General features: G+C 41.8%; 1 protein-coding gene across 1 annotated transcript; it reads left to right on the top strand.

Annotated features, from left to right (window-relative positions):
* Window positions 1-24,713: 24,713 nt before the first annotated feature.
* On the top strand, window positions 24,714-65,731 carry SMS (spermine synthase). Its single transcript, XM_064483324.1, has 11 exons — window positions 24,714-24,876; window positions 43,956-44,076; window positions 46,904-46,994; window positions 47,538-47,602; window positions 51,436-51,611; window positions 52,522-52,678; window positions 53,114-53,201; window positions 57,128-57,242; window positions 58,087-58,166; window positions 63,676-63,791; window positions 65,229-65,731. Exons 1-11 carry the CDS (start codon window positions 24,828-24,830, stop codon window positions 65,266-65,268), a joined length of 1,098 nt encoding a protein of 365 aa, XP_064339394.1. The 5' UTR covers window positions 24,714-24,827; the 3' UTR covers window positions 65,269-65,731.
* The last annotated feature ends 6,358 nt before the right edge of the window (window positions 65,732-72,089 follow it).

Here is a 72,089-nt window from a genome sequence, read left to right as displayed (position 1 = left end):
GCAGAGAGACCAGGCAGATGGTGGTGCCACTGGTGGCAAGAGGGGAGCAGATGAAATGGCTTCAGCTACTTCATATGATGCTTATAATTCTGTATCTCCAGGTGTTACCTTTCCCAAGAATTCCATGCCCCTATTTCCAAAGGCTGGTCAGAGTTTCTCTCTGGAAGTCAGTCTCCACTAACTTAACATTTCAAAGCTTAGCTTTCTTCCCCAGAGAACTTTTTCCTCCTCTTGTAGCCCCTGTTCTGGTTAAGAACTGCACCTTTGAATATCACCCTTCACCCAGTTGTCCTCACTAGAAACTAGGGTTGCCCTTGATTTCTCCTTCATCTCCACACACAGTTTCTCATAAAGATCTCCTACTTCCATTCTTGTGTGTTCGTTTCTCTATGCCCATGGCCAGTGCCTTGATTCGGTTCTCCACGACCTCTTAACTCAAATGTGGCAGTGTCCTGCTTTCAAATTGATCTCTCTGATTTCAGTTTCCCCCATGCTTCACATTCCTCTCAGGGCTGTTCTTCCAAAACAGAAACCTGAACATGACACTTCACCTGTTTGTACACTTCCCTCCCATTTCTTATAAGCCAAGGAGCCCAGAATCAGTACACAACTGATCTCCCTTGAAACCCAGCCAAGCCCCTCAGTGTGCTGTGGGCCCTGAGCACACTGGGCATTGGCAGTGTCCTCTCTGCCTGGAATGTCCTCATCCTCTCTTCACTTAACAGACTCCTACTCAGCCTTCATATCCCAGCTTAAATATGACTCATAGGAATATTTTCCCAGAATTCTCTAGCTTAGTTCCTGAGTTATTCTCACCTCAATACTTGATCAATTAATTAATTAAAGACAAAATTCTAAGAACCAAATCCCAAAGAACACACCCAGCAGAAAAGCAGAAAAATTCAGAAGTCTAGAATTGTACTATATTCTGTACATACAGTAAAAGGAATTTATAGATTTAAAAAAATCATCTAAATGTGTTTATAGATGAGGTTCAAAGAAGTTAAGTGACTTTCCCAGGATCAGAGAGCAAAACTGGGAGTAAGACATGGGTTTTCTGGTTCAGTTTCTGGTGCTGCTTTCCTATATTTTACTATGAAAGTACTAGAGGATAATTTTAATAGAAGGGTTTGTCTGGAAGGTTGAGTTTAAAAGTTTCATACTGTGGATGTTTCAGTCTGAAGTTGTATTTCAAGTCATATATGGAATGATCAAAATGTTGCTGTAACCTTGTCACAGAGATGATTATCTAAGTTGTGAGTCATTTTCCAAGAGGGACTGATAGAGATCTTGTGTGTGTACCTATGTGCACTTTGAAAACCAGAAAGCATCCAGTCCAGAGGCTTTACATGTATTTTGACCCAGGAGCCCTTTCAATCTGGCTTCTCAGAATACTGTTTTTGAATGCGTAAAATGTCATACATAGGAATACAAAGGAAACCAATTAGTTTGAAAATGTGATTATCAAAATATTAAAAATTATAAATGTGTGATGTACTTTTTTATTTGTAAAACTTTTCATTGAAGTATAATTGATTTATGATGTGTTAGTCAAAGTACAGATTTTGAAGTGACAGTGAGTGTAAATGATATTTCAAGATATCTGCAGCAACTGTCATGTGATATGAAAATATTTGTGATTTCTATAGGTGACAAGTCACAGGTCCTTCTAAATACAACTATACTTTGATACTTACATTCACAGTTGAAGGAAGCACTTAGCTTTTGTTAGAGATCAGTGAAAGTAAAGAGGAAATGTTTTTCTCTCAAGTTCACTGGTCTGCTAAACTCCAGGTTGAAGATGCCTGGATTAGTACAGTGTCTTCACTTTAAAGGTGAGGAATCTTTTATATGAAATATGTAAAACGAGTTCAAATAAAATCAATTCAAAGAGAACCATCGATGGAGTCTGTGCAATTGGCATCTCTCTACTCAGCATATCTCCTTCAAGGAGCTAGGGTTTAAAAACAGACTTGGAAAAGGGAGGTTGCTTTTAAACCACTTCTGCTTTCTGCTCCATGTTCCTGGTCCCTAAAGCCTGCTTGGTGCAAAGGCTCTTGGGGAGGGGAGATGTAAGAACCAAATTCATATTAGTACCTCAGTAAATGATCCTGCCACTGTGCTAAGAACCAGAAGAAAAATGAGACAAGTTTTGAATAAATTCCAACAATAAGAAATATCCAAGCAATATATACAAATATGGAATCATTATATTGTACACCTGAAATGAATATAATATTAAGATGTCAATCATACCTCAATACTAGAAAGAAAAAAAAAGAAGAATGTGACTATTGTTTGGGATACAAATCAATCTGAATTGTCTACTGGTTGTTTTTAATTTGGCTTTTTAAAAAATATACATTTTACAGGATGTGGAATAAGGCTCTAAAATATTTAATATTAATATTTAAACCAAATAATTGACTAAATATGGCAAAAATTCACTGAATTCCTGTCTCTACTATTGATGCCTCCTTTATCATGTATTAGATTATTAAATGTACTAGTATCTGATTCTTGAGTATATAATTCCTTTTTTGCTTTTTTTTGCCTTTTTATGTTATTTTTTTCATTTTTCAGTTTTATTAGATAGAATTGTTACAATTTGACTGCACATATGTAATGTATTGCATATAAATCCATATACACAATATACTTCACATATTTTTAAAAATTTACATACATGTACTGTTCATTGTTTCTAAGAACATTTAGAGCTTTAGCTTTTTAAACTTACATAGTTATCAAAGGAATAAAGCCAACTACAAAATAACAATTCAAAAAGATACATACATGCTGCTATTAACAGCAACATTATTTATAATTGCCAAGATATGGAAACATCATAAGTGCACATCAGTAGATGAATGGACAAAGAAGATACAGCATAAAAAATGGAATACAACTCACCCATAAGAAAGAAGGATATTTTGCCATTTGCAGCCCTTCATTCACTTTTTTTTCCACTTCAAAAACCAGAATTTTATAACCAGCATAAACATTTCCATTGCATCAAAAAGAACAAAATACCTAGAAATAAACTTAACCAAGGAGATTACCTATACTCTGAAAACTGTAAAACGTTGACGTAGGAAATTGAAGATGATACAAAGAAATGGAAAGATATCTTGTGCTCTTAGATTGAAAGAATCAACATTACCAAAATGGCCATACTACTCAAAGCAATCCACAGATCCAGTGCAACCTTTACCAAAGCAATCCACAGATCCAGTGCAACCTCTATCAAAATTGAGTATATAATTCTTTAATTCTTGTGCCACTCCACTCATGTGCTACACTGAGTCACTTAATTACATCTCTGAAATTTTGGGCATTTGAACAATAATAATAATAAGAAAATCATCATCATCATCCAAAAAAGAAGTATTTTAAAATGCCCTGTTAAAGAACAGAATGCCCAGCCTTGAACTGAACTGATATTGTCTAGAGGTCTTGAGCAGCTGAATCTTTCAAACCTTTTTGAGCACAACTCAGGGTAAGAAATAGATTTTTTTTTCCCATTGGAATTCATCACAAGCATGCATGCGTACACATATATGCAATTCAAGCAAAAGTTTCCCCAAACTTCTCTTAAGTGATGGGGCCCACTGGTATTTCTTGTCCTATGCCATTCCATTCCTTTCAAAGAAATGCTGGCCAGTGACCTGGTATTTATGACCAAGGTTTGAGTCACAACCCATAGTTTGACAAACACTGAACCAGATGAACTCCGAGGACTGTCAAATTTTGAGATTCTGTGATGTATATGTGGATCATAGAAATAAGTACAGTGTTAGAGAGGGCAAATGTTTTCAAAAAAATGCTCTTGTGTTTATCTCCAACTCTTTATTTTGGAAAATTTCAAAACTACTGAAAAGTTGAGAGAAAAGCACAATAAATGCCCTATACCATTCACCAAGATTGGCAATGATTTTACCACATTTGCATCTCTCTTTCTCTCTCTCTCTAAACACACACACATACATTAAAATTTATTCTTTTTTATTGAATTATAGTTGATTTATGATATTGTGTTAGTTTAAGGTACACAGCATAGTGGTTTGGTTTGGTTTTGGGGGGGGGTTGGGGGCAGATTATATCCCATTATAGGTTATTACAAGATATTGGGTACAATTCTTTGTGCTATGTAGTAAATCCTTGTTGCTTACCTATTTTATATGTAGCAGTTTGTATCTGTTAATCTTGTACTCCTAATTTGTCCCTCCCCCAACTAAGTTTACTTTTGTTACTTTTGCTGAACCATTTGAAAAAAGTTGCAGACATTCTGATACAATGTCCAGAAATACAGTACTTTATCCTGTATCTCTTGAGAATAGGGATATTCTTCTTCAAAGTTACAATATTACCATATCCAACAAATTTAACATTAATGCAACAATATTGTCTCGTGTACAGACCACATTCACATTTCCCCAACTGTCCCCCAGATGTCACTTACAGCTATTTTTCTCCCAACCCAGGATCCAGTCAAGGACCATGCAGTGACTCTTCCATATGAGACCTTAAGAAAGAACTCCTCAACAGAGCCCAGTCAACTTACAAAACAAGAAGTAATAATGTATTTTAAAACATTTTATTGACATAATTTCAGACTTATAGAAAAATTGCCCAAATAGTGCAATGAATTTCCAGCTGTCAAGTCCCCAAGTGCTTTACTATCTGTGGTCTATTCCTCTCTCAATTTCCATCATCTATCTCTATCTGTATTTCTCTCTCTAGCTTTTTTCTGAACTATGTAAGAGTAAGTGGTAGTACGATGCTCCTTTACCCTTAAATATTTCAGTTTGTATTTCCTAAAAATAAATTCTCTGTGTAATTACATAGAATTATAAAAAACAGTTAACTAACACTGATACAATACTATAGCCTGGTCTATATACCTGATTACGATGTCACCAGTTGTCTCAGTGATGTCTTTTATAGCAAAAAACCAGAAAACCAGAAAATTCCAAGATACATGTTGCCTTCAGTCATCATGTCTGTTTACTCTCCTTTAATCTGGAAGACTTTCTAAGTCTTTCTCTGTATTTCATAAAACTGACATTTTTTAATAAGCGCAGATCAATTATTTTGTAGATTGTCCTTCAGTTGCAGGTCGTCTGCTGTTCCTCGTAATTAGATTCAGATCATGTATTTAGGGCATGAATCCCTAGGAGTGATGTTGAGTTCTTCTCACTGTGTCCTACCAGTAGGCACATCCTGTCGAGTAGACCTGTTACTGAGGATGTTAATTTTGGAGATACTTAAAAAAAAATTTTAGAACATTTATTTTATTTTTAGTACAATTTATTTTTATTTTATTTATGTATTTGGGGAGAGGGAATTAGGTTTGTTATTTATTTTTAACGGAGGTACTGGGGATTGAACCCAAAACCTCATAGCATACTAAGCACATGCTGTATCACTGAGCTATACCCTTCAAGAATGTTAATTTTGATCGTTTGGTGAAGCTGACATCTGCAAGTAACTATAAAGTTACTGCTTTCCTCTTTATAATAAATAAATTTCTTCTGGAGAGATGCTTTGAGACTCTGTAACTATCCTGCTACTACCTCAACTTTCACCTACTTGTTTTAACACACATTGATAATTCTTGTCTGAAACACCTATTATTATGATAGCAGCCAAATGCTGATTTTTATATTTCCATTATTCCTTCTTTATTTATTATTTGGTTTTCTACTGTACAAAAGATCTTTCTCATCTTATTTATTTACTTGTTTGTTTGTTCGCTCATTTAAGTGCGGACTCATGGAGTCTTATTTTATTCAATAGATTATAACCCTTAATGTTATTATTTACTTTTATGCTCAAATTGTAGCCAGTGGGAGTTCTTCAAGCTGGCTTCTGTGAACTTTTAACATGCCCCCATCATTGTTTGAGCTTTCCCTTACTTTCTAGCACAAGATGATCCAGGGTCAGCTTTCATTTCTCCAAGAATCCCTGGTTCCTTTTAGTGGAGAATGTTAATTTAGAAACTATAATTTGCATTGTTACTGGAGTGTCGTTCTTTCTAGACCCTCTCAGCAGACAGAGCTGGGAAATAGTGGGAAATAGATACATATTAAATACACATACACAGCACACATATCTATATCCATGTCTCCCTCTCTCCCTCTCTCTTTCTCTCTCTCTCTCTCTATATTATATATATATATGTATATGTATACATATATATATATAATATATATAAATAAACTGATACCTCTAGTTCCAATCCAACACAGTAGTGTTTGATCTGTTCCTCCTTCTTTCCATAAGTGTGATTACCTTCTCCAAAACAGAAAAACCTGGATCCCATTACGCACAATATATTTACTTATTTGCTTAATCCTAGAATGCATAGAAAGTAGTTTTAAAATTGTGAATCCTTGCCTATCCAAAAGAAGCTTTCCTACTAGAGAGTTCAATATTTGTTTAGAGTTCTTTTTCTCTTTAGCCTGAGGGCATGTGGTACAAATTCTGTGTATCAGAGTGACTTGGATCAATACTCCCTCCCCAATGTTACTATGTTATTTATTTGAAAAATGCTTTAGTTCATTTGTTTCTGTTTGTATTCAACTTTAAGATCCCCTCAATTATTATTTTAAGCCACTAATTTCTGAGTTGCTTTATCTGGCAGCAATGGATAACCCAGACACCATGGCATCGTATCACAAGGCACATGATGTTAGTTTGTCCCATTATCAGTGATGAAAAGTTGTGTCATTTGGTTAAAGGCTTGTTTACCAGATTACTTCATTATAATTAACAAGTAATCTGAGCAGTGTCTACTTTCTTTAATAACGTTTGCTACACAGATTTAAGAGCACCATAACAACAACAATCAAAGGACTCTACTTCAGAGTTGTCTTTTTTTTTTTTAACATTTTTTATTGATTTATAATCATTTTACAATGTTGTGTCAAATTCCAGTGTTCAGCACAATTTTTCAGTTATTCATGGACATATACACACTCATTGTCACATTTTTTTCTCTGTGAGTTATCATAATATTTTGTGTATATTTCCCTGTGCTATACAGTGTAGTCTATTCTACAATTTTGAAATCCCAGTCTATCCCTTCCCACCCTCCACCCCCCTGGTAACCACCAGTCTGTATTCTCTGTCTGTGAGTCTATTTCTGTCCTTTATTTACGCTTTGTTTTTGTTTGTTTGTTTGTTTTTGTTTTTGTTTTTTAGATTCCACATATGAGCGATCTCATATGGTATTTTTCTTTCTCTTTCTGGCTTACTTCACTTAGAACGACATTCTCCAGGGGCATCCATGTTGCTGCAAATGGCGTTATGTTGTCGGTTTTTATGGCTGAGTAGTATTCCATTGTATAAATATACCACCTCTTCTTTATCCAGTCACCTGTTGATGGACATTTAGGCTGTTTCCATGTTTTGGCTATTGTAAATAGTGCTGCTATGAACATTGGGGTGCAGGTGTCATCCTGAAGTAGATTTCCTTCTGGATACAAGCCCAGGAGTGGGATTCCTGGGTCATAGGGTAAGTCTATTCCTAGTCTTTTGAGGAATCTCCACACTGTTTTCCATAGTGGCTGCACCAAACTGCATTCCCACCAGCAGTGTAGGAGGGTTCCCCTTTCTCCACAGCCTCTCCAGCATTTGTCATTTGTGAATTTTTGAATGACGGCCATTCTGACTGGTGTGAGGTGATACCTCATTGTAGTTTTGATTTGCGTTTCTCTGATAATTAGTGATATTGAGCATTTTTTCATGTGCTTTTTGATCATTTGTATGTCTTCCTTGGAGAATTGCTTGTTTAGGTCTTCTGCCCATTTTTGGATTGGGTTGTTTATTTTTTTCTTATTGAGTCGTATGAGCTGCTTATATATTCTGGAGATCAAGCCTTTGTCGGTTTCACTTGCAAAAATTTTCTCCCATTCCATAGGTTTTCTTCTTGTTTTACTTCTGGTTTCCTTTGCTGTGCAGAAGCTTGTAAGTTTCATTAGGTCCCATTTGTTTATTCTTGCTTTTATTTCTTCTAGGAGAAAATTTTTGAAATGTATGTCAGATAATGTTTTGCCTATGTTTTCCTCTAGGAGGTTTATTGTATCTTGTCTTATGTTTAAGTCTTTAATCCATTTTGAGTTGATTTTTGTATATAGTGTAAGGGAGTGTTCTAGCTTCATTGTTTTACATGCTGCTGTCCAGTTTTCCCAACACCATTTGCTGAAGAGACTGTCTTTATTCCAATGTATATTCTTGCCTCCTTTGTCAAAGATGAGTTGACCAAAAGTTTGTGGGTTCATTTCTGGGCTCTCTATTCTGTTCCATTGGTCTATATGTCTGTTTTGGTACCAATACCATGCTGTCTTGATGACTGTAGCTCTATAGTATTGTCTGAAGTCTGGGAGAGTTATTCCTCCAGCCTCTTTCTTTCTCTTCAGTAATGCTTTGGCAATTCTAGGTCTTTGATGGTTCCATATGAATTTTATTATGATTTTTTCTAGTTCTGTGAAATATGTCCTGGGTAATTGGATAGGGATTGCATTAAATCTGTAGATTGCCTTGGGCAGTGTGACCATTTTAACAATATTGATTCTTCCAATCCAAGAGCATGGAATATCTTTCCATTTTTTAAAGTCTTCTTTAATTTCCTTCATCAATGGTTTATAGTTTTCTGTGTATAATTCTTTCACCTCCTTGGTTAGATTTATTCCCAGATATTTTATTACTTTGGGTGCTATTTTAAAGGGGATTGTTTCTTTACTTTCTTCTTCTGTTGATTTATCATTAGTGTAAAGAAATGCAACTGATTTTTGAACGTTAATTTTGTAACCTGCTACCTTGCTGAATTCTTCAATCAGCTCTAGTAGCTTTTGTGTGGACCTTTTAGGGTTTTCTATATATAGTAACATGTCATCAGCATATAATGACACTTTTACCTCTTCTTTTCCAATTTGGATCCCTTTTATTTCTTTCTCTTGCCTGACTGCTGTGGCTAGGACTTCCAGGACTATGTTGAATAGGAGTGGTGATAGTGGGCATCCTTGTCTTGTCCCAGATTTTAGTGGGAAGATTTTGAGTTTTTCACCGTTGAGTACTATGCTGGCTGTAGGTTTGTCATATATAGCTTTTATTATGTTGAGATATGTTCCCTCTATACCCACTTTGGCAAGAGTTTTTATCATAAATGGGTGTCAGAGTTAAGTCTTTCTCTGTGGAAATACCTGCCTTAATGCCATGGGAACACAGACAGAAGGTGAGCACCACTGACAGATTATCCAGCTAGCGGACTCCAGAGCTGGTGTAAAAAGGTGGACATCCAGCTGTGATGAAAATATTTGATTCTATTTGTAGTTCAACAGAGTCTGTACTTAAAACAGAATGAAACAGAATGCTACAAACTCTGTGTAGTTTGCCAACTTGAAATTCTGATCCCAAATCATGAGACTTGGAGAAAGGAAAGGAGCAAAGAGCCATCTTTTTATTTTAAGCTTTTCCTGTGGAGTTAGGAGCACATGCCTGCTGAGAAAGAAGTCTATTAAGGACACTGCTTCTCTCTTTCACAGCAATGCAATTGTTTCCTGGTTAGGAGGAATATCCCACTGTATAAAGCTACTCAGGCTTATGTTGCCTGCTTGGTTTCATGTCTTTTAACTTCTGCTTTTAAGTATATGATTTGATCATATTCAAGTATGCTCCTCTTATATTCCAGACTTATAAATGTTCATGGCTATATCCCTCATGCCAAGGATGGCACATAGTAGGGGCAGAGTGTGTACACGCACGGATAAATGAATACATGGGGATTCCCTTTTTTTCATTCATTACTCACAGATTTACAGCATGCCCACTCTCCTGTTACATGCCCTAAGTTTTCCTAGGCACTGAGCCACAAGGTTAATAAAACGCAGCCCCTGCTTCAAAGGCTCACAGGCTAGAGAGGAAGAGAGACACATAAACAATGGATCCTAAACCTTCAGTCCAGGCACCGATATAAGTATGCACTGGGTTTGTTGTTGTATTTATAAGGCATTGTCAATTAATTCACAATTTAGGCACATCAAAATATTGTTCACAAGGAAGGGCAAAAAAAGCACAGTATCTCAGTAAGCAGGCAAAAGAACCTAGCATAGTTATAGAAAAGACACGTAGAGAACCCCACGGTCTCAATGTCATCACCATCATTTTTTAAAAGTACAATTTGAATTAGCTGTCAAGTAGCTAGGATTACCAGTCTTGCTAAACTAGGGTGAGAAAAGGTCTTCTGCAGTTAACCTGAGTTAAAATTATAAAATACTTTAATGAGATTTCTCTTAGTGTCAACTGTAGTTTTAAGAATGAAGACAGTCAAAAAGAGAAAAATATTTTAGTATCATGTATAAGTCCACCCATAGGTGATGGTAAGCATCTTTGTTTATACCCTATTTTTCTAGAACATACATACTTTAAAACATATGAAAGTAGACTGATCTATATTTTCTTTTGTGACCTATTTTTTCTCACTTAATACATTCTGAATATCTTTCTACACCATCAGATATTCTCCTAGGATATAAAATGTAAGGGTAGCACAATATGAAAAGAGAGAATGTTGGAATAAAATTGTTGACTAAGCTACAAAGTTAGATACAAATGCAACTGTTAGTGTTATCATTTTTACCAGGCAGAAATCATTTGCAATTCTACTGGACTAAATATATATATATAAAACATTCACAACCTTATCGGTCTTTTCTACCAGTTAACATGTAAGTATGTGACTTCATAGAGTCTGGACCCTTATCAATAGTAATTAGTAAGTTTAAGTTACCCTTCTCTAGAGCCACACTATCCAATATGGTAGCCACTAGCCATAAGTGACCACTGAGCACTTGAAAGGCTAGTATGACTTAGGAACTGAAATTTTGGTTTTATTTAATTTTACTCAATTTTAACTTAAAACTGAGCAGCGTAAAATATTTTTCCATTAAATTCAACTTTATTGTTTTGTTAGGACTACATTTCACTTTAACTGTTGTATCTTGTGGATGTTGCTATAGTATAATTTGTGAGTTGTCTCCAATATTACATGTAAACTCATCATCTGTCTAGTTAGTGTCAACCAGTTGAATCAATTCAAATTTTTTTTTCTATGCATTAATTTAACACTGAAAAGTGTTTATTTGAACACTTTATACAGACAGCACCATTTACAGTGATACCTATGTGCATTGTAATTGGTAACTAAATTGAAATACTTCTTATGCTTTAAATTATAATTAAACTATTTTTAAATAAATAAGTATGGACTAACTTTTAAATTTAAAATGAAAGCATACTACTGAGGCAGAATTGAGTGGAGATGTGGATACTAGCACTATACCAGAAGAGGAAAAAACAGAGATTGGAAGGACATATGTTGTACTTTCATGTAATCTGCTGCAGCAGACCAAAATTTAAAAAGCTGTTTGTTGTGTAAAAATTGTTTAAAGATAATAAAGTTGATAACAGTAAGGAACATTTTCAGCAAGCATGGAGTGAATTTGATGAGAACAGTCAAAAAAGAATCAATAAAATTAGTTGCCTACATTCAAAATGAAATGTCCAATGAAAATTGTTTTAAAAAATGGTAACAGGCTCTGAACTTGTAACTTTGGCCAACTTTATAATGGCTTGGATTCTTGCACATAAAAAAACATGTTTTAGATGGTGATAGTAAAAGAAATTATTTCAGTTATGGAAATGCTATTTAAAAAATGTGAAGAAAAGGCTAAAAATGATATTTTACCAAAAAAAAAGAAAGATCTTCAATTAAACCATAAAATACTTGCCTGTAGAATACAAGACCTTTCTAACAGTATCCAAGATTAATTGATTCAAAAATTGGAAAAAGTGCAAGTACTTTTCTATAGCTTTAGGTGATTCATGTAATACAAGACACTGCCTAGTTGATATTTTGGGTAAGTTTTGTCTCAAAGGACTGCCATATTTGCAAAAAGTACCAATTCATAGCCTAAAAAACTGTGACATAGATATTCTTAAATCTTTTACATCTGTCAAAGAAGAAATTCAGTTAGATATGAAAAAAATATATCACAACGGATGGTGCTTCAGCTGTTAGGTCAAAATTCTGGATCTGTTGGAATTTTAAAAACAAGAGACTGATGTTTTTCTGGTGACTTCATATCTCTGTATGATACACACTGAAAATATTTGTGCTCAGTCCTCTGAAACAGACCCTATGAAAAGCATCATGGATACAGTTGTTAAAACTGTTCAGCATATACGTGCAAATGCTGTGACTCATCACCAATTTATGGAAATGCTGAAAGAAGCAATAAATTTAAAGATCTTGTATTCGTTGCCAACACTTGTTGGTTGAGCCACAAAGAGTTTTACAAAGATTTACTGTGCTGTTAACTCCAATTCAAGATTTCCTTGAAACAAAAGTAATGCTTGCCAAATGTGCATTAACCAAAAAAAAGGCAAGGTGATGTGCATGTTTTCTCACAGATTTCACATGGCATATGAACCAGATAAATTTTGAAACTCCAGGGAGAGAAAAGCTTGTAACTGAGCTAGACAGGTCTAAGAATTTATGTTAAAATTGAAATTTTTCACGATTTAAGTCAATATTTATGACTTTTTTAAATTATGATTTTATACATTTTTCTAACATGAATCAATATATAGAAGATTTTAATTATAATAGCATTAGGTAAATTAGCTATAAATACTGGCAGAAAATTTTGAAGAATGTTGATAAATTTAGAATTGCTTCTCAAATAGCACAATACCCCTTTGGATTTAATGTTAAGAATGCTGAGTTAGTCTATTTACTTAACTCGGATAGACATGGTTTTGAAACTATCATGCTTTAACTACAAGTCAAATCAATTCTTCTTAAAAAATAAACTAGTTTCATCAATGTGGAGGCAAATACTAAAGGAAACTGATTTTTGGTACTTTTTTAAACATATCGAAAGGATAATATTTTGGATATATTAGATAAAATGATATGCATTACTAATATCAATTTCTCCAGTTTCTTTTTACTTCCTTTTTTGTATGGTAGTTAGAAAATGTTAAATTGCATATGTGGCTCCATTGGACAGCACTGCTGTGCATCAGGTGACATAGTGGTCCTTATTTGACAATTCTCTAGTACAACATTGACAGAGCACAGAATAGTCTTTTTATTATTTGATAAGTAATCTTATTCCCAAATTTTGGATAATTTTTCTTAACATTATTGGCTCATGAAAGACCATGATTTGTGTGAGGCTCGCAGTAACTTAACAGGTTTAGAGCCTGTGTCTTTGGAAGAGTAAGTGCTGTTAAGTCAGAAAAGGAAGTCCAAGGCCAGATTGTGAAAAGTCTTTAAGCATTTGATCTTTATTCTGTAGGCAACTGGCAGCCATTGAAGAGTTTTAGCCAGGGGGGATTTGCATCATTAGATTTGGGTTCTGGAAAGGTAAATATTGAAGTCTGAGAGGCATGAATTGCAGGAAGCCAGTTATTACTATGCAGGCTAGAAAGAATAAAGGCCCAAATTTAGGTAATGGGAAATAGGGGGTGAGGGAAATAATAAGATGGATTTAAGAAAGATTTGGGGATTGGTGGAGTGTGGGTAGTGAAGAGAAAGAGTCAAGAATGAGTCTGAAGTTTCTGATGTGGTCACCTCAATGAATGATGGTGGGACACAATCTGTTTCTGTTCACTGTTCACTAACATGAAAATATCTCAAGTGTGAGATTACTTGAGAAAGATCAAGTTAAGGAGGAAGGTAAAGACCTTCAGTTTGTTCATTTGACTTTGACTCTGCAGAGAGTGAACCTAACCAATAGATAGGTCCAAAAGCTCAAGGCAGGAAGTGGGAGCTAGGGATGAAGATTTAGGAATCTTCTACATACAGGTAGCTAGAATTGTAGGAGTAAATGGGATCAGCTGGAGGAAGAACTTCACCTTGGCTGCACCTTCCAATCACTTGGAGGGATTGAAAAACCCCAATGCCCTCCAGGCCGTACCACCAACCAATCAAATCAGGGATGGGAACCAGGCATGCTAATTTTTAAAATTTCCCAGGTGATTCTAATATGCAGCCAGATTTCAGAACCACTGGTTCAGGGTAAGGAAAGAAGACACACCAAGGATGGAAACCTGCAGCAGCTCAACATTTGGAGAGACAACAGAGAGTGGAATCGATGAAGTTTGTGAAGCTGTCAAGGCAAAGAAGCAGCGGGAACCCAAAGACAGTCATGGAGGGCACGGGAAAAGGAGGTTTCAACAACTTAAAGTAAGTCGAAGTGATAAAAGAATCGAGAAAAGGTGAACAAAGATTGCCAAATAAGATGAAAGCCCAGTCATGCTGGGGAGTGGGACACACACACACACGCTCACACGTGCACACACATACCAGTCAGCACCAACGTGAGGTTTTTCCCATTATTCTGAGCAACAAGTGGGAAGCACAGGAAGAGGCAAATGGCTGGATTGATCCAGGGTTGGGAGTTTGCAGGGACAAAGGACAAGGGCTTAAATGGTTGATAACTAACCGTGGGGAGGCAACGGAAAAGAGGTAACTGAAAGCAAAGGGGAAATAGGGTAGTCCGGGGACTGAAGGTCTTGATATGATCAAAGAACAAGCACAGCACACGTACTCTGAGCAGCCCGGGGCCTCTACATGAAGCTGCCTCCTCTTCCCACCGCCCAACCCATCCCAAATATCCAGAACTACTGGAGTTGAGGAGATTAAGAAACTGAGACAGGGCGCTGGCTGAATCTTCTACCCAGAAGCCGAAACTCCACCCACGATGAGGCAGGCATTGAATTGAGGTCACGCAGGTGTCAAAGTTGTCGGTGAAGGTGAGCTGTGACCTGGAGGCCCGGTAGAGAGTGACTGGGCTGGATGAGGCATGTACCTCCTGTGGTTTTTTTTAATTAAGTCTGTGAACAATGGGCTGAAAGTATCAAAAAGGCCACCTTCCTGTTTTCCTCAATCCTGCACTTTAAAAGTCAGGGTGTTTTCCCTTAAGTCAAGCTTGCCTGTTAGCAAGAGATTTAGACCTGTCTTAGACGCCGTACACAGTTCAGGAGCATTGCTTTTCTGTTTTCCCTTCTTATATGCTTATATTTTCTGTATGTTCACTGTTTTGGATAATTTTACATTTTGACATAATTTTAAATACATGCACAGAAAAGCTGTAAAAGGAGCACAAGGAACTCTTTTATACCTTTGATCCAGATTCAAACATTGTTGATATTTTGCTTCGTCAGTCTCTCTGTCTCTGTCTCTTTCTCTTTCTCTTTATTCTTACATGCATATTTTTTTCCCCAAACCACTAGTTAGTTGGAGATGTTATACCCCTTTACCCAAAATGCTTCAGGCTGTAATTCCTAAGAACAAGGACTTTCTCTTATGCAACCACACAGTACACTGATCAAAGTCAGGAAATTTAACATTGCTACAAAGCTATTCTTCAATCCATAGTCCATGTTCCACTTTTGTCAATTGTCCCAATAATGTCTCCTATGGCTATTTTTCTTTCCCAGTCCAGGATCCAATCCAGACTCACACACTGTGATTTAGTTGTTCTGTCTTCTTAGTTTCTTTTCATGTGGAACTGTTCCTCAACTTTACTTTGTATTTCTTGACCTTGACTTTTTTTTGAAGAATACAGGCCATTCATTTTGTGGAAAGTCCCTTAGTTTGAGTTTGTCTGATGTTTCTTCATGATTAGATTCAAGTCGTGCATTTTTGGCAAAAAGACCACAGAAGGGATGTTGAGTCCTTCTCAGTACATCCCAGCAGGAGGCACATGATGTCAGTTTGGCCTAATTGAAGATCTTGCCATTGCTTTATAACAGCAATGGAATGTTCTCTGAGCTTTATTTTTCCCATTTGGCAGGCATCTCACGTTGCAGTATGTTTTTCTTTTTTGCACTAGCATGATAATGTGAAGTTTCTAAATCAGTTTTGATTAATTGCAAATAACTGAAGTACAATAACCTGGTGTTTTTCTAAGGAAGCAAGTATAAAATAATATCTATTCATTTTTACTTGTGGAGTTGTAATGTCAACAGGTATACTTAGATTGAAACAAGATCTACTATTTCAAACAAAAATGAGAAAACTATATACTTGTAAATAATTTAGAAAAAAGGATAAACTTCCTGATGGAACGAACCTACTTTTTCAATATTAATATTAATGTATCCTTAAAGTACAAGACCTTTATGATTAACATGGTGATATGCCAGGAAATATACTATAAAACCAGAAGAAACCTGTGGCTGAGTGGAGAGAAGTGAATTATTTTTGCAGCGTGGATCTTAATAGTAACTGCTGCATAATGATTTTAGGCAGATTCTCAGAGGGGAGTCATGCATCTGGTTGTGCCAAGGGGAAGAAGCTGAAAACTGAGCCAAAGAAGATTTTAAAATAAGAGCTGTGTCAACATGCATAAATTCACTTGCTTTGAAGAAGCTGCAATGGGATCCAGGAACAGGAAAAAAGAATATTTATTGTTTTGCCTTTGCATGCCAAAATCTAATCTCTCTTTTTCTTCTACCCTTTCCTTAAAACAGCAATTGTCTGCATGTAAAATGAGTGTGTTCTAAATGAACCATTCAGCGCTTTTTTTCTGCTCTCATTTCCAGCCCTGAGCGGCAACCTGATAGACTAGAAATTCTCCTGACTTTGGAGTCAGACTGACCCACACTGAAAGCCTCGCTCTGTCCCATACTGGCATGTGGCCTTAAGCAGGTCACTTGGCCTCAGTGTCTATGTCTTTAAATAAGGAATAAATCTTGCTGGGTTGGGAGGATTAGAAATGACATGTTTAAAGAACTCACAGTGCTTTACAAATACTGTGGCCCATGGTGGACATTTGGTAATGGAAGCTGGACATAAGGACAACGTAGGTTAAAGAAAAGAGCCCTGGCCTGAGAACTGGGGCACCCGGGTCCTGTTACCTGAAAAACTGGGTTTGCCCCTTGGTGGCTGTCGAGCCAAAAGACACAACCAGGCCAAAGATCAGAAGAAGGGAGGAGTCGTTACTGGCAGCAAGTAAGGAGAACACTGGGGATCGTTCCCAAAGCAGTGTCTCCGCAGCAGCAAAACGGGAAATTTGAAGGTAAGGGCATGTGAATGTTCATGAAGGGGCTTGAGCAGAGGAAAGTTCAGCATAGAACTTGGGCAAAGGTTGAGAAAGTCCAAGTTTTAGTGGATTGGAGTCATGAGGGTCAGAAAAGGTCAACATCCTCCTTCCATCCTCCACCTGGGTGGGGGCCTTAGTTCCTCCAGAACTGAAAGTGTCAGGTTGTTACGTAAAATCCCTTGAGGAGGAACTTGGACTCTGTTTTATTGCTGAACTTGTTTCTTGACTGCTTTTCCTTTGTTCCTGCATTCCCTCACTTCCCTTAAGATCAGGAATTGCTGAGGTCTGTTCAAGTACAGCATCGTGGCCAGGCTTAGATCACAAAATGACTCAGGCCAAAATGGTTTCTCTTATGTCAAGAAAGCCACGCCTGGTTCTCTTTCTCCAGGGACCCCTTACCCTTTCTGCTTACAGTCGTGATCCCTGAGACTTCATTTTACTAACAAGCATCTAACCTTGGGCTGGTCCCTCACACTTTCTGGATTTTTGTCCCATGAGGGAAGGACAGTTGGCTGGAGAGAAGCACAGGTCTAGTTGGACGAGCACTAGCATGCTACCACTAATGCAAGGTGGAAGGTTCTTCACTGGAGTGCTGGCCACTGTGCTGTGGGAGCACGGATGAGCAAGCAAACAAGCAATCAGCTCTGCCTGGATTAGGAGTGACACCTGAGCTGGGCCTTGAACGCTCACATGTGGGCTTTCCCACTGGGGAAAGAAGGTGTTTCAGGTGAGGATAAAACCCGTGTAGGGCAGGAGAAAGGGCACGGTGCTGCAGAATGGCGGCTCATACCCAACTCACTGCAATCAGCTTCTGGGACTACCTCTGACTGTTGTATGAAATACATTTAAGATAAGAGGACTCTGTGGGCTTTGGAAATCTTTTAGCTCTACTCTAGGAAATGTTAACTGAAACACGGGAAGCCCTGTAAACCCCAGGGTACTCACCATTTGGGCTGGGGAAAAGGAAACTACCAGCTAAACAGCAGTCTTAACTCATTAATAATAACTAATCATTCTATGTTCTATGTGCCAGGCACTTTTCTAAGTGCAGTACTTCTATTAATTTATTTAATCCTCATTTATTTAATCCTAATATATTTAATTCTCATTTATTTTATCCTCTGTGAAAGAGATGCTGTTGTGATACCTCCTTCATAGCTGAAGAAACTTAGAAAGATTAGATCATTTGTCAAAGATCACCTGCAAGCAAGTGGAGGAATCAAGATTACGATCCAGGCTGGCTGACAAAGGCCCTGATCCTAACCATTCTGCAAACTGCCTCTAGAGACCGAGGAAGTAAGGACTCCATCTTACAGAAAAGTATGTATTTAATAGCACTAACAGTTGAAAATTTAGTCATATCTTTGAGTATAGCTGTGGTAAATGCTTCAGTCAGATAAGAGGTCAGAACATTACATTTTGGATCAAAACATGCTCTGTTATTTGCTTTGGTAATAATTTTGATTGTGTCATTATTTGAGCATAGGCACTTAGGTAGTGCATTACAGCCATTCAGTCTCCCCTCCCCGTACCGCACCATTCTTTGCTGGAAATGAGAGGAGAGGAGGAAGTGGGGTGGGTGGGTTAGACAGTATTTCACTTGGAAAAAGGAGGGCAGGCGTGGACACATCTCAGGGCACTTAGAGTCTGCAGGGGTGAGGAAAGTGGCTGTGGGGTAATAGCAGGAACCAACTTCTCATCCTTTTGTGACAAGGGTCAGCGGGGACACGAATGAGGATTATGACTGGCACTCGGGGTACTGGCTCAAAATGTCTTGAGGAAAACCTATTTTGTCATTTACTTTTCTTAAAGAATCATCCAGAGAGTTCCACCAGTGAACTCTTAAGGGGCTTCTGAATGAGCCGTGGACTGACTGGCACCCTGAGGGTCAGGAATACAGTTGTCCCACAGCATCTGTAGGGGATCAGTTCTAAGACCCCCCTAAGATACCAAAATCTGAGGAGGCTCAAGTTATATCAAATAGCATAGTGTTTGCATTTAACCAACCTAAGCACATCCTCTAGTATCTTACAACAATCTCTAGGTTACCTGTAATACCTAATACAATATAAATTCTATGTAAATAGTTATAAATTTAATGTAAATGCTATGTAGATAGTTGCCAGTACATGGGCAAGTTCAAGTTTCACTTTTGGGGACTTTCTGGAATTTGTTTTTTGAACACTTTCAACTTGAGGTTGGTTGAATCTGCAGACGCGGACTCTGCAGACGCGGACCTCACGGATACAGAGGGCAGACTGCATGAGTCGAATGATGGGGAAGAAAGTGGGGAAGTCCAGAGTGGGGAACAGAGTTCGCTGGCTGTCACTTTGCTTCCCCGACCCAGAGAATGTGGTCTCTGCTTGGGGTCCACTGGGGTATTAAGCACGATGCTCTAGTCCTCAGTTCATTTCAGAGGACAGATATTGAGGGCCTACTGTGTGCCAGGCACAGTGATAAGCACTGGGAACCCAAGGATGAAAAGTCAGGAGTCCTGAAGGAGCTTATTGCCTAGAGTAGGGTGTGCCTTAGTAATAATATCAGCATCCTCGTCCCCGTAGCCATTTATTGAATACTTGTCATGTGTCAGATACTGCCCTCTGTGCTTGTCATATATTTATTCATTTCATCCTCACAACAGCTCTATGATGTGGGTACTGTTATTAGCTCCATTTTTTCAGAGGGGAGGAAGGAGGCACAGAGAGGTTGATGAACCTGTCCACTGTCACACAGCTAGTAAGAGGTCGAGTAGGAATTCACCCCAGAAATTGTTTGGTGGAGATAGGCAATCGCTCCAGAGAGGAGGGAAGCCAGACACCCTCTCCAGTCACACTCTCTGTTGGGGAGCGGGCACCTGCTTGTGGGAGGGAGGCTGACTCGCACCTTGGCTTTGAGGATTTGTAAGAAAAGGGGGGCACTTTGACACAACAGGCAGGACAATCAGGCAGCACCATGAACGGGTGAATAGCCAGACTCTGGAGCCACCTGCTTGGGTTTGAGTACTGGCTCTGCCACTTTCTAACTACCGAACCTCTTTGTGCCTCAGTTAATCCATTTATAAAATGGGGATCATTGCTCCTACCTCTTAGGGCTGTGGTAAGGTTTAAATAAGTTAGCATTTGAAGCTGGAGAATGCTTTTCTGTGGGAAAACTACAGCCAGGAAGCTGGTTTCTGCACCTTTTTGCAAATGCCTAACTTCAATGCCACCCCATCAGGCATTTACTTGAAATTTGCTTCAGGTGATGAGGTTCACTTCATTAAAAATTTCTATACAGTTCTACCTGTTTTGCCTTACCAACTTGGTTTGGCTACAGGTCTTTTTTCTTTTTTTAATTGAGGTACAATGTATATAACATAGAATTAGCCATTTCACGGTGAAAAATGCACTGCCATTTAGTACATTTACAGTTTGGTGCAACTACCACTTGTATCTAATTCCAAGGCATTTTCATCCCCTAAAAGGAAATCCCATACCATTAAGCAGTCATTTCACCTTTCTCCTCCCCTCAGCCCCTGTCATGTACTAACCCAACTTTTGTCTCCAAGATTTACCTATTCTGGACATTTCAAGTGGAATCATACAGTATTTGTCCTTTTGTGACTGGCTTCTTCCATTTGGCATAGTGTTTTCAAGGTTCACCTCTGCTGTGCCATGTGTCAGGACTTACTCCTTTTAATGGCTGAATAATCGTTTGTTTAGCCATTCATCTGTTGATGGAAATTTGGGCCATTGTAAATAGTGCTGCTATAACCATTTGTGTACCAGTTTTTGTTTGCACACCTGTTTTCCTTCCTTTCGGGTACATACCCAAGAATGGAATTGCTGGGTCTCATGGTAACTGTATGTTGAATGTTTTAGGGAACCGCCAAACTGTTTTCCACAGCGGCTGCACCATTTTACATTCCCACCAGCAATTCCTCTGCATCCTCGCCAACACTTGTTATTTTTTGGCTTTCAAAATGTATGTATTTACTTGTGTCAGAGCCATCCTCGTGGGTGTATCAATTGGGGTTCACGCTGCACTTTGCATTGGAATCTCCTGGGTTTTTACTTATTTATTTTAACAACCTGTTATCTGGGCTGTACCTGGGTCAGGGCCCAGGCAGCAGCAGTAGTTTTTAAAGCTCCCTAGGTGATTCCAATGTGCAGCCAAAGCTGAGAATCACAGTATCAAAAGATTGTAGGCCCCTCTCAGTTATACATTTGTTTTAATCAGAAATTTAAATTGTGTTTGACCAGCTGGGTGAGGCCCACATTCATCTGAAAAATGGCAAGGGAGTGATCCAGATTTCTGTCAGCCATTGCAACCCTAATAGCTAAAGCCAGTTTTTGTTGTTGTTGTTGTTGTTGTTGTTGTTGTTGTTGTTGTTGTTGTTGTTGTTGTTGTTGTTTTAGAGGAAGTGATTTCACCACAGCTGCACACACAGGGCAGGGAGGCAGAATGTCTCCCAGGGTCCCAAGTGAACTGGTACAAAAGCAAAACAACCAAACAATAAAACAACAGGCTACTGGGTAGTGTCCCCCACCCTTCCTTCACAAGGAAGGTTTGGGCCACCAGCCCAATAGGTGGCCTGTGGGTTCTTGCAACCTGGGGCGGTTTCCAGTTAGCACCCCCATTTCCCTGCCACCACCACTGCCTTCTTTTTTAACAGAGAGTTCTTTTCTGTTGTTGATTTTCTTCTTCCCAGGAGGCAGTGACTGTTGCTAACTATGCAGGATAGTGTGGCTCTTCCTCAGAGTTTTTAAAAACTGTTGCAGACATTGCAGATGTGCAAGTTGGCCAGACTGCCAATAAGCAGACAGCCCCGTGTGAACGTCAGTTTTGGATAAGAGTAATATCTAACGCTAAGTAGCATTTTGCTGAGAGGGTCACCTACAGTTTTTCTATTCTAAGTATTGACTTCATCTTATTGTCACTGCCCTCCAGCCACTCCTCCGCCACCCCGCCCCTCCCAGGAACACCTGCAGTGGAACAGCCATACTCCATGGGGAACTGTGGGGCATCCCAGCAACAGGCTGTCAGGAAGGACCACACTAGGAGTGGGGCAGGGGACTGTGTCAGGTGCTTCGGGGAGCATTTAAGGAAGCCGGGCACTGCCCTGGGTTGGATGCTGTCAGGAAGCAGGGGTGATTCCATGATCAGGTTCTTAGTAATCTTCCCGAGAAGCGGGAAGAGCAGACAACCAGGCTGGGGTTAGTGAAGAAGCTGCAGTCTCTCAGATGAGTCAGAAGCCAGGGCCGTTGGGTGACTTTTGTGGTTTGGACAAGTTCCTGCTTTGTCCGGGTTCTAACATGATTCCGGAGCGGTCTTGTTTTTGTTCTGGCCCATCCTGCTCACAGAGTGGCCTGGTCTGATGTTGGGGTTCTGGAGAATTGTTTATGCTCAACAGGAGAGCACCCGGCCAACTCCTGACGGATGCCAGGGGCTGCTTTTCTCTGCTTCAGGCCTCCTTTTGGCCCAGGGCACACAAAGGCAGGCAAGAGGACATTAATCCATGATAAGCCACATTTTCATCATTGCCAAGATTTTGTTGATTAGGAGGCTGTTTTGAGAATGCAGGCTGGAGTTGGGTAAGTCTCTCCTTTTTTGTTGCAGGATATGTTGCTGAATTCTCTGATGTGACAAAAATCGCACAGGATATACTGGTCAACTGTAACACAAACGATTCTCACAACAAAGTGATTACTTGTCCTCTAACAGGCCTTGAAGCCAGGGGGCTAGACTATAAAACTCAGGCAATGAGGACACATTCCAGAATCCGAATACGTACTCACAGCTCAGTGGGAGGTATTTAAAAAGGCCTCAAGCCCTTGATTCCTGTCCATGTCCCACCTTTAACAATCTTGCCAAGACTGTGTCACTGGTAGGCGGTACATGCACTATGGTAGGTGATACATCCTTACAGTAACTCCTAAAATCACCCCAACAATGTTGCCTCCTTTTCAAGGCCCCTTTATCTCTGATGCTATACTAACTTGATGAAGTGTTTTTGTTAAACTCCACTTTGGTTGTGGCTGTCTGATTAGTTAATGGCAGAGCATCTCAAGGACTTTCATTTCCACCTATTTCGCACCTGCAGAAGCGAGGCGGGGCACTAGCACTGGCTGCTGGCTGCTGCCACCTGTCCTGCAGGACACAAGCTGCTGAGCAGGACTGGCTACATAATTTGCAGGCCCAGCACAAAATGAAAACACAGGGCCCTCGTTCACAAATTATTAACAATTTCAAGACAGCAAGAGCGGAGAGTTAAAGCAAGTGCAGAGCCCTTCGGAGTATGAGGCCCTGTGTCACTGCACAGGTTCCATGCTGCGGATAAGAGAGGCACACTGGAGACCTGGGCCCCTGCAACGTGGCAGAGGACAACAACTGCTTTCCCAGGGACCTGACTCCGGAGGAATGGCATGAACTGGAGAACAGCCCAGGAAGCAAGCAGGAGCTGCAGTCTGATGAACAGAGACTCAAGGCTGAGATAGTGGAACAGCTATGGAAATAGAAAACCCTGGGATCCAAAGAAAAGAAAAGAGGCAGGGCAACAAACAGGTGGCCTGGGCAGGAGAAAATTAATGTAGGGGACATAAAAGGGAATGCAGTTCTTAACAGGATGATCTGTTGAAGAACAGTTGTGAAGACATTGCGCAGTCCTTGTAGAAAGGACTGGGGCAAAAAGGCCACTAGGGAGTGTTTACGGGAGAGATGAGTTTAATATCTAGGTTCCTCCTGCGCTTGTGGAAATACAAGAGTTCAGTGATGTCAATTCTTTCCAGCCATTACAGCAGTTCGTACGGAGCTTCTGAACGCCGAGGCACTGAGGACTGATGGGATGATGGAGGCATTTGCCCAGTGATACTGTCAGTATAATAAAGGAGGGCTTTAGTGCAGACACTGATGTTCTCTCCTTTGTCACATCTTGTGGAACACCGGGCATAACCCTGAAGTCAGACGAGCCCACGGCCGAGGTTCAGTGCCACCAATGGAGACATCAGTGATGGAGAAGCAACTTCAGAAGCTGTCATTTCCCAAATCAACGTTTACACCGTTTTCCTCTCACTTGCTTCTTCCCCATTCCCAATTTCGCGAAAAAGTAGGTAACAAACTTGAAAATCCACGAGCTTTCTCTTCGGTGCTGAAATGCAAAGCCGGCCCTGGCTCCTGATAATGGACATGACAATTCTAATGGATTAAACTGCAGCCTTAGAAGAGTTAAGAAAAAGGCGGCAGTACTTTTAGGCTCTAGGGTGGATCCCAGCATTTTATTTTCTGGGCTTGGCCAGGAAATCAGAGGGGCCTGGGCTCGGGGGCCAGTCTGGGGAAGTGCAGGGGTGGGCCCCCCGGAAGTCATGCGGCGCGGTTTAAAGCTAAGGTGACCTAACGGATGGCGGGAGCGCCCGCCCGATCCTCGGCGCAGGGCGCGGCCATTGGTGACGCACGCCAGGGAGCACAGCGCCCACGTTTCCACCATTGCCTTAGCGCGGCCTCACACCCGGCGCTCGGAGTTCGGGGCGGCGGGCGTCCTCGCGTCCTCCCTCCCGGAGGCGGGCCCGACCCCGCCCCCGCGCCCCGGGTGGCTCCCGGCGGTCCCTCCCACCTCCTACCCTCGGCCTCCCCGGCGCGGCGCACTCCCCGCTGGCCGCAGCCTGACACGCCTCGCGGCCCCCTGTCTCCCCGGCCGCCTGCCCTAGGCATGGCACAGGGCCTCGCCTCACTATGGCAGCAGCACGGCACAGCACCCTCGACTTCATGCTCGGCGCCAAAGGTGAGGGTGCGCGCTCGCCACCTGCCCTGCTAGGGCCGGCGCCGGCGGGGCCGGGCGGGGCGCGCGCCGCGGGCCGAACAATGCGGACGGCCGCGCGGCCCCGGCTCCGGCGCGGGCGTCTCCGGGGCTGCCGCGTGCACCGGCGCCCGCGCGGAGGCCGCGCTCCTGCTCGCACTGCGCTCCGTCCCGCCGGCGGCGGCGGCGCGGGGCCTGGAGGGGCCCGCCAGGTCCCTCCCCGACCCCGACCGAGCCGCCCTTTGGGGCCCGGGTCGCCCACCCGCGACCCCCGCGGGCTTGGCTGCCCCCCGCGCTGGAAGAAGACTCCCGGGGTCCGCGGCCCCCCCCCCCGGGGCAGGGGCACAGGGGCGGGGGGCATGCAGGGCCGCCCGCGGGACCTTTTCCCGTTCCTCGAGGCGGGTAATTCCCCCCCGGGGGCGGGGGCTCCCCTCGTGGGAGCCGAGGCTGGGGCAGGACCGCGCGGTGCTCGCAGAATTCTTAGCTGACTGCGTAGGAGACAGATTCCCCGGAAAGGGACGGGGCACGGGAAAAGGAAACGATGATCATATTATTATTGGGGGGGTTGGTGAGGTCGGAGCGCGGGAACTGTAAACTCCCCGAGTCAGGGAGGCTCGGAAGAGCTGATAGGCGACCAGAACAGAGGGCTGGGAAAGTTGGGACTGACGGTAGGAATTGTGGCGAGGAAGGGTATTTTGCACGCTTTTTTGTGGGTGCGTCTAACACGGTGGGGGGGGGAGGGGTAGGACTTTCTGGTGGCTTTTAAACCTGTGACTGCCGCAGACTTGAATCTGCTTCCCGTACCTCCCACTTGGAGCGTTGCGTCCAGGTTTTGCTTTTTCAATTGGCTGGAGCCACCTTTTCTGTTAGCATTGAAAACATTACTGTCACACTTTCTCTTTTTTTTTTTTTTAACTTCTGAGTACTCACTTTGCGTTTTTCTCCCCCAAACTGAAAGGATTTCCGAAGGCATAAAATGAGAAAAAGGAAAAAGGCTTTGAGGATTTGGAGAAAGACGTAGGTTTGCGTCCTGTCTTGATGGGGTCTGCTTGGGACTTCGGCTTTATTTCTCAACCTTTCTGAGCCTCATTTTCTCTGTGGTAAAAAAGGGAAGGGTGCTGCACACTTCATAGGGCTTTTAATATTAAGGGAGTTGCTGTAAAACACCACGGGTTGTTAAGTAATATCTGCGTATTTGGGTGGGGGGAGGTGACGAGGAGAAGACAAAGCATTTCTTAGTTTCCTCCTTTCTTAGGTGCGGCTGCAGGGGAGGAAAGCGACTGGGGAGAATCAGGAGATAAAATGGTGATTGGAGCTAGCTAAAAGCTTTTGTTGACTAGTTATCCTGCCAGCTTTAGGGCTTAGTGAAGGTGCTAGCATACTGAATGTAGAGGTGAGGAGGGTGAGGCTTGAGGAAGAAACCGTGGTTCAGGGTCACCCAGGTGCTAAGAGTTGACTCTAGGAAGTCTCTCTGGTGGCAAACACGTGTGAGCACTCACCTCTGCTTGTTGAGCGTGGGTTTTCTAGGCTCTGAAGAAGGTAATCTCAGGATGAGGCCAGAAGCTTCTGGCACTTCCCTCAGTCTGAGTGTCCTTGCCTGAAGCCTTAAACAGTTTTTAGCTTAATTCAGGTGTTGTCTGTTGAAATGGTTGCCCACACTGGGCTTTTGTGCTTTGCTGTAAAAGCGGGAAAAACCTTCACTTAACTGTATGAAGAAAAAACGAGAGAACGTGAACATTTTGGGCGGACACTGGCTAGAGAGGGAGAAAGAACCACGCATGGACTGTTTGGAAGGGAGCAGGGGAAACTGGCAGGTTCTAGTGGGCAAAGTGTGGAAGTGGCATCTAAATAATTTAGTTGTGCCAAGGGAAAGTTAAAATAAGAGAGAGAATTCCCTGCTAGTTTTTCTTAATTCCCAGATTAATTTTAAAGATGGCAAGATGAAAAACATTCTAGAAAGAAACCATATTAAGGGGGACGTGTAGGTATGCATCTGTGTGAGAGCTTGAGTCCCTACAAAACTGGGAAGTAACAAAGCTGATTCTTACTGCATTTCCCCCAATCACTTGGTTTTGCTGTCCATAGGTATCTACAGTTGTAAAGGGGTCTGGCTAAACGAGAATCTAAGGCTTTGGTTTTCATTAAGGGACGCTTGGTGAGAAATCTACCACCTGTGAGGTCTCCCAAAACATTTATTTTAATTGATGATAATGAGTCAAAAGGCATTACTCTTGGCATGTGAGTATTGGATGTGACTCAAGGGTGAGTCAAATGCCCGTGGAGCCTGGAATCATGTTCTTTTTCCCATTTGTCAGTAATCCTTCCTAATGCTCCAGTTCCATGATGTGATTTTAGAGGAATTAAACTTGAACCACTTTGTTACGTTATTATGTTGCGATTCTGTATAACTTAGTTACCAGTGCAAGCCAGCTAGTATCCAGCAGCCACTGGGCCACTGAGGGCAATTATAGGTTGAGCTGGCGGTACCTGTTTGGTTTAGGCTGATGAGGTAACTCAGTGAATCTTAATTTCTGCTGAAAAAAAATCTCATCTTTGATCATGTAAGTGAAGTATTGGACTCGAGGACTCTCGAGCCCAGAAAACATTTTGTGGTTTCTCAGCCTGAGGCAAACAAGAATAAACACGTCCTACATTTGTAGAGTTGAAGCATCTCTGGGCTGGTGGAGGATACATGGTTTGTTTATGCGCAGCAGTGAGCGAGCATGCTGCATGGACGGCGGTGAGTGAGGTATGCCCGGCCTCTGCCTGCCCTGGAAAGGTAGCAGTCCTCCTTTCCATGTCCACTTTTGGGCTGGGAGTGTCCTTGAAGGCATACCTTCAGGGTCTATCCTAAACACAGTTCTGATACATCAGAGATGTTTGAGAAGTCCTGGTTAAATGAACCCGGTGGGTGCTATGGTAAAGGTGGAAAGCTAGTTCAAGTCCACTAGGTGAAAACAAAGCACACATTTATTTACCTTTAGAATTAAGAAGATCGTGAGTGGGGGAAACCTGGCTGATGCTGAGGGTCTTTTGGATCACTGATCTATAGTTTAGGGAAATAAAGTGACTTGTACCGTTCAAATCAACAAATTAGTTTTATAACAATAATCGTGTTTAAAACATTAAGAACGGAAGGCTGCTTGGGAATTACAGGCTTAGCTGAAAAAGGTTTAGCATAGGGGTTCTTAAGTTGTGTGCCTTTGACCCTCATTGGGGAAGTCTGTGGAGCACTTCTCAGGAAGAATTTTAAATGCATAAAATAACTCAATTATTTAAATTAAAATTTTCAAAATAAGCCCCAAATAGGTGACATAGTAAATAATAATAGGTGCTTCTTTAGTAAGACATTAAAATGCGGTCTAGCTGCAGGCCTTCATGACTTTCATAATTTTGCAGTAGTGCTGAGAAAGTCAGTATTTCAGCTGTTGTGTGATCATTGGTGACAATGGCCAGATATAGTTGATGTGTGGTTTTACAAGCATAACTGAAGAAAATGTTAAATTTCAGTTAGTGAAAATGAAGATGTATGTTTTCCCATCCAAGTTCGCAGACCCCCTGAATTGTGTCCACTGGCCCCTTCGGAGCCCTTGGACCTCAGGTTCAGACCACCCCCCACCAGGAGCTGGAGAGATAACTGGGACTATCATTTCTGTTTATTGTTCCTTTTGGGAGTCGGTTTCCATTCAGGCCAAAGCTATAAGCAAATACCCCTTGTTTCTCTTCAGAACATCTTTTTGAAAACAAAAAAGGCCAATATTTACTAAGTGCCTCCTGGGCTAGCCATTGCCCTAAGCGCATAACACATTTTATATAATCCTCATAACATCCCTATGGTAAGTCCTGTTATTTCCATTTTGAAATTGAATAAATAGGCCTGTTGAAGCTTTTCACCTTTTAAGTGGGATATCTGATTCAAAGCCATGTCTATTTTATTTCAAGGCCTTTGGTAATTACACTACTGCAAAGCCTTTCAGTAAAGGCAGAGAGTCTCTATGCCCCTGTTTCCCTCTTCCGTCCCGTCCCCCCCCCCCATTTGATACTATCTGGAGGCATTTTTGGTAGTCTCAGCTTGGGGACTAACATCTAGTAGGCCAGGGATGCTGCTGAACATCCAGCAGTGCACAGCATTGACAGCTCAAAAGAGCACTGGAGGATCCCCAGTGTAAGTTCTAACCAGTTTGGAGTGATCTGGATGACAAATCATCAGCAAAATTTCTCTGGTTCTTTTCGAAGTCTGCGCTGCGGGTAGGGAGGATGGGCCAGACCTTCCTCCGAGGTTTGCGCTGGAGTTGGTTAGCACTTCCTACCCAGCCGAGGCCTGTGGCTTCAGGTGACCCTTCCTCCCTGAATTCCTGTACGTCTCCACCAAGCTCCCTCTCCCCCACGTACTTATTGAGCTGCTTTCTGGTGGAAGCATATCGTCTTTGTGTATTTAAAAATAGCTGTAACTTTAAGCATAAAACCTAAAACAATCCAGGTTTGATTGCATCTAGCTTTTTTGTTCTTTTGTTTAAGAATAGAAAAAAACTTTCTCCCTACCCTCTTATCACTGTCCCTTGTCCCACCACACTTTACCCATCATTTTGATAGACAGCAGCCGCCTTAACAGGGAAACCTTGGGCAGCTGGTGACTGGGAGTGGGAAAATGGATGCGTGGGCCACACTCTAGACTGGCTTGAATAACAGTGTTTGAGGGGAGAGTAGTACCTGGAGTTTGCATTTTTAACCAGCTTCCTCCCAGTAATTCTGATGCTGATTAAATATGAGAACCACTGCAATTGGATCTTCATTAAAAACAAAAAACCCCTTGTATCAGAAACCTTTGAGGCACCCATTCATGTCATTAAGTCCTGTGGGTTCTACCTGCTACCCTCTCAAATTCCTTGCTCCCTCGGCTACAGTTCTTAGCCATAATCTCCCTCTTTGTCTCCATTTTTGGGAAGGGCTCAATCAACAGGAGCTCAACAGATGCCTGTCCCTTTCTCCATTTAAAAACCCTCCCGTGGGTTGAAACTCATTAACAGCATTCACAAGGTCCATGATGGTCCAATTCTCCCTCTTCACCCAACACACTTGAGTCTCATACTTCTTTTGCTTCCAAGTAGTCAGGAGGCACCTGCACTCAGAATTTCCTAACAGCTTTGGAGAATGTGTTTTTTGTCCATTATGTAGCTACCTTTATTGTCTTTGACGATGTTTTCTGGACTGCTTGGGGGAGGTCGCTTGTTGGAGTTCACCTTTGTTTGACATGTTCTTTTGCTTTGTTGGGATTTAAAAAACCCTCCCTTTCCCCCAACTCTGCAAAAGATTCTTAATTGCGCTGATCGTGCACTATTTGACTACAGGCTGAATAATTGCACATTGCTGGGAATTCATTTTGTGAGATTGCCATTAAAAAATTGTGTAAACCTTAATGGGTTTTTAGAGTATAGTTCCAAAGTCATAGCCATGTCTTTAAACCTGTAGAGGTAGTGTATGGTAAAATTATTTTGTGCTTTATATCAAAAAGCTACCTCTAGTTTTCACTTAGTAATTTTCTATTGGTTTAAAATGCTTTGGAAGGGATAACAGCTGTTTAAGAAATTGATTTCATAATCCAGGCACTAGGAACAATCCCCACCCCAACAAGAGAGAGGTATTTTTTTCAAGTAATCCAAAGCTCTGCATGTGGTTTTTCTTAAAAAAGAGCATTTTTCAGTTTAATAATGAACTGGTAGATGATTTGTCTTGTGATTTTTGTTCTGTGGAGGAAAGCTGGTTTTGTTTGGCAGTGGAGGAGTTACCAATTTGGAATCTTCTTTGTAGCCTCTTACTTGTATATAATGAAATTGGCCGTATTTGAATCAGCACTTGCAGGCCTTTGCCTCCTTCTTGGGAGATAGACTGAAGTCCTGTGGTCTCCCATAGCTGTGAAAAGCTAGAGCTTTTGGTGTTGGACTTGGGACCCTGGTAAGATTTGGAATTACGGGCTTTATAGTTTGAATTGAGACCACTGTGGTTATACTAACCCTTGGCAGGTAAGGATTAGTTAGAAAGTGACTGAGTTGTGGTTGGGCGTCTGTTTAAAACCATGTTCAGTAAAGCTATTATTGAGTTTAGTTTTTGGAGTCACACACATTCTGGGCATTTTAATCCACCATTTCACTGCAGTTGTAACCCAAGCTTGCTGGTGTGCGCTGCGGCTCCAACCACCATTTCATGGTAGTTTAATTACAGGCTCAGTTCTTTTGAAAAGTTGGGAAACCTCCTCAATTGAATTCTGCAAACCAAGTATGTAAACCATTGCACAAATGCTCTTTGAAACCCTTATAACTAGGCACTTTTCCAGACCCCATGAAAAAGAATTCTGGAGCCCTGAGTTGTGGTCCGCCTGCATTTTGGTAAACAGATAATGTCACCTGTGTCATGGAAAGAGCTGCTGAGCTAGTGGCCATGCTTATGATCAAAGGCATTTATATGCTAAGTCACAAAGTCAAAAGGAGCTGGTAAGAGCCAGTAGAGCATTCTAGGTTCCTGAGCTGAGTTGACCCTCTGGGTAGTTTCCCATGCACCTTAATTTCACCCTTTGCTTGAAGGTGCTAATGATACCAAAATCCCACACACTGTGTTGTTGGGTGGGATGTCCAATAAAATGTTTGGAAGAGTGTCAAATGATACATAAAACACTTAACACCAATTGCAATACTTAGCGCTGAGTACTTTGAAATGGTGCCAGTGGATAAAGATGCTCAGCTATAAAGAGGTGTAAATTTAACTTACTGAAAGATAAGGAAAGTTCTTCTGGCAAAAGAAGACGCAGAATATAATGGGTTGGCATGTGATTTGAAGGTTGATCTACTTTATTTAAAAGACCTCACTAAGTTATTAAAGCAGAATTTTAAAAAGATGCTGATTTTTAAGATAGCACTTCCATGGGTTTGTGTTGCACGACTCCATTTTCCCTGGAATGGATATTTCTCCAATGAGACTCCTGAGCAATTTCTAGGATATTGTTAATAACCAAATTGTTTCTTCTGAAGGACTAGGTCATAGTGGTCAAGCAAAACTGATAGGCTAACGGGCATTCTGAGTTTCTAGACGTGAATATTAGGAGATGTCTCAAATTGGGTTCAACATGGGGCCCTTCTTTTTAATTGAGGTTATTGACACGTAACATTGCATTAGTTGCAGGTGTACAACATCACAATTCAATAGTTGTATACATTGCAAAATGATCACAAGTTAACATCCATCACCATATGTAGTTTCAAAATTATTTTTTTATGATGAGAACTTTTAACATCTATTTAGCAATTTTCAAATACACAATACAGTATTATTAGCTATAGTCACCGTGCTGTACATTACATCCCATGACTTATTTATGGGACCCTTTTTCTTAGAACTGGAGCCGTGGGTCACGCTTTGGGAAACAGTAATGGTGTAGGTTTTATAAATGGTTTAACACTGAATCTTTGAACTGTTGAGTGCTGCAACTAAGTGGCCCAGTCGGTTCTGGGGTTTTGAGGAAGAGGGTCATGGGCGTGTCTGTCCAAGCGTTTGATGTTCCTAAGTGGAATTTGTCTAGGTTGGAGAGAAAAAGTGCTTACCACCAACTTGGTCCCTTTGGAATAGGATAGGTCTTAAAAATTTTTTTTTGGTGAATGTTAAATTATTAATAGAGCCCCTGTGTGTGCTTTTTTATCCCCTTTGAACAAAGGATATGGCTTTACTTGAAGAAACTGCAGAAGCTGTTCAAGTAATGGTTTATGCATTTGTCTTTCTACATTCTTGTTGCTGTTGTCGTTTAGGTCATGTGCTGCTTTTAGACGAGTACAGGGTGTAGAGAAATAGAAAGGGGGAAAGCCAGATCTCTAATCTTAGCACACGTAGATAACCACTGTTGATGTTTTGTGTATGGGACAAGTGGCTTATTCTTGTCCCATCTATAACTAAGGGAAGCAACACAATGTCATGGTTAAAAGCACTGGATTTTGGAGCCCGGCTGCTTTGAGTTTGGACCTAGCTCTACCACCTACTGGCTGTGTAACCTTGGACACGTCTTGGCCTCTTGGCCTTATTGAGCTGACTACACTTTCGTTACTTGGTTGAGTAGCAGCAGTGAGAGCGGACGTCCTTGCCTTATTCCTGATAGCACTCAGTCTATTGTCATTGAGGACGGTGCTGGCTGTCAGTTTTTTGTAGATGCTCCCTATCAAGTTGTGGACATGCCCCTCTGTTCCTATTTTCTGTGTGCTTTTATTTTGAATGGGTGTTGAATTTTGTCAAATACTTTTTCTGCATTGACCAATACCACGTGATTTTTTCTTCTTTAGCCTATTAATATGGTGGACCACATTGCTTTTTAAAAAAACTGAACCAGCCTTGCATACCTGGAATAAATCCCACTTGGTCATGTTATATAATTATTTTCATATCGATAAATTCTTATTAAGGATTTTAAGGATTTGTTAATGAGTTTTGTTTCTGTTCATGAGGGATGTTGGTCTGGTCTGTAGGTTTCTCTTTTTGGATTTTCTGTGGTTTTGGTGTTAGGATAAATGGCTTTATAAAACAAAATGAATTTGGAGGTATTCCCTCCTTTTTTATTTTATGAAAGAGATTATATAGAATTGGTGTTAATTCTTTAAATGCTTGGTAGAATTCTCCAGTGAAACCATCTGGGCCTCAAGGTTGTTTTTGTTTGTTTGTTTGTTTGTTTTTTGGCGGTGTTGTAAAATTACACATTTAATTACCTTAGTGTGGTTATAGGGCTGTTGAAATTACCTTTCATATTGGTGAGTTGTGGTAGTTTGTTTTTTGAGAAATTTGCTCATTTCCTTAAATTATCAAATTTCTGTCTAGAGTTGTTTGTAGGATTCCTTTATTATCCTTTTGGTGTCTGCAGCATCTGTAATGATATCTCTAATTTGATTCCTAATACTGGCAATCTATATTTTGTCTTTTTTTTTTCTTTGTCATTCTTGCTCTGGTTTTTCAATTTATTGACCTTTTCAGAGTAATAGCTTTTAGTTTCATTGATTTCTCTATAGTTTTTTGTTTTGTTTTTCAATTTCATTGATTTCTGCTGTTATCCTTATTCCCTTCCTCTGCTTGCTTTGGGTTAATTTTTTTTCTAAGTTCTTGAAGTGGGAGCATAGATGAGTGATTTGAGACTTACATGGAGGCTGGTACTCCTACACATTCTTGTTCTCTGGCGTGAGGGAGTTCCCATTAGCTGCTAGTGTTAGTTCTCTGTAGTTCTTAAGACACAGAGGTCCTGGTTACATAGCTTATTAGCTGTAATTTTTCCCACATTTACTAAGTTGCTCAGTTAAATGTAGGAAATGTTCTCAGATTATTCTCGTCTGAAATTCTAGAATGTCACTTCTGGAAATCCAGGTTGTAGAATTACAGCTGAGTGTCCCTGTTAAGAATTTAGAGCTGGAAAAGACTTCAGACCAGGGGTCAACAAACTAAGGCCCTTGGGCTAAATCCTGCTCTTCTGGCTTCTTTCTGTATAGCCCTCCAGCTAAGAATGATTTTTGCCTTTTTAAAGGGCAGTAAAACACAAACACACATTGGTGACAGGACCTGACGTGGCCTGCCAAGCCTGGCATCTGTCCTGTGTGGCCCTTTGCAGAGCGAGCCTGCCCACCTCTGCCTTTAGACCATCTGAGTCCCGTGGCTTGCCTCAGAGCCACCTGGAAAAGTGTACAAGTACAGAGCACAGGCCCCTCACACGGCCTTGTGGCCTTTGCATCATCTGGAATCTTCTGTAGCACAGGCCGCGTCCCAGTGTCTGGGGAGTTTGGGTCCTATTCCGTACCGTTCTCCAGTCACGCTCGCCTGCCCAGCGCCTCCTGGGTGCAAAGCAGTCTCCTTGGAGGGCCCTTCTGAGGGGCACAGACCTCAGTGCTGACCTGGTTGAGTCTGCCCTGGCCAAAGCCAGAGCAAGGGACTGCTCTGATACAAATGTGATTTTTGACATCACAGATTCACAAAGTCCAAACTGCTTTATCTCTGGAAATACTATTTTCATTGTTGATTTGCAGCCTGGCATAGCAGCTCTGGCAGAAACCCTAGAATTTTTTGTATAGAAATACAACTGCTAAGAGGTCTGACCTGTGAGGGTTCTGCCCACCTAAAGTTAGTGGCAGGAAAGCTGGAGATTCAGTGTTTAAGTGCTCGGAAAACATACTTCATCCTTCCTGGATTAAAAAAAAAAGTCCTGCCATTTCTACTTTGGGAAAGAAATCTTGTTCTCCTTCTGGGTGGAGCTGAAGGAAACCATTGCCAGCCCACTTGGGGCCCGCCTGTCCCCTGTTCTCATCCTGCTGCTCTGTGAATTGAGGGGAGGTGGCATGTGGTGGCGGGGACCCTTTCCATGCTTCTCAGTGGACTGTGGACAGCAGTTTTGAACTAAAGGTAAGGGCTTGTCCTGTTTCCTGGGCCAGATGTCTTAAGTCTTCTGTCCTGTATCCTCAAACCCTGCAAGTCCCCTCTTGCCACCTGCCTGTCCCTTTTATGATGCTGCTGGGCCTGGTTTCGCTTCCTTTAACTCCCACTTCCTGTCAAGTTGAGCCCGGCCCACAAGAGGGTTCACTGTGGCGTGACCTCTTCCTGTGTCCTCTGCCCGGCTCTCTTCCCCAGCTCCAGCCAAGTTGACTCCTTCCCACGTTCCATGGGGTCGTTGTCCACCAGATGTTCCTCCAGTGACTCCTTCTGGGAGAGGGCAAGTGGCCTGGTGTTCAGTGTGTTGTGGCCACAAACTAACATGTCAGCTTTCCCCCAGATGAAAGCCAGGCTTTTGCCTGATCTCTCTTTCCTGTGCCTTATTTTAAAACTCTTGGTTAGCCTTCCGGGTGGGCTTAGAATGTGAGGACAGGAGAGTTGGAGCCACGTGACAGCTCCGTGGAGGTAGACCCTACAGTGCCACCTGTTGCTTGTGGCTACTTTTAAGACTCTCCTAGTCCTGTGGGGGAAACTGGCTTACCAGGAAGAAGATCCAATATTGTATTAGTGTTCTGATTCCAGACTACAGAGGGATTAGCATTGTCTCATAGATCTTTCTTTAATAAGCACTTTAATTTCTTTAAGGAGATTGGCTCTGGGTTGGTGTTATTTTAAAGTAGAGTGAGGCTCCTGCCCCCTTTCCAGTAGGTGTTGGGGGCCCACGTGTCTGTGGGAAATACCCCTTTAACTGCTCTCTCCTGCAGTGGGAAAGGGAAGGCAGGGCAGTGAGATAATTGGCAGCATGTTTACAGTATACCAAGCGTACCGCAGTGTGAGTTTTAAGAAATAGTCATTGTGGCTGGTACTGTAAACAGTCCCATATGGTTTTCCTTAAAGCATGATTGCATGAAAAGAGCTGGGGTGTCATTTCTGTGTTGTGTGGCTGTCAATCCAACTTTGGTAGGTCTTTTTTCTTCTTTTCTGTAATTAACTTTTCCTGGTTGGGTTTCTCTTCTCTCTGAATACCAAAAACTGCTATGAAAATAAGCCCTCCATGTTGTTTATGTTGTTGAACCTTTCAGTATTTTGCAGCCCCACTTCTGCTGTTAATTATTTTTAATTGAAATATAATTGACCTATAACCTATTTCAGGTGTACAACATAATGATTCAATACGTGCTGGAAAATGGTCTCTGCAATGTCTGCTTAACATCTATCACCACACATAGTTGCAGATTATTTTCCTTGTGATGAGAACTTTTCAGATCCACTCTCCCAGCAGCTTTCAAGGGTACAATTCAGTATTAATAACATCAGTCACCACGATGGCCGCGGCTGCTGTGATGGAGCCTGAGGCATTGGCGCTGGCCGCAGGCACGCTTTACTGGCTCCAGCCCTGGGATAGCGCCCACACAGAGCGACGGATCAGAGACAAGCTATTCAGGGATGGGTGGGGACGGACAGAGAAGACTGCCTCTTGCAGCCCCTTTAACCTCGTGCCTGGAGCCTGTCTTATGGTTGATTGAGGGTAGAAACTGGCTTCTGGAACTTTCTGTTGCCTTGATTACCTCACAGTAACTGAGAATCTAAAAGTGCCCCTTGTTTGGGTGTTTTGGGACAGGTTTATTGAGCTATAACTGACGTTTCACACAATTTGCCTATCTAAAGTATACAATTCAATGGTTTTGGTATATTCAGAGTTGTGCGACCATCACCACAATTTTAGAACATTTTCATCACTCCGGGAGAACATTTTCATCACTCCGGGAAGAAACTCTGTACCCCTTAGCTATCACCTCCATTCCTCCCAGGTCCTGGCAACCACTTAATTTGCTTTATGTCTCTAGGGACTTGCTTTTTCTGACCATTTCATATAAATAGAATCACAATATGTGGTCTTTTGTGACTGGCTTCTTTGGCATCGTGTCTTCAAGATTCACCCATGTTGTAGTATGTGTTGGTACACTTCATTCCTTCTTTGGTTAAATAATAGTCCATGGTATGGATATGACCACATTTCCCTTTTCCACTTACACCCTGATGGACAATTGGGGTGTTTTCACTTTTTGAGTATTATGAGTCATGCTGCTTTGGACATTCCTGTTGGCTTGGGTTTTGTGTGATGAGATTAATCATCCTGCAGCTGTTGTAAAAAGGACTGGATGTAGAATATAAGACCAAGCTGTTGTACCTAAGACAGGCTGAGGAAGCACCTGCTTGATCTCCACTTTAATCCTTGGAAATTCATTAGGCTTTTGAATGTCTGAGAAATCTCCTGAGGCACAGACTCTTTGCTAAAATTTAAAAAGATAATAAAATATAATTTTAAATTTAAGTGTTAAGCTGTTTTTGATTGTGAAATACGAAGTCTATTTCTGTATATCATTTGATTTCAGTAATCTAGATTTGTTGCCTCTCAACATTAATTTTTTTTGTTGTTGTTGTTGTACCTAGCATATTCAGAATGAGTTCAAAAGATGTTCTGGAACTCAGGCTGTTGTGAGCAACTGGTGTGGGTGAGAGGGGCCCATGAGGAACAAACGTTATGCTCATTTGTTCTCAGGAGTGGTTGTGCCAGTGGTGGTGGTAGCTGTGGAACAGATTTTTTTACCTTGATATATTTTACATAGAGTAAATTTAGTGTACAGTTCTGCGTTTTGATCAAGGCATAACGCTGTCAAGATGAGGACATCTGAGAGGATTTTTTAAAGCAGATACTTGAATGATTCCAAACTATTGGAGTCCAGTTTCCCTTCTTTTAGATTTGAGGTTCTATCAAGAAGACCAGAAAGCTGGTAAAATGGGCACAACCTAAGTCCAACTCTTCGGTTCTCTGACATCAGAGTCTCGGGTTTGGGGAAGGAGGCCTGCATTTATGCTGCCCCTTGGAGGGAGGAGCAAACGGATCTGCCACCAGTTTCAGGGCCATTCTCCCACTAAGAGCACAGATCTCTGAAAGGAGGTGGCTGGGCTCCCTGACTTGGATGGTAAATGGAAAGTGCATGGAGAGGCAGATCAGAGGGAGCCGAGAGGCGTGGACAAGTTAGGGCATGGAGTGGGTCTGGGGAGTGGAAAGTGGGCTGGATGGACGCTGGGCTTTGGGCCTCACCACTTGGGCATGGTGCAGCCATGGGAGTAACTAACCACCCCTGGGAACTTCAGTTGTTTGAGCTTTGTGGGAGGGAGACCTAGAAGACAACATAACTGGGGTGGGGGGTGCGCTTGGTGGTGAGGTGTGGAATTTCCAGCCCATGTAATTAAAGATATTCTTGGCAAGCATAGGAATTCATCTCCTAATTTCATAAACCAGGTGCTGCTTGAACGTGAGGAAGCAGGAAGGCCCGCAGCAGCCTGACCCCGCAGAGGAGGCGGTGCGGCCCGGGCCCACAGCTGGCATGGTGATGGCCCCGCAGGCCCTGAGACTTGGCCTTGTGGAGCTTAAAGCCCTCTCACCTTCTGTCCAGAGTTCTCGTAGTTGAAGCTTCTGCAGTTGAGAAAGACTTAAAAGGCACAAGTCAAGGTCGGGGGTGAAGAGTCCAGAGTTTTTCTGGAGGTGTGAAAATTGCTTATTTGTTGAGGGCATCCTCTCTAATGGAATTCACTTTGTTACGAAGGTTATAGTATTTAGCTTCTTAAAACCAAAGAAGTGGGAATTTAATGGAAGCATGTTTTCCTGTCTTTTTGCCATGGTGCCTGGTGTCTTAGGCTGTGGTGGAGGGCCTTTGGGGAAACGTCTGGGGCCATGAAGGAGGATCTTAAGCGGCAGGGGCATTGTCCATTGATGGGAAGGAGTAGGGAAGTCTGAGCCGGATTTTGATTCTAGATTTGAGATTGGGACAGTGTGGTGAGCATTTGTGGGAGGCAGATTCCAGCTGGATGTAGAAATTTGGGATTTGGCCCCAAATTTGTGATTGCTCTAGGATGTGGCATCTGGAGCTTATGGTCAGGGTCCGAGGAATGAGGTTCATTATCCAAGAGAGCCCTGTAAATGGGTCTCGGGGAGAAATTGAGGCAGGGGGATAAAACTTTGTCTTTCCTTGCCTTCTTTCGGTAGTGGCGTGTTAAATTTGTTGACCACCAAGTTGATTTTCCTTGAGTTGTTGTTGAATAAACACACCCAAAGTGGGCAGTGGTCTGGAAATAAGGACACTGAGTTGCCCATTGGACAAAGGACACATGTTGCCCTGGGACAGGTCACTGTGTTTCTGAGCACTTGAAAGGCTGTCTGAGTGGTTGACTAGTTACACATCATTCCATCATTCTTGCCTGGCCAGAGCTTTCTAAGAACTTGTGCCAAACATTTTATTAGCCTAGTTTGAATTAGCATGTCTACCTGAAAGCGGTGTACTTATCTCTTTTAGCATTGAATCTATTTCACATTTTCTGATTTGTTGGCATTTATGACATCACTATCTTGTCTTCCCAAATCTGGATATGCTCTGATCTCACTTGTGTTCACTCATGTGTAGAGCGTCTAATAGTTCTCAAGGGATTGCATTACTCGTGTCCCTTCTGCCCCTGGAAAATTGGGGTATGGGTCATTTTTTTTTCCACAAGGAGGGGCACTCCTCATATTTAGTGGGTATGGCTGGGATTATCTAAAGTCATGTGAAAGGTAGGACACTCATACACACCGTATTGCCATCCCCTGTTTAAGAACCCTGATAGAGCAAGCACATTTTGTTTGGTCATGTTACATGCTCCTTGCTAGACAGGCATGAAGGTTGAAACTGTGTAATAGTTGCAAAAACATTTTCTGGGGCCTGTCATCAGTTACCTGTGGCTGTAGCTAGTAGGGAGTTTGGACTTGCCTCAGACCTTCTGTTTCATTGAATATTTCTATAACCTTTTGGTGACTTCCGTGTAGTTTGGAGATAGTGAGGGTTTCTTTTTCTTCTTTGTATCGAGTGGTTTAGATCAGTGGTTCTTAACCGTAACTGCACATTGGAATTTCCCAGGGAACTTTAAAAAAATCATGATGCCTGGGTCCCACCCCCAGATTTTTATTTAATTGGTCTAGGATGTGGCATCAGAATTTTAAAAACTTCCCAGGTGATTATAATGCACAACTCGGATTGAAAACCACTGGTCTAGGTGTTCTAGAAACCCTGCAGAGATACAGTAATAAGGATGACTTTTTTTTTTTAATGTTTTTTATTGAGTTATAGTCATTTTACAGTGTTGTGTCAAATAAGGATGACTGATTTAGCCAAACGAAATTTTCCATTACCCCGAAACACTTACTGAGCACTTAAGATCAAGATGACCAAGGAAGCCACCTTGTTAAGGCTAGTGGAGCCCATGTCTTTGGCTTCCAGTTTTCATTTTAAAACTTTGATTCTGGCAGAGAGCTGCTAAGCAGTTGTTTCAGCTCCAGCTCCCCTTTCTGGAGTCTTCCCCAAGGGCTGGGAGTAGTGTGGGTGACGGGAACCCCCAGGTCAGGAGGAAGGTGACTATGAGGTGAGGGGAACAGTAGACAGAACGTGGTCTCCCTACCCCTGGCTGGGCCAATGCACACAATGGCCGCAGGCACTGGACAGTGACAACAGCCAGAAATAACGTTTAGACCCAGTGTATTTCTACTGAACCGTGGGGTTGGGGGTGGGGAGACCACAGAATAGAAATAAAGTAAACCTCTAAATTGCATCTCTTTTGTTACGTGTTGTTGTTGTTTCCCACTTGAAACCTGGCCGGAGGGCCTCCATTATCCCAGTCGGTGCCTCTCTGCTGATGGTGCCAGTTGGAAAACAGGGACAGCCGCCATGCTGGGCTTGGCCAGCAAAGACACCCCTTTCCCTGCCCAAGGGACTGAGTTTGCCCCAGCTCAGCCCCGGGGCCTTTGTTCACCACACAGCCTGGCCAGTGACATGCAGGGTGGCCCCCGCCTGGACAGCCCCTTCACCAGCACGCGCGGGGTGGGGCAGGGCGGGTTGTTGTTTTGCAGTGTGCCAACACTACCCGATCTTGAGGCCGTTTACCGGGAGTGATGATTTGTTTTATACACTTTCAAAACAGAAAACATCTGTTCTGGCCAAGGAGGGATTGAATAATTGCATAGTGGCTTTCCTGTTCACGGTTTAAGTACTGCTGGGACGTGTGGCACGCCGGCATGCTGGGTGCGCTGGTCGTCACCGCCCTGCAGCTCGGTCACTTCCACGGTGGCCTGACTCCACTGGGCTTCATTGACAAACACTAACGGAATAAGATCAGTTCTTTGCATTGAGTTTGAAATGGAAATTTTTTTTAGGGGGACAGAATTCAGTCTTAAAACCACAGTTCTGGGGGATATAATTCAGGTCTCCCTCTTTTAATTTCCTGAAGGCAATTTCAGAATAGTGAAGCCAGCTAGATTATTTTTTGCCAAATTAGTTTCCCAAAGGCATGGTTTGCTGGGACCGAGTGATACTTGAATGAGACCTGAGGTCACTGCTCGTCTTGGGTGATGCTTGTGTTCTGATGGGGCTGCGTGGATGCAGCTCCAGTGGTCCCTTTCTGATGGGCGGCTTTTTCCTGCAAGAGGCCTCCATTCCTTTTGGCCGTTCACAGGGCTGTGCTACCCCGACACTGCCCCTCCCTACCCAGGTCCCCATTCTCACTTGTGTGGCCTGCTGGGCTCTGCCTCCTACTCAGAGGAGGCACCTTCCTCGCCGGTGAACCCTTGTTGACATTATCACAGGGGGTTGCAGTCCCTCTGCTCTGCTCACTGACTGCTGTCAGAGTTGCTGGTAGCACAGCAGTCCCTGGGCTGAGCTGCTTGTCTCCACCTACTCCTTTCGTGCTGTTAGAGAATACAGTGTCATTTAATTTTGAAATTTTGATCTGAATGTTGTCTGTGAGGTTTGGTTGTGGTATCCTAATTTCTCTCTGGAAATTGAGATTAAAAAAATATCACTCCTTCACTGCCATTGATGCCACTCCACTTGCTATTGTTCATTAAGCAAAGCTAACTCCGCATTTTGGTGAATGTATTAGCCAGGCTAGGGCTGTTGTAACAAAATAACTACAAACTGAGTGGTTTGAAACTACAGAAACTTGCTCTCCCTGTTCTGGAGGCCGCAGTTCTGAAAACAAAGTATCCACAGAGCGCCCCTCCCTCTCAGGGCTCTAGGCTCCAGGGCAGAGTCCTTGCTTGCCTTTTCCAGCTTCTCGTAGCCCCACGTGTTGTTCCATGCCAGTCTCTACCTTTGTCTTCATCTCGCCTGCTCCTCAGTCTCCCTGTGTCTTTCAGTCTTTAGTCTCTGATAAGGATACTTACTGGATTTAGGACCCACCTGGATGATCTAAGATGATCTACCTCTCTAGATCCTTAAATTACCCACGTCTGTAAAAAAAAAAAAAACCCTTTTCCAGATAAGGTCACACTCCTAAATTCTGGGGGTGAGGATATGGATGTATCTTTTTTGGGGGGGCACTACTCCACCCCCTGCCATGGGGGTGATGAAATCTGTTTTTTAAATGGCAATTAACTTACATTTTAAAAAAAAAAGTTTGTGCAGGCCAGAATAACACATCTCTGCTGCCCAGTTTGGACTCTGAACCCAGTTTGTGCTGGAAGGTCTTGGGAGCATAGTTCCACGTGTCACTGGAGATGGACTGGATGGAATTTTTCAATCTACCCAGAGTCTAAGTTTTGGCACTCCTTAGTTTATGGAAAGCATTCTAGTGTAATTTTCTTGTGAAACCACACTGCGGTCAAGTGTGGATATTCTTGTTTTTTTTCTTCTGCTCTCAGTTCAGTTCACAGGGATGCTTCAATACGAGGCTTTGCAGCCTACGCTATTTTTTCTTTCATGTGGAAAAAGTACCAGCCTGTGGAGGGCTTATGGGACAGTACAGAATCATTATTTTTGTCTCATCTTGGTTCTTTATCTTACCCTTCTCAGGAAATGAATACTTTGGCAGATACAACTAGAGAAGGATACATTGTATTTTGCCTTCCATCTAAGTGTCGTAATGTTGGATGTTCTGGAAGATGAAGGCTTCATGTAAACCTGCAGAGGTTAATGCATTATCAATAACCTTGACTAGTCCTACCTGTGATCACTGAGCTCCATTTGGGTGGGAGAGGGGGTCACACACCTAGCAGCTTGTCCCTTACTGAATTGTTGCTCAGTTTCCACCATTTAGAAATAGGTTACTGAGTGGTACCAGTTATTTTTTTTCCAGTTATAAAAGCAAGCCATCCTTACTGTAAAAAACCTGGAACATAAAGCCAAACATTTTGAAGTCATTTATGATACCCATTAGTGGTGGATGGAATCTCTTTTCTAGTACTGTATATCCTCATTAATTTATTTAAACTGAAGTGGAATGTCATTTACTGTGTTTGTATTTCTGATTGCTGGCTAGGAGGAATATTTTGTAAGGCTATTTCTGGTTGGCTGAATATCTGTCTGCATTTCTGGCACAGCTGTTTTGTGGTTGGTGTTTGTGTGCTTATTGTGTTACCTGGTAATCTGCAGCCTATCCTTGCAGGACTGAGAATGTTCGTAGCTCACGATGAAGGGGATGAATGATGCTGGCTACTTTGTTCAGGTTTCCTTAAAAAGTTAAGCCGTCAGACTGCCTCACTGACTTTGCTTCTCAGCGGCTCACCCTGACCATCTTGCCTTCTCCTTGTTCTCCAGCTGATGGTGAGACCATTCTGAAAGGCCTCCAGTCCATTTTCCAGGAGCAGGGGATGACGGAGTCGGTGCACACCTGGCAGGACCATGGCTATTTAGCGACCTACATAAACAAAAATGGCAGGTGAGGTGGTGGTTGAGTGCTCGTCTTCAGATCTCAGCACTTCAGCGGTGTGAGGGTGTGTGGGGGTTGTGTGTGTGTGCACAAAGGGTGGTGGTGGGGTGGCGTCCAGTTTTTTTTCCTTTCCTCTTTTGACATCATTAGGGAGGGGGCTGGAATTCAGTGCTTCTCAGCTCTGGCTGCACAGCAGAGTTGCCTGGAGTGCTTTCACAAAATCCCAGGCCCAAGCGCTCCCTGCAGAGGTTGAGGTCTCTGGGCACCACTGTTTCTCCAGAGCCCCCCAGGTGATTCTGCTGTGTGGCCAAGACCCAAAACCCTTGGGCAGCATAAGCAGCGTGAGCCCGCAGGCAGTGATCAGAGCTGTTTAAAACACAGCTTGCCGTGCTGTGCTCCAGAAGTTGCTGATGCCACAGGTCGGGGGAGCACCCCAAATAGCATTTCTGACAAGCTCCCAGCTGCCAGTCAGCTGGCCCTGCCGTGAGTAGCACTGTAATAACTGATCATCAGTTAATGCAGACTGCAGTCAAGTGTGGGATAGGAGTCTGCAAGTAGCTTGACAGGAAACTGAGGGGGGGATCCAACAGTTAACAAGTTGTTTTTTTTTTTTTTTGCCCTTAAGACTTTATACCTAATCAATATGTAAATGAAAGTCACCGTGAGAGTAGGAAAGGAGAAGATTGACACCAGGAGACACTGGTGCCTCGAGCATTTTGTATTTCCCTAAGTCTAGGTTTGTATCATCTGGACTGTTTGCTGTACAAAACTATTAAGATTCTTAGTAATTCACACTATTAACTTTAAAATGTGAATTCTTGGATGTTTTTGATGGCTTTTATTCCATTCTCCCAATGGATACTAAGTACTACAATTCCTCATGGCTTCATTAATGTGCCACATTCTCTCCCTTGTTTTTCTAATTAAAAGAAAACACCCTCTACCCTCTTCTTACAGAGGCCCAGAAGACAGTGCTGTGAGATGAAGGAAACTTGCACTTTTGAACTCACCCTTCCCTTTCCATTGTTCTCTTTATAAGTCTACATACGGTCCACCCCTGTGGCAACGACTGGTGTTTCCTACCCCAATGTCTCAGAGACATCCTAACCCCTCTCCTCTAAGACCAGATTTATATTTCTGGTGACATAGCCGTCCTCAGTGTGAGTAGCAGCTATCTCAGAGGTATCTAGAAAGATGTCTTCTCAAGGGTGACCCCAAATCAGTACCACCGCAGACCCTCCACTGCCTCCGTCCTCGGGCTCTGGCCCAGTTAAGGCGAGTCTTCTGGAAGCAGAGGTCTGCAGCTGGCCTTAAGCCGTCCAGCTCCGCAGCCCTTCTGTTTGGTCCTCTTCACCCTCCCTGCCATCTCGCTGTCTTTGTTGTGGTCCATCCTTTGGGACTTTTCCTCTCTTACCACCTCCTAATGGCCTTTGCAACCTGGCGAGGCCAACCTCTCTACGTCACTTCCTGAGTCTTCTACCCTAGCACCAATCCCAGCCTTCCAGAAGGCTTAGAATTCTTCCTGGAAGGGAGTTTCTGAGTGACAAGAGGGGTTTAGAAATTGCTTCTGAAAGCAGAAAAAAAAGTTAACATGCTTAGTTAACAAAAAGTTGTTTTTCAACGTTGGCCTTTCTCTTCTCTCACTTGGCCATCTGGGCCCCATCTCCATGTTGCCTGTCTGAATCCTCACTTTTCTTTTCCACGCCCAGGCACTGGCCCTGGGGAGGGCCTGCAGCTCCACACCCCGGCAGCTTTTCCTGTTTCTTAATTTTTGTTTTAAATCTGGTTTTAATCTCATGATTAACACTTCCAGTGTTCTCCATGTTCTGTGGTTCTCAGGCATAGGACTCTGCTAGAAGCAGCTAGGTGGTTAAGGGCTGGCATTTCTCTATCCTTCACCCCTGGCTCCTCTTTTTGGAGGAGGGGTGGGGGGGATGATCAGCTCATTCAAGTGTAGTAGATGTCTGTGGGGCCCTGGGCCCTGAACTTGATTTTGAGGCTATCTAAGGGCTGAAGGTGAAAATTAACTAGTTGTATTTATTTTTTAATCCAGGCACACTACCTGTATTCTCTGAACAGAATTCTTCATCTTAATTTAGTATTTTTCAGATGTTCATATCATAGCCCTGCACACACATCTGCATATGTGCAATACAAAATATATATGTTTAATCGAAACAAGTTTAAGATAGTTCTTAAGCATGTGACACTCTTTTTTTACTTCATTAAAAAAAAAAGCTGCTTAGATCCACTAAATTAGGGGTTAGAGCCTTTTCTGTAAGGAGCCACATAAGGTCCCTGTCACATTCTTTTTTTTTTTTTTTTAAAACAACTCTTTAAAAATGTAAAAACCATACTTCGTTTGCAGGCTCCACAAAACGTACTGCGGGCTGGATTTGGCTTGGAGGGTCCAAACTCAGTGGATTTTAGCCACCACCTGCTTGCAGTCAGAAAAACATGGTTTTGAACTCTGGAGGGTATTGGGAAATCCCAAATTGCTCTTCCCCACCCTCCCTTCCTTTCAAAGAGAGTTTACTAAGGCTGGCGAGTCCCTGCTGGGGGGCCTTCAGAAAAATCAGCGTCATAGAACTTGCTGCTGAATCACTTTTTGGGCCCAAGAACCTATTCTGAAAACCCTACCATTCAGTGACCCTAAAACTTTCCCTAAATGATTGCCTTCACTGCCCCCATGAAGAGGCTCTAACAAGAAAGCAGCAGGGTTTATGTAATTAAGGGGAAAAGAGCAGTGGCTTTCCCTGTTAACTGGGTGGGCGTCTTTCCTTTTGAGTGCGATGATATCAATTCTTACCCCCTAAAATTATGCTTTCCTCTGCAGCTTTGCCAATTTGAGAATTTACCCACATGGACTGGTGTTGCTGGACCTTCAGAGTTATGACGGGGATGCGCAAGGCAAAGAAGTTGACAGTGTCAGTTGTTCACTTTCATTTACTCAAGTATTTGAGGATCACAAAACTGCTCGGTTTAATGACGTTAAAATTAATTTCATCTAATTGCTGACTTCCCAGTTCACTGAATTTTAAACTCGCCTCTCTTCAGATAAGTGGTTTTAGATGAAAAACAGTTGTTTTCCAGTAGTTTTTAGGAATCTAGCTGTCAAGTTTCCCTCGACTGCTTTGAGTACTGAGTAATGATTTCACCTTCCACTGAAGGGAATGTAAGCCTTTAACCAGGATGTTATGTCTGCAATATCTTTGAGCCTTCCCCTTTCCCGTTATTCTGTTGGTACTTTAGGCTGAAGTTAGGCTGGCACCACGAGGGCTGACTGTGTGGGAGTGTGGAATTGGGCCAGGGCTGCAGGCCGCTCTGTGTAGGGCCGGGGGAGGACAAGTGTGTTTGGGTGTCTGCCAGTATCACAGCTGTCAGCGCGGTCTCAACCTCTTGGTCTGTAAGTTAGCTGTTCCACTCGGCTTATTCTATAAGCCCATTAATTTCTTTTCTTATAATTGTAGCTTTTGAACAAAGTAGAAGAAAGAATGAAAGAATTGAGTCAGGACAGTACTGAGCGGGTGAAGCGGTAAGTCCATTCCTGAATGTCCTTTTATATTTGGTTAATCGATAAAAGAATCAGAATGGTGAGCAGTGTCTGCTTAAGACATGGAGAAGATCAAAGTCAACTACTGCTCTGGCAGCAAGGTAGACGGAGAGAGTGGGTGCCTCACCCCCAAAGGAGACCAAGTGTGTACGAGAGAGACACAGACACAGAGACACACAGGGAGAGGTGCTGAAAGGAGATGATTGCAGAGGCAGAAATGGAGTGATTCCAAGGAGCTGGAACTGTATAAAAGCAGAGGACCACATGGGCCTGGAACCTCAAAGGGGAGCCAGAAAACTCTTCCCCGACTCTGCCCAGTAAAAGAGAAAGGATCTTCTGCCTTTTCTGAGAGTTCTGGGCCCCAGAGTGGAATTAAGCAGTGTTAAGAGACTTTGACAGGATGGGGTGACAGAACATTTGCCTCAGTGCTTTCAGGCTGAGATAACATTTCAGGGTACTAAGAATCTCTGAGGCCACCCACCTTGAGCAGCTGCTGGTAGGTTCTTTTCAAATGATAATTAAGACAATTAAGCTTTTGTTTCGGAGTGAAGCCACTTTGCCACATGTGACTATTTAAAACTAAGTTAATAAAAACAGTTCCTTCCTCAGCCTCACCTCCTGCGGATAGCTAATGGCCAGTGCCTGGCATATTGGATAGCACATATACAGAACATTTCTGTTGTGACAGATGTGAAAAGAGCTTTGATAGAAGTAACAGTTTTGACCTTTATGGGGAAGGATAGAGTCTGGTAGGTCCTGGGAACTGAGAATTTGAAGTCAACATGGATGCCCAGCAAGTAATTCTGAGCAGTGTTCTCTTGCACTACCTGGGTGGATCCTTGTCAGGCCCCCCAAAGTAGACCCATTCCTTGCTCCTAAAGACAAATACATACATGCAGAGACACGGGGAGTCTTGACCAAGGTCAGACCATCACTGATGGAAATGACCAGAATACAGACTTCTCCAATTCAGGGCACACTCCAGAAGGAAGGTATCTTTGGTGGCTGGAGCTAGGATGTTTGTCCTTAATGACTCATATTGCTAAGTTAGATTAGCCTGGAGGAAAGCCCCGGGGCAGATGTAAGATGACTGGAAAGTTGGATAGAAAGCCTGGAAACTGCAAGAAACTTGTCCCCTTTGTTGAAATCTTTCAGAGCACCCTGACTTGTTGACCCCACCCAAGTTCAGTTTAGGTTTCCTCAGGCCCTTCCCCATCCTTGAAGAACTTATTCACACCCGTACTTCTTTCAGGAGTTTCTTTTTCTGCTTACGAAATTTTCCTAATCTGCATTCATTTGAATTGAATGGGTTCCCACTGTGTCTTCGGGGCGGTGATAATGAATTGGCCAACATCAAAATGCCTGATTTTCTTTTTTTCTTTATTGGTCTGATTTTTCTCAGGGTTACTTCTAGGAGTGAGTAAATAGATGGAATGCATTTATTGTCTTCAGCATTCATGACAAGTCTAGTTCCTTGGTGGTGTTGGTTTGGGAGTTTTCGAAGTGAGTGGAGGTACACTGCAGATTTTCATTTCAAAACACAGCATAGGCCTTGTTTCTCCTTGTTGCTGTTTTTACATTTTTTCATAAAATTAGGGTGGAGAGAACAGAAAGTTGTAGGCGCTTTGTTTTTGGCCTCAAAAGGACAAGAATGGTGCCACTTTTCTACCTGGGGAATAACCTTTTTAGAGATGGAATCATTAAATGACTCAGTAACACTAGCTAAAATGATTACTCCCCTGTGATCAATGAATTACATCTAAATTTTCAACTTAGAACCCATGACTTTTATGAGAAAAAAAATTTTTGTTTTCTACTTTTCACAAGAAAAGGAACAGGAAAACGAGCTCACATCAGTTGTTTTGTTGAAAAGACAAATTCTCATAATTTACACAGTGTACCTGAAGCCTAGGGCATATTCTGACTTCTTCTCTATGGTCCAGTTTCAATTTTCAGCAGTGAAGATTGAAACAAGAGCTGTGTAGGACTCCAGAATATCTCCCAAAGCCCATTTCAGGGAGATACACTTCCTGGTAGCATGAGTACTTCATCAAGGTGATGCTTCCTCATTCTCAAAGATCATTGATTCTTTGCATGTCTTTCAAAAACCATTGTGTTGTATTGGAGGAAAGAGTTCTGTACCTGAGCCAAGGCACTGTTGACACAATTGACAATGGGCAATGTTTGTTTTCAGTGGGTTTGGTTCAGTAATTGCCTGTAGCTGGCTGTCTGTCAACCAAGGGGTGGGTTCCCTCCCTTGAAAGCCTGTGACTTGTTATTTGTCACCGTCATCCAGTGTCACAGGTGGCTCACTCTCCCACCTCATTCCACCCATCAGCCAGGGGTAGAAGAGGCTTCCCCCAAGTCCTGTTTGCCTGATGGGGGCTCCATGTTTTACGAGAAAAACCTCTGGTCTTCTTCATTCCAACAGCTGAATTTGTTGGCTTGAAAGATGAAGTAGTTAAACCGTGAGTTGTTTGGATTAAATGAGAATTTATGGGAATTTGCTTTGTAAATTCAGTGCTTTTTACAGATACTAGTATTTCCTCACAGAAGGCCTCAAGCACCTGTGACAGGTTCAGACTGTACTCTTGGAAACAGGTGAGCAGAGAGAGCAAAGACTCATCTGAGCAAGTCAGAGGTAGCTGATCCCAGCGTTTTAGGTGCCTGTGGCTGTCTTCCTGTGAATCCCACTGTACTTGAGAACACAGGACTTGCATGTGGTTGTGTTGTGTGTGTGCTGAGTTCTCGTATTGTTAGTTCCTGTTAGAGTTGCCAAGCCCCTTTTCCAGGTCTGGTTTTCCCGTCATGTAGTGTCCTCTGCTGGTAGTTTCTAGTACATTCACCCTATCTAAAGCACTGAGTATTTACAAAAGAATGGAATGAGAAATCATCGGTTGGCAGCCACTCTAGTAAATTATTGGTTCAGGCAAGAATCTTCTAGATGCCAGAGCTACTGGTGAAGGTTTATTGGGAGATCAGGACCTTCACCCAGTTTCAGAGGACTGCCTACTTAGTAATTTCAAAGGGAAAAAAAGGTACCTTTGCAAATGGAGGTATCTGGTTGGCATCGCCTATAACTGCATGATCACTCTTAGCATCATCACTAATAGGACAGGCAAACATCTCATGCCCCTGATGTGATGCTTGTTATAATATGTGCCAACCTGACAATAATGAAGAGATCCTCAGGCAAACCTACTTGAGGGATTGTCTGTAGAGCACCTGGTCTTGACTTTCCTGAGATGTGAATGTTATGCAAGACATGGCAGGGGGAGAGTGTCAGACTGTTCTAGATTAAGTGAGGGTTAAAAAAAAAAGAAAGAAAAAGGGAAAATACAGTGTACGATTCTTCAAAAGTAGAAGAGCTATGAAGGGGATTATTGGGGCAGTTGGGGACACTTGAACATGGATTCTGTGCTAGGTGACGGTATTCCATCTGTGTGCACTTGCATGGATGTTGGAGTGGCAGTGTACACAATCTTAAGAGATCCTTGCTGCAGTGTTTGGGAGTGAAGTGTGATGTCTGCCATGGTCATTTTCTCCTTTAACTTTTTATTAGGGAAAATTTACAGCTTGTCAGAAAGGCTTTTTAAAAAGTAAACTCTTACTGTACAACGGTGTTGAACTTTGTCAGTAGCCATGTTTGTATAACCTAAAAACCCCAAGCTTTAGATTTGTTGTGTACTCTTTAGAAGTCTGCCTGGGGTCGTGTGGCTCCTGCGTACTCTGGCTCCCAGGTCCTCTTTTAAGGCAGCCTCACCATAAGAGTAGCATTTGTTGTAAGACTCATTTCTGTTTCCCTTATTTTACAGCTTACCACCCATAGTTCGAGGAGGGGCCATTGACAGATACTGGCCCACTGCTGATGGCCGTCTGGTTGAGTACGACATAGATGAAGTGGTGTATGATGAAGACTCACCTTACCAGAACATTAAAATTTTACACTCGAAACAATTTGGAAACATTCTCATCCTTAGTGGGGATGTTAGTAAGTATTCCATCCCTAGCTACCCCAATCATGTAACAGAGCGACCGTGTGTTAGATTAGGGTGCTTTCCTGACAAATACCAATGTTGTGGATTTGTCCAGGTTTGTCCTTGGCCCTGCTTTTTTGTTTGCAATGAACATTTGCATCGGATTAACCTGGGCTTTCATTGTCTGGGCTTTCATGTTTTATAGCAGAGCCATGGAAACTTTGTCTTGATAATCTTTTTTTTTTCTTAGTTTCTTGGTGATGAGTATTTCAAAGGAATGTAATTACTTTTTTTGTTGTTTTTTTTTTGAGTGGGTAGGTAATGAGGTTTACTTATTTCTTTGTTTTCAGAGGAGGTACTGGGGATTGAACCCAGGACCTTGTGCATGCTAAGCATGTGCTCTACCTCTTGAGCTGTACCCTCGCCCTCCTTTTAAGAAGTCTATGTTATGGACAATTTCGAACCTAAGTAGACCAAATAGTATCATGAACCCACATATACTCACCACTGAGTGTCAACAATCATCAACTCCTGGCCAGTCTTGTTTCTCCTAAACTCTAGTCCACTTTCTCTCCCTCTCATTATTTTAAAGCAACTCTGACATCTTATTTCATCTAGAAACATATAATTGCTTTTAATTATTCATCATATCAGAAGAATCTTGAGACTGAATTTTCTTCCCACTGACTAAACTATGTATGTGTATAATCTATGTAACATATTGGGTGTTAGATGAGCAGGGTTAATGAAAGGTCCACAATCCAAAAAATTAAAAATACCTCTGTACATTGTTGATAGTTTTTAAACATTGAAAATGAAAAATTTTGCATTTTAGGCTAGATTCCAGCACTTTGTAGTATGGTAAGTAGGGTGGTGTGTACGTTTGGGTAGAGTCACCATTTTGGATCTGTTTCTCCTCCCTAGATTTGGCAGAAAGTGACTTGGCGTATACCCGGGCCATCATGGGCAGTGGCAAGGAAGATTACACCGGCAAAGATGTACTCATTCTGGGAGGTGGAGATGGGGGCATATTATGTGAAATAGTCAAACTGAAACCAAAGATGGTCACTATGGTAGAGATATCCTTTGTTATATAAGAGATCCAGTTAAGTGGGCTTCATTTTCTTTCTCTTTTTTTGTCTTAAGACTCCAGTTAATGTTACGAGGCAAATGTGTTATTAAGACTACCTTGAACAAACATTTCAACTTAGTATCAATAGCCTTTTTATGTGGCCACCAACTAAGAAACAGAGTTGAGAATTAAAAAGTAACCTTTGTACCACGTCTACCTCTCAGCACTTGCTGAAATGGCTTCTTCATTAGAAGAAAATTCAATTCCTTTTGAGTGTTCTTGATGCACAAGTGAAATCATCTCATTCATCTTTTTTTTTTTTAAACTTGTGATACCCACATTAGTGTTGTGTTCATCTTAATCTTTTTTTTAAGGTGTTATATTTCAGAATTCTTTCATAAATCCAATTACAGGGGAAATTTCTCCTTAACCTCTTTTGAACATTGACCAAATGGTGATTGACGGATGTAAGAAATACATGCGAAAAACATGTGGCGATGTCTTAGACAATCTTAAAGGAGACTGCTATCAGGTAATGTTCACCAAATAATGGTTTTATTAAGTGAACTGATAAGATTATTGATCAGAACTGTGCTTTCTTAAAACTGCTTTAAGTATGATTGGCTAAGAATGTAAATCATCAAGGTGATAGATCATCTTGTAGGGGAGAAAAAATTTCCCTCTACTCTTCTGGTTCTTGCCTGAGAACCCCTGTAATAAAGATTAACAAGAGGAAAAACAAGTTTATTAACATGTTTAACTCATGTATATATGGAAAATAGGCAGAGAAAAATAACTTAGAAGTAGCTTTTGAATTTAGCTTCAATGTCATCTTAATAGGGAAAAGGGGGCGTAGGTGTCTTGGGGGGAGTAAATGACTTAGGAAAAATGAACAGTGCCCTTAGAAGAGTAGATAAGGAGGTGTGATAGTTTGTGACAAAGTTTGTCTGGGTGTGGTGTCGGTCTCCTCTTCTGTGATAAGAGGCCAGCTACCCTGGATGAATCTCTCAGGAAGGGGATCTATGACAATTGAGTTGCTTTTGGAGGCTCTGTCTTCAGATAAAGAGTTCAGAGAAAGTCTCTGGCTACATTTGCTTTTTCCCAAGTGCTTACAGCTCAAAATAGTCAATATGCCAAAGCTTCGTATTTTGAGGTGGCCTGTTCTGCCATCATCCTTCGTTCTCTCTGAGTTCTCTATACATTTGTATTCAGGGAAGGTGTGTACCTATCATTAAAAAAGGAAATTACCAACTCCAGATTCTCTGAATTTAATAACATTAATTCATTCTTTTATAAAAGATGTCATGTACCTTTTTATGACCTGGCATTCCACCACCTTTGTCCCTCTAGCCTGATGCTCTCTGTGAGTCTTTCAGAGAGAATTCAGAGATTTAATTGGAAGGCGTAGATGATTAAAATGTTTGATGTTGAAATCACTGCTTCTTGCACAGCAAGTTAGTTTCTGTCCTAAATTCTGCTGTGCTTGCAAGTTATCCAATCATTACAGTTTGTAGGATAGCTCTTGTATTGTACTTGCAGGATGCATATGTTCAGTGCTCATACCTACAGTGCTTGGTAGAGCAAGATAGCTAAGCAAATACATTATTTTATTTGACCGAAATCTTAAATGTGTATCTCCAGTTTTATAAACAATCTCGATGAGTGCTTTAATTTGTTATATGAATAACTAACTTACCCTATGGCATCTTCTGTGTGTGCCTCCAAATTTCATTTCATAGTAATTTTTTCATATCACGTTAATTTTTTAAGCTGAGAGAGGAATTATGTCTACGTTAAAATGCAGTTGAGATGGTTTTATGGGGAAAAGGGAAAGAAAGATACATATTTCACTTTCACTATTTGAAAGGTTAAAAAGGGAGGGAGGATCCAGCAATTCCACTCCTGGTTATTTATCTGAAGAAAACAGAAGCACTAGAAAAGATACTTACACCCCCCCACCCCATTCATAGCAGCACTATTGACAATAGCTGAGATATGGAAGCAACCCGAGTGTCCATCAACACATGACTGGATAAAGATCATGGTGTGGTATATATATGCAATGGAATTCTATTCAGCCATTTAAAAAAAAAAAAAAGAAATCCTGCCATTTGTGACAACATGGATAGACCTTGAGGGAATTATACTAAGTGAAATAGCCAGAGAAAGAAAAATAATGTATGATTTCACTCACATGGAATATAAAAAGATTTTAAAAAAATAAATGAACAAACCAAACCAAACAAAAATACATAGGTACAGAGAATAGAGTATTGCTTCTGAGAAGGCGGTGGGGTGGAGGTGGGGGGGGTGGGGAGGGTGAAATGGGTAAAGAGGATCAGCTGTATGGTGCTGGGTGGTGAGAAGGCTGTAGTGTACACAGAAGTCAAAATATAATGTACACGTGAAAGAACAAAAGGAGAAATTAGGGTCTTTAGAGCATGGTAGACTTGTTTGACTGTGAGCTAAAAATTACCCTGCCTGAAGTGTTTAAACGTTTAAACCTCACACCTGTACCAAATGTTTCTAGTCTTATGGAAGAAGACAGTGGAGAGTTTTGAAGGACATTGATTCAGGGTTGTGGGGTAACTTTAGAGGAGTGATTCAAATTCATGTCTTCCTGGCTCCTTCTGTGGCTTCCTTACATGGACTAAGAAAAAACTAACTAGGACCACAAACCCAAAGCTGCAGTACTGTGTTGTAGACTGCTGTAATTAGAGGCCAGATACAGATATAAGTGGGAAGATTTACAAATGGCCCCAGAAAATAACTTCTCACCTTGTGGCTGCATCTGAAGGTAGAGTACCAAAGGCAGATAGTGACATAAATAGAGGGGCATTTTAGAGAACACAAAATATTTTAAACCGCACCGCGTCCCCACCTTTCTGGAACAAAACCACCACCAGGGGGAGCCTGGAAAATCCTTCTGAGGCGGAAGAGTTCCTGGAGCTCTCGAAGGGTGGGTATTCCTGCTCTGTTGGGCAGCAGTAGACAAACCCCTTAGCCATTAAAATACTGCTATTAAAACAAACCAGGTCCTTGCAGCTGTTTATCATTGAAAAAATAGTTAATTACTGTGTTAACCTTTTCTAGAAAATAAAAAATGTTTCAAAGCACTCCTATTCCTTTTATAATGATAGATTTTAATACTAAAATCATTAAGGCAGTACAGAAAGAAAACTAAAGATTTTTTATATATGCACAAGATTTCCAAGTAAAAGAGCAGTAGGTTAAATCTAGCAATTTAAAGACTTACATATTATGTCCAAAAAAGATTTAGTTAATAAATGTAAAGATAAGAATTTTAACGCAATTTGGTATATAAATAGTAACATTGGTATTTACAGATGACAAAGCACTTGGGAATATTTAGCAGTCTTAATAAAGACTTGTTTGGTAAGATAAAATTGCAATAGAAGGGAAACTACCTAAACATAATAGAATCAAATGTAAAAATGTTACATATTTTGCCATTTGATATAAGGCATTTCCACTAAAATTAGGAACAAGAGGAGGATTGTTTTATTTAATGTTTTCTTTGAGTCATTAATGCAGTAAGGAAGGAAAATAGTATGAATATAGAAAAAATCAGATTACTTGCAGAGGATGAATGCTCAGAAAATAAAGGAAACTCACCTAGAAAACAAGATGAATTCATCAGAATGTGGTGGTGTGATTGGATAAAGGCAGACAAACTTTTTTCCTTATTCTAAATGCAAAAGCTTAAATGGAAATTGAGCATGGAGGGTGGGCCGGAAATCCAATTCAAAATAATGACCAATTGTTGAGTATGGAGGAATAAATTTAACAAGAATGGTATTGTGAGGCTGATAAGAATTAAGATCTTGTTGAAAGACAGCAACTGAAGTGTGAGTATGTGGAGAGAGATGTTATTTCTTGGATGAAAATCAGAATTCCAAGGGGGTTTTTAGAATTAGACCAAATCATTTTGAAGTTCATTTATAACCATAAATATCTAAGAATAGCCAAAAAAATTTTTTTTGAATAATCATAGTGAAGGGAGATTGGCCCTTTTATTTACTGTGAAGCATAGTAGACAAGAGGTATGATGAAAAAGAAAGAGGGATGGCATGGAGACTTGACGATGTCTGAGTGTGTATTTGTACACGCAAAGCTAATATACAGCCTAAGGTGTCTTCAGTTTGGGAAAAGGAGATTTAATAAGTGATGTGACCTTTCTCGTGTGTTTCTTCTCCATTTGTAAAATGGGGATGATCACAGAACCTGAAATGAGTTCAGGGTAAATGAGAAGCACTTAAAGCCAGCGCTGAGCCCTGAATTTCAGCCAGTAGCAGGCGTGAATGGAAGCCATTTCTGTTCGGATGGCAGGTGCTGTGGATCTCAGCCCCAGTGTGCATCTCCCCCTTCCTTCTACACGGGTTTAACTACTTCCACATGTGTTGGCTCACCCATCTCTCTTCCTGTTCTCTCTGGAAGGTTCTAATAGAAGACTGTATTCCAGTCCTGAAGAGGTACGCCAAAGAAGGGAGAGAGTTTGATTATGTGATTAATGATTTGACAGCTGTTCCAATCTCCACATCTCCAGAAGAAGGTAGATTCTGTTTTGTTTTTTTTTTGTTTTCAACCAAGGTAACGTTGATGGAAATGTTTTTCTTGGCACCATATGAGAAGGAAAGGATCTTAAGAGATTATCTAGTGAAGTTCCTTCATTTATTAAAGGTAGTTAAACTGAGGCCCAGTGTGGAAAGATAACTGGATGTGGCTTTGGTCAAATCCTGTTCTGCCACTAAATGAACAAAATTAACTTAGTCATTTAAAGCAAACATGAAATAAAATGATTCATAATCATACCATTGAGGCATTAGCTTGTTTGATCGTTGATTTACATAATCTAATTTTTTTTACCTTATACTGGGACAATCTGGTGACCTTTCTAAGCAACACCAGGCACAATTCCCCTTCTCAAGCCATACACTCGAAATCACTGCATGCTTAGGATTTCCATGTTAATGTTTTTTTATTACCTGGTCTGCCTGCTGAGTTGCCAGACTTGGGTCCACACCTCATGACCCTTGCTGACCCTTGGGATTTCTCTCTCAGGATGCTGCTGCTTTCCCCCTTACTTAAAGCTGTTGTCTTTCAGATTTCAACCACTGCCTTTGTGTCAAATCTTGCTGGGTATTGTGAGAACAGTGCCACGTACACGCACGTTTGCTTTTGACTTTGCCTGTACATGCATGTATGTGCACGTGTGTGCAGAACACAGAATATATGACGGTACCTTACCATCCACGAATAAGCTCTCGAATATTAGATCTTAAGTGCATGACTATTTTTTTGTATTGTTGAGTATTCATGTGAATGTTGGACTTTAGATGTTTCTGAGGCATGAAAAACCTACGTTTATAAAACAAATTTTTTTTTTTAACATCCAGATTCCACATGGGAGTTTCTCAGACTGATTCTTGACCTCTCAATGAAAGTATTGAAACAGAATGGGAAATATTTTACACAGGTAAAGACTACTTAACTGTTTTTCCCCCAAACTCAAAGATAATTTTGTATTTTGTGTTTCAGACAACCAAAATACCTAGAGAGACATTGACATGAAGACTAAGTGGTAGCACTAACTCTAGTTAACTTGGAGATGAAGGTTAAAAGGAAGGAGGTACAGTATGTGACGGCTATGTGCTCTGACAATGTAGAGGTGGCTCAACTACTACAAATAACGGTGGGCGGGAGAGAATGGGACAAGCATATGCAAACATCTTTATGCATTTTCAGTAATCATATTGGAGGTGATGGTATTAGTATTGTTATTCAGAGGTGGTTGTATTTGTCATGTGGCATACAGCAATTGAGCAGTTATGCAATATTTTAATTCCGTCATGCCCAGCATTCTCAATATGAAAGAAGGTAGTTGAAGATGTAGTATAGAAGTGGATAAATAAAGCCCTATTGTACCGGGGGGGAAAAAGAGATTTTGTATTTTGAAATTTGAATGCGTATTGTTGAAATTTAGGTTTGTTAAGGATAGAACAGCATAATTGGATTATATTCTCTCAAGCACTGAGTTTGTAAATCGCTGACATGTTATCTTTCGGGAATTAATGGGTTCTGTTGTGTCCTGTTACGCAGCTGCCCCGATTTATCAGCCTTGGGCTTGGGCTGTAGTATGAGCTGCTGCCACCAGATGGAGACAGAGATTGTGTGTTCCCCCCCCCCCCCCCCCATCCTCTAGGAGATTCTTAATGGAAAAGCCATCAACAAAAATTTCGTAAACTGCTTTGGCTGTAGTATGAGCTGCTGCCACCAGATGGAAGCGGATTGTGTTTTCGTCATTTTCTACAGGATTCTTAACTTTAAAAGAAAGGTTGAAGTTAGTGTTTCTCCTACTGAAGTTAGTGTGTCTCCTACTGAAGTCCTTAACATTTTGAAAAGGACAGCAAAAGCAGCTAATTGATGATTCATTCTCTTTATTGGGTACAAAGACCCCTTGATCCATAAGCAGAAGAGAAGCATTTACTTAGTATTGCCCTCTGGTCCCTGTAATTCTTAAGCATTTTCAGGAGACTCCTACATCCCCCCCGCCTTTTTTTTTTTTTTTTTTTTAAAGCACTGGTATATTTAAAAGTCAAGAACTGCTAGAGAGAGCCTAACCTTATTCTCTTGAGGAGGCATTTTTAAGCAGACCCTCGACAGCTGATGAGATCTAAGATAATCCTGAAAGCAACTTGGCAACTCTGAGAGACACCTTGATTTAGTGTCTAGCCCAGCCTGTTTTCTTCCTCCTCCCCCTGCACGTAAGCCCCCCCAACACGTGGCAGATTTTCGTAGACCTCACACTTGGTGACAGTGTTGGGAAGCTTTGAGAAGAGGCAACTGTCTATGAACGGATTTTTTTTTTTAAACCCCTGATGTTTTGAAATTTGAAACACATTCTAGAACTGACTGTTTAAAAGCAGGTATCTGTGAAGCATGGGCTCCATCTCACCTGCTGCTTGTTTTTGCAGTTTTCTTGGCACACAGCCACGTCCGTTCGTCACAGCAGCTCTGGCTGCATTCGCGCTCCAGCAGCAGCTTGGAATACCTGTGATGAACAACAGGACCTGCAAAGCCTAAAATGTTTTCTGTCTGGTCCTTGACAAAAGTTTGCTGACCCCTGCTTTACAGGAAATCTACAGTGAAACCTGTTCAAAGTCGTCTTATTCTTGTAAAAGCAACCCAAATTCAGTGAATTAGGTTTTTCATGAGTGGATATTTCTCAGTCAGAGCATATATTGACAGAATTTAGTTCTTTTTATGTTCCTGCCAATAGAAAGACATCTCAAGGAACTTAACTGGAGGGAGAATGAGGCTCTGGGGTCTTTAATCCAAAAAGGCTGAAAAAGTTGGGATCTACTGCAGACCAGTCAGTTTGTAGAAGACAACAGGTGCAATTAGGAAGAAAGTGTGACTATTATCTTTTGTTGTGACTATTTGCCTGGTAGACTGCTTTCCTGGGGGATTGGCTTTCTCAGTATGGACTAGTCATGGAAATGCTTGCTTGACAATTGACCACTGCCCATTTGTAATTATAATGATCGAGGTTTTGATAACTTCCCCTTGCCAACCAACTTTTACCAAAAATGCCATTAAATACTCAGGGCTGTGCTGGTTTCTAAGAATTGTCCAAAAGATGTATTAGGACTTGTTTCCTGTCCCTCTGTTCATAACACTTGGAAACTCAAGGCGATCCTATTTTATGATACCCAGGAATCCCACTGGACCTTGGGTTGTTGAATGTGTCATGCAGACTGGGGGCGTAGGCCTTTGAAGAAGCAGTAGTCAAGTCAGGAGCACAGTGTGGTTTGACTTGGGATGTACTGATGTCATTGCCACAGTGTAATGTTTTCTTATGCTGCCACATGGTATGCTCAGGAGATGGCCTGGATTCACAACCGCCCTCTTCCCTGAGCCTGTAGCTTAAGAATGGAATAAGGTTAAAGATGGGATGAAAATGTTGGACCTCTTACTTGGTGACAGACAAAAGCTAAATGTTCCTGCCTAAAATTGCTTGCATTACAGTGGTGAATTCCTGGTGTCGCTGGTGTCACTGTGGCTACCTGCAGACAGCCTTGTCAAGGGGCCACAAAACTAGGAAAAGTGTACTGGAGTGTGGGGGTGCAGCCACCTCTGGCAGGTTGGCCAAGGCAATTTGAATCTGGGGAAGAATTGCTTTTAGGGATGAGGAGGCAGATCCTGTGGCTTGGCCTCCCTCCGCCTTTTACCCTACTCCCCATTAAAAACAAAACCAAAACTAAGTTATTTGAAAGTACAAAAATATGTATGTGACATTCATGTGACATTCATGTAACTTATGATACAAAAATACTAACCGCTCACCCCCTGCAGACCTGGACAGTACCAGTACCCCTGACATGTCTACCTCCCCCCCGATCTCTTGACCACCTTCGGGAGTAACTCATCTTTAGTGTTATTTCTTTTTCTATTGTTCTGTGCTGTTCTTCATAGATGTTTCACGTATGTGTGGTTTACTAACTCATCGTAGTATTTAATTTTGCTTGCTTTTGAACTTGATAAAGATGGTGTTACTAAGGATATATTCTTCCAGAGCTGTGCTGTTTTTTTTGTTTTTGTTTTCTTTAATATTACAGAAATCACACAAGCTGTTTAAAAGGTACAATACTGAAATCTATAAAGTAAAAAAGCAAATGTCACCCACAGGTAACTTGGGGCAAGGAGAACCTTCTAGGACAGAAACTACTGTATTGGGATTTACCCACTAGGGGTGCCCGTATCTTGCCACATTATTCCCTTCCTCTCATCCTTAATAGATTAATTATTTTCTATTAGATTTTTGTTCTGCATCTCCCATGTGCCTTAAGAACAATGTAGTTTCATTTAAATACCCAGGACAGTGAAATGTATCATGTTACTTTTTTTGGATAGGTATCTGTGTTTTTTCTTTTTCTTTTTTAAACTGCTTTATGACAGTGTTGGGGAAAAACAAATTGAAACTAACCTATTTCCTTACCACATTCTTTATTAGGCAGTCTTCCCATATACCTTCTGTAAAGAGAGAGCGTGGTGTCAACTTTAAGATGGCAAGGAAAATCTTAAACTGTGAACCTTGGTGGCATTCCCATTCTATAGCTTCCCTAGGAGTGAGGTGTTCTAAAAACAACCAGGCAGTGTTTTCTATTTGTGAATCTTAAATTACACATGTGGTGTTTATATACTCTCGTGGTGAACTTGATGTTGAAACCAAATTATATGCTGGTGAAGGGCACTTTGGCCAAATCCCACTGCAGGACCCTAGATGATGGGTTACTAAACAGGCTGGCACTGAAGGATGACAACATGCTGAGCGAATGTGCTAAGTTAAAACCGCCAAGGCCAGCTCTCGGAATAGTTCTGTCTACCCACTTGCCCGTGGCTGGCTGGCTGGTTGGTTTGGAAATGCCATCCTGAGGAATGCTTACATCACAGGCTACTTTATTTGTGAATAATTTTCATCTTACACATTGTACTTGGTTATTTTGAGGCATACTGATAGTGAAGGTCTTATGAAGGAATGGGATCAGCACATATATTCAGTATTCTTCCAAATGTTAACTTCAGAGGTTAAAAGGAAATAGGTAATATTAAAATACCCATCATGTTTTCTAAATCCATTATGAAAAGCCCTTGGGGGAAAATTGTGCTCAAATGATAAGCCCTAGCCCAGACCTACTGAATGAAAATCTGCATTTTAACAAAGCCCCCGCTATGATTCATATGCACATTAAAGATTGGGAATCACTGCTCTAGACCTAGGCAGATACTGTGTTTGTTCAGCAGCTCTACTGTGTCTTGGTCAGCATCTGATTCTCTTCATCTTTTATTTTTATTTTTTTATGGTCATAGTGGCTTTTGCAGCTCCAAATAACACATCTAAGTTATAGGCTGGAAGAAAGTTGAAGGAGCAGGGTCACTCTGTTTATACTTGATTGTCCTGAACCAAATATCACTTATGTGGAACCTAAAAAATAATACAAACGAATTTATATACAAAACAGAAGCAGACTCATAGACATAAAATTATGGTTACCAAAGGAGAAGAGAGAAGGGGAAGGATAAATTAGGAGTATTGGATTAACAGAGACAAACTATACATAAAATAGATAAGCAACAAGGATTTACTGTACAGTGCAGGGAAATATATTCAATTTTTATAATAACCTATAATGGAAAATAATCTGAAAAATATGTATATAATTGAATCACTTCGCTGTACACCTGAAACTAACACAATACTGTAAATCAAGTATACTTCAGCTTAAAAAAAAAACTTTGCTGGCAGAATTCCACTGTCTCATTGACCACCCTTAGGTGCTGGGGAGGCAAAAACAAACAAACAAAAAAACTGACAAGAAAGGGAAAAAAGAACCATGAAGTCAAGAGAAAATGTTTGACAAAGACTAGAACTGGGGAATATCCTTAGTGTATATATCCTGAACAGACTTTTGTTCTCTTATACCTTAAAATAAATCACAGGTTTAGGGGAAAGCACAGGGGGTATGAATATAGTTCTGTGTCAATGTCTTAGACTCTTAGGAGGGTCATAGTTTAAGCCATTCTGGAAATCCAGAACATTATCTTTTTGATACTTCATTCTCAACACAGTGGTGACTATTGGGAAAACTTATTTTGAATGGGTTATGTGTATGAATCTTTGCTAATTGCATGGTGTTGATATAATGACTGTGTCACTAATGAGAAATTGGTCTCACTGCTTTCTATTGCTTCATACTCTAATAATTTGAAAATGGCTCGGTAAATGAGGTAGAAAGATAATGACCTAATGGATCTATAAATAGAACTCAGTGCAATTTGTGAAAGTACTAAAGCCTTATCTCATTTTCAGAGATGAACTTTTATCTAAAGCTATAATTGTTCTCATTTATTGGAGACCTTAAAATGAGTGGGACCCTCAGAAGGACTTACGAATCCTATTGTTTGCTTCTCTCTCTCTGATTTAGGGGAACTGTGTCAATTTGACGGAAGCCCTGTCACTCTATGAAGAACAGCTGGGGCGCCTGTATTGTCCTGTGGAATTCTCGAAGGAGATTGTCTGTGTCCCTTCATACTTGGAATTATATCCTTTGACCATATCATTCTGTTGCCAAATCAGAACATCCATATAAATCCCATGCCTATTTAACATTTTAAACAAACAGAATTAGTTCTGTAGTATATAAGACCCTGGTTTTCAGACTTGGCTGCACATTGGAATCCCTGGAAGCTTTAAAAAAAATACTGATTCCTGGTCCCACCCTCAGATTGTGGAGAGCGGCCTGCCACAACTTCCCAGGTCGTTTTAACGATCTGGCCCCACAGATTCTCACAGGCAGTCCCCAGAACTACGGCATCACCTGGGAACTGTTGAGACCTGCAAATTCTCCAGCCCTACCCTAGGCTGCTGCCCAGTTAGAAACACTGGAGGGCGGGGCTGGGACCTGTCTCCAGCAGCCTGCCCAGGGATTGATGTGTGAGGTTCAGCCCTAAAACACCACCCTGGCTGTAGCAGGCTGACTGGAGAAGCTCATTCTACTTTCATATGAAAATTATCCTACTTTAATATTCGTTTCTACACTTCACTTGATTCTGGCTTGCGGTAGAGACAGAGCTAAAAATAATGCTAAGGATCGCCAAGTTAATGTTGAGGTTCTCCATTAGTTCACTTAGTAAAGTAGGTCCAGAGAGATAAGGGAAGAACCCAGAGAAGAACCAAATGAGAGCATTGTCATTGGAAATTTATAGTGCATTTCCTCCTAAAAAATGGACTGGAGTCTGTAGACCAAAGCCTCCTTACTGGAGGTGGCAGGGTCCAGCTTCCTGTGACAGCAGCTTTCATTCTCCAGGGAGACCCTGTGACTGCTGCTGGCTGCCAGTGAGGCCCCAACCTGGGAGCCTGAGCTCTGTGACCGAGGCTGGGGGGTGGGTGGCAGCTGGCTAGGCTCCTCGCGGCCTGTGGACCTCCACCTTCGTCAGGGTTCCTCCCCAGAGCGCTTGTTACAGTCAGGTCTTGGTTGATAACAATGTTGAAAGTCTTTAGAAATCAGGTGATAGCATTTGGAGAAAAGGCTTCCACCCTCCGGCTCCCCTCCTCTTACTCTCCATGCTTCCCCCTTTTTTTCCTCCTCCTCACTCCCTTGCCTTCTCCCACATCCCCCTTTTTTCCTCCCATCCCCCCTACACCCTACCTTTCGCCTCCCTCTTGTCTTTGTCTCCCCACTCCCCAACCAATATGATTCCTGAAACCATTTTAGAGTCCTTGGAAGCAGTCGTGTGACCTGAGAGAATATTTCTGTCCCTTTAACCTTTTCTCTGCTCTCCCCCCCTCACCCAGTGTCACAGGTGGTAGGCGGCCTGGCTGCAAAGTGGCCTTGTTTAAGGGGCCTTCGTTCTCATTACCACAGTGCTGTAAGCACTGAAGCTTTCATCCATCTTCCAATTTGTAGGTCAGTAAACAAATTTTAAGTGATGCCTGTTCTTCCTTGAATTACCTCTTATTCCTTGACTCCCTGGCCAGGTGGGTATTTTACACTGTTTGGAAGAAAGCTAAACCTTGAAAATCAATTTCCCCTAATCGTGTGTGCTGCAAATAGCCTTCCTGACCCTTCATATGTGACATCGAAACGAGTCAGGCAATTGATTATGAATTCCTTCAAGTTTCTTTTTTAATTATTTTTTTAATTTAAAAATCAAATGGAAAATGTATATTTTGATGAACTAGGGTGTTATTTTTTTGAAAGTCAGCTGAAGGATGATTAGACAGCACAGTGAAGGCTGCTAAATGCACTGAACCCCTAGAATGTGATTTTTGTTATTTTTTTTCTGTGTGGGCTTTTTTTGTTTTGGTAGACTTTGAATTGGGTTGTTTGGAGGGATAAACATTGTTTTCTTCTGGAGGGAAGTTCTTGATGGAGTTTCTCCCCCCCCCCCCAAATTGATACAGATATTAAAATCTGGTGCTTATAAGAAAAGACTTAAAAAAATGAATAGCAATGCTTCGATTAAAATTAAAATGAGAAATTTCGTGTGTCTGTTGTTTTATTTCGGCCAGGTCCCCTCTTTCTCACTTCTGATCTCACAAAATAAAAGTGTCTCCTGGTCTTTTTTTAGTTCTATCACTCGGTGCCATTTATCTCTTTATAATAGGATGGCCTTGGGGCCTTTTTTGAACTGTAGTAATGACTTCATTTAGCACTGTGGTAAATGATAAACAACCTATTGCATCTACCAGCTCTTCATTATAGAATGGACCTGAGGATAGGAAAGGATTTGGCCTTACTGTAAACTTGAAAATCAAAAGCTTATTTCTCTTCCCACTCTTACCGGCGTATTAGATGTAAAGATAAAGATTGCTTTGAGCTGCTGCTGTGAAATTTTTTTGAGAAGTTTTTTGGATGATAGATGTTCATGTGTGGAGAGGCCCACAACCACAAGGGCAACTTAAACTCACCTAAGGAGGCGCATGTAACAGCTTGGTGGTGTGTTTCTGGGTGCACAGTCCACATCAAAGGTGAGGTTATATTGACTTGGATTGTTAGAAATCACTGGGTTATGCTGTTATTTTATAAAAGGTTTATGCTTTATCAATGGAATGATTTCATTTATGGTGAATTTGCAGTGAGCAAAACATGAAAAATGAAATAGCCAATGTCTGTTTTGAGATAAAATTAGTGTCAGCCTGGAGCACTTCCTCCTGAGAGAGGTTCATGGTGTGTAACATTCTTTAAAAAATAAATGTATGCCTGCTTTTTCTTCTTTATTGGTTTGGCACGGGAGAAGAAACAATAACTAATAAAAGGAGAGTCATGTCGGAACTAGATTGGCTTTCAGCAAATATTTTTCTTGCACATAGAGGTGTTAAAAACAGCATTGGAAGTCCTACTCACCCCCTCAGACTCCTCTAGAATGCTTTTTAAAGTCTCTCTATACTGTGTAAGATTAAAAATGATGGTACTGTTGTAATGTTAGAACACAGTTTTAGGTAAATAGAATTGTTTTTTTTTTCCATTTTAGAAAATAAACCAAGTATATCTGCTATCTGGATATGTTGTTGTTAATATGTGGCATAACTTTATATTTGAAGGCTAGCTTGAGTCTGAGGCTAAATCTGCTGGTGAATTTGGTGACACACAGGTCCTGCCAAAAGCTGAGGGTTAGAAATGAAATGTATCAGATTGGGCCAGGTGGTGGAAGACATCTCCAGGAGAGAATAAGGTATGTAGTATGTGAGGAAGAAGGGAAAGAAACACATTTTTGACTTTGAGTGATAATGGTGAATTCTGACCCAGTTCATTTCTTTGTATTGGAGAAAGGATGTCTGATTGTTTTAAACATCTTTGTAATTGTTTTAAAAGAAAAGCATGCAAATTGAACCCTTGATAACTAAAACCAACCTCTACTTTTGCTGCATTTTAAGGAAATGTTATAAGATCTAAGCACTGTTATATTACTTTAATGGCTGTAGTGTTATTTAGTGTTGTAGTCTCCTTTATAATCTAAAATAGAATATACTGTAGTATATAGCTGCTTTTTAATTAAAGACAAGACAAATGTGGCTGTAGTTTAAATTCTATTCACATCAGCAGGTATCAAGTATTCATTTATTTAAAAAAAGGAAGAAAGAAATGCTGCTTTCTCCTGAAAATGTGATTGAATATTTAAAAACATTGATTGATGGTGATCTGCCTGGGCTGGAGGAGGCTGGGCTCACGCTGTTTCTGTTGGGCAAAATTAAAATGCTGCTACTTCCTGTGCAGTTGAATAGTCCCTTGCTTAACTATTGCTTATGTCAGAGTGTGTGTTCATCTCAATTGATCAATTTCATTCTTTTACCATGACTCCTGGGATAGGGCGAAGGAAGTGTGTGTGTAGGGCGTGATGTGATGTATCCTTGGCCTTTGCCCAAGACTAGAGCAGTGCTACTCGAAGTCCTTCAACCAGCTCTTTATTTTCTAAGCACTTTGTTCTGTTTGCTTTGGCTGAAGCTTTTCATCCCCAGCAAGACTCCCTCAGTGAAGGAAGCAGTATGTTGGTCTACACTGCAGCACACACTCCTTACCTGTCTTGGAACAGCACCATGTGAGTAGCACTGTTCTCCAGGCTGGTTGGGCAGCGTTATTTGACATGAGCTGCTATGAGGCCCCAAAGAAACACTTAAGCTCCTTCTATTTCACCCTGTTGCTGCGTGCCTTTATACCACGTCATCTTTTACATCACTGTGCTTTGGGTTAATACACAACTTGCCTTTACATTCTCTTGCTTAGTCTTAAAATAGCTTTGTGAATTGGAGGTTAACATCCCTGAGTAGGCCAGCTGTCAAAATCTGAAATGTGCCCAGGGATCTCGTGGCTAATAACAATCTGAATTTGCTGTAAGAAAGCCCCTGTCCGGGTCCTTAACCTTTTTAGTACCATGGACTCCTTTGGCCGCCTGGTGAAACCTGTGAGCCCCTCCTCAGAAACATGTTTTTAAATACCTTATAATCATATCTGCTTTACGTAACAAGTTACATTGTTTTTCAAAGACTTCAGGTTTAATATTTGTGCTTTAATAACTTGCTATACAACTGGATCTAGTTGTGGGTCAAATACAATTCTGAAGCATAATGACTATAAACAAGATCTGTAGCAACTGAAATATGGCAAGAATGCATGTGACTTCTCGTTAACAAAGTCATAGGTACTGCCAGTGCTAACATGGTATGTCACCTACACTCATGCTTAAAGGAAATGCTGGATTTCAGTTAGAGGCTAGTGAAAATAAAGCTACATAGGTTTTTCCTATCCAAGTTTAGGGCCACAAAGAATTCTGTCCATAGATGTCAGGTTACGGACCCCTGACCTACAGTTTTTGCTTCCATCGTTTCATTGTATTTAGATGGTGGGGAAGGGAGGCTGGGTCCCTTCACTCTGCTGTCAATCTCAAACCATTACTGGCAGATCAGTTCTACTCGGCCAGAACCATTTAAAATCTCAGTTACCTAGCGCAGTCATTCCACTGATTTCAGGCTTTACTTGTTATTTCAAAAATGAGAAATAGAACATGGGTGAGAAATAGCCCAGTACTTTTGGAAAGCTATTTGAATACTCTCGGATGTGATTTCCCTGGGAAATCAGATGATAAATGTGGCTGGACAGGTATGCGTATCCCTGTATTTGGGGGTCCCAGCGATGCCCTGGCCAGCTAATTAATAAAGACCTCATCTGTGGGTGGCAGCCAATCACATGGTGGTCATTTCAGTGAGTGCTTCCTTTAAGGTGAAGTTTTAGGGAACAAGGCCCTCTCTGTGCAACAATGCATGGTAATAGAATAAAAGAGTCAGGAGCTCTCCTGGGTGAAGCAAGCCAAACAAGCCAGGTCTGTTTTGACAGAAGCCCTCCAAGATCCAGAGGGAGGACTGGGGGGATGCCCCCCCCCATTGCCTAGAGATGAAAGGCCAGGACTGCACATGGCGAGGCGCTGTTTTCTGTAGATGTGGGTTGTGTTACTGGAGTTAACTTGGTAGAGATCATTCCTGGTTCCGCCTATTGGAAAATCCTTTTTTCTTGTCCTAGTTCTGAAATACTCTTCACTTAGTGGTAGATGATGATGCTGGTAACTCAGGTTCTCAGTAAGTGATTCTGACAGCTCTAAGTTCATTGCAAAGGGACAGATATGCTCCTTAGACTCCATGCTGTGTCCTCTGCTTTCAGACAACCCTGCCTTGCCTGCTTCCAGTTGTCTAAGTTGAATATGATACATAAAATTACCCGTCTGTCCTTCCTCCTAGGGCTTAGGGAGCTTCAGATCCTGTGTGTTCATCCTGTGGTCCCTTCACACTCAGTGTTTCTGTTTTTTTTCTTCTTAGTCTTATTAGTCTTTATCCCTTATCTATTGGCCATAGATGGTTAAATGTTTCATGTCTGAAGAGACAGTGTGTCCTGCTGGGAGAGGACATGTGAGTGTGGTTTCTGGCTCTGCCATGTGAGAGCTGGAGGCCTTTTACGGAAGTATGGGGGTGGGGAAGCCAGCCCTTCAGCCCAAGTTCAGTTGACTGATGGCTGGAATGGAAGCTCCAAGGGCTGTCACTCGGTATCTCTTGCTCAGGCTGGTCTGGTGCTCTGTGCACGTAGTTAAAGTGCACTCTTTCTGTAGTAAAAGGGAACTCTTTGAATTTGCCAGGTGGAACCTAAAAGAAACAGGCCAGTGTGAGGAAATGATGCAGGGTTGGGAATGTTCAAGAAGAAAAGCAGTGGGGGAGGGCAGAGCTCAGTGGCAGAGGACCTGCTTAGTGGGCATGAGGCCTGGGTTCAGTCCTCAGTGCCTCTGTTAAAAAGTAAATAAATAAAAACCTAATTATCACCCTCCCCCCAAAAATTAAAGAGCATTTTTTTACATCACAAAAGAAGAAAAGCAGCCAACGATGGGATGCTAAAGGGAGAAGCCATGGGATGCTAAAGGGAGAAGCCGCTGGGGCTTCAGGCATCGAGGGAGCGAGTCCACCCGCCCTGCCCTGTCCTGCTGCGCAGGTGAGAGCGCTGTGCTGGTGAAGGGGGTCCTTTCACCAGGGCCTTGTCTTACGGGCTCTTTCTGGGTACCCCCAAAGGCTGAAGAGGAGCAGAAACTCAGGAAGGTGTGCAGCATTCAGCCTGGAAAACCGAAATGGTGTGTGGGATCTGCGGCCATTTGGGTGTCAGCCATTGCTGTGAGTCTTCTTCATGTTTGTTTGTGCCCCACTGTCAACTATGTCTTTTTTTGGTGGGGGGAGGGAGGTAATTAGGTTTATTTACTTATTTTTTTAACGGAGGCACGGGGGATAACTGTCATTCTTGAACGTCTCTGCCCTTGGTGACGCCCTACCCACTGGCTGGAATCCTTACACCAACCTCCACTTTGGTCTGGATCAGCCTACGGGGGGCTGTGTCTTGGGTTACGGTGCCAGTTCCTGGAGGCCAGGCGGCAAGGCCACGACACTGATCCTGTCCGCTTGTGCTTAGTTTGAACCAGCCCTTGGTTCCCACTAGGTAAATCCAGAAGGGTTTGTGCCCTAAAAGAAAAGGATAATAAATTATAAACCATCAAAAAAATTGGAAGTCATGAGATTGTATGGGAAATAAATACATAAGTAAGTGGAGGACACGAATATACAAATAGGTGAGACCCTTACTATAGAAAGCTCAGTGCCAACCAGTTAAGGGGAGGGAGCTGAAAAACTAGCATTTTGTAATCACAGTGGAGACTGAATCAGGCAAGAGTCATCCACTGATGTAAATAAAATCTTGGGGTAAATTGTCAAGGAGCATATTTGTGTGGTTTTTCAAGTGTCACCAACACATTGCTTATGAGTTATATAGCAGATTCCTGTTTCCACTTGAAAAATTAGCAAAAACTTAGTTCTTGAAAAAAACACGAATTTACCAGGCCACAAGTCTGAAATAAGTCTTCCAGGGCTCAGGTCAGGGTGTTGGCAGGGCTGGTTCCTTCTGGAGGCTCTAGGGGAGAATCTGTTTCTTGCCTTTTCTAGTTTCTAGAGGCATTCTTTGGCGTCTGGGCCCTTCAGTCTCACAGTCGGCAGCATAGCACCTTCAGATCTCTTTCTCTTGTCACGTTACCTTCTCTTTCTGACTCTCTCTGCATCCCTGTCAAGGCAAAGTCCCTTTTGCAACATAAGGTAACATAAATTTCTTGGATTAGGATGTCAGCATCTGTAGGGGTCATTATTCAGCTTACCACGTGTTGCTTCTGTGGAGAAATGGAACAACACTTTGACAAAGTGATGAAAATCAACCAGGGTCCGTAGCCACCTGTGCAGTGCTAGGCTGAGGCTGTTACCTGAATGAGCATGAGGGAACATTAGACCCAAAATGAGAAACATACTATTTTTAAAAGGTCTGTATTCTTTAAAAGTACTAATGTCAAAAAAAAGGCTGTGAAGAGGTTTCCAGATTAAAGGAGGCTAAAGAGACAAGACAACTAAATGCAGTATCTGACCCCACACTGGCTCCCATATTGGAGGACAGATCCTTTAAAGGGCATTATTGCATAGAAAAACAAATTGCTATATGCATGGTAGTTTTGATAAAGTACTGTATCAATATTAGCAAGTTCTTATTGCAGCTTTTCTCTACGCTTGGAACTATTTCCAAGTAAAACGTTAAACAGTAAGAAAAAATAAGGGAGGAATTCTCATGGCACAATTGGGCTCGCCTCTGCCTGTGGGACATGAGAGCAAGATTTGTGGACATAGGATCAGAAACCTAAGAGTAATGAGGCTCAAGGGGCCAGGGAAGTGCCCGCATGAGCACATGCTGCTTTTAAGATCTAGTTTAGGACACAATAAGTGTGATGCTCCTGAGGCAGCAGCAGTTCTCTTGGCTAAATGATATCTTGTGGGCTTTCT

The sequence above is a fragment of the Camelus dromedarius genome, chromosome X (assembly GCF_036321535.1).
Source record: "Camelus dromedarius isolate mCamDro1 chromosome X, mCamDro1.pat, whole genome shotgun sequence".
Lineage (NCBI taxonomy): Eukaryota > Metazoa > Chordata > Mammalia > Artiodactyla > Camelidae > Camelus > Camelus dromedarius.
This window is presented reverse-complemented; position numbering and strand designations above follow the sequence as displayed.

Excerpts from the sequence above, each read along its gene's own strand:
- SMS (XM_064483324.1), top strand. The coding sequence starts at position 24,828 with ATGGCAGCAGCACGGCACAGCACCCTCGACTTCATGCTCGGCGCCAAA. Across the intron at positions 24,877-43,955 it reads CTTCATGCTCGGCGCCAAAG|CTGATGGTGAGACCATTCTG; the intron begins GTGAGGGTGCGC and ends CTTGTTCTCCAG. Across the intron at positions 58,167-63,675 it reads ATGGGAAATATTTTACACAG|GGGAACTGTGTCAATTTGAC; the intron begins GTAAAGACTACT and ends TCTCTGATTTAG.